At 37.0% G+C, this 59,901-nt stretch overlaps 1 pseudogene; it reads left to right on the plus strand.

Annotated features, from left to right (window-relative positions):
• Positions 1 to 16,410: 16,410 nt before the first annotated feature.
• Positions 16,411 to 17,758, plus strand: LOC143389371 (transcription factor AP-2 gamma pseudogene; annotated as a pseudogene).
• The last annotated feature ends 42,143 nt before the right edge of the window (positions 17,759 to 59,901 follow it).

Here is a 59,901-nt window from a genome sequence, read left to right on the forward strand (position 1 = left end):
GCCTTTATTATTATCTTATATGTTGTACGTTTGTTTGCACATTTGTGTTTTGTGTTGTATGTCTGTGTGTGCGTATTTTATATATGAGGAGCGCTCATGAGAAAATGGATCCGAATTTTTTTTTTTATTCACGTGATTTAAATGGCTTAATTTAAATTAGGTAAACAGCTGTTAAAGATTGTTTTTAAAGGTGCTTAACATATCTGCTTGTTTACTAATTTAAATCAGGTAAACAGCTGTTAAGGATTGTTTTTTAAGGAGGTTAACAGATCTGTTTGTTTACTTTCACCTTTCCTTTTCATTATATTTAATAATTCTTTTCAGGTTAATGTCTTTTTAGCATCATTGCCAGAATTCCTATCTTCATCCCAATGAATATAACTCAACAAGTATGCTCAATCAAGGAGTCAACTTACTTTGGGAGGAAACGGACTTTGGGAGGAGACGGACAGATTGATAGATTCCTCCCCTTTGAACTGCTTACAGAACTTTCCTGGACTATGTAACTACGTTTAGTGCAGCTATTGTGGTAATGCTGGCATATATTTGCTGATGGTGTCACCAGTGATCTTTGCTGATGGTGTCACCAATGATGCAATTTTTCCAAAGGAACTGTCAATTGGCTTGGTGTCGTGGCATTTCTGTATCCTCCTCCCTTCTGCTAGTGATGGTCTAAATTTGGGGGCCAATGGCTATATGCTGGACCGGCAGTCAGTGACGGGTATGATCCAATTGCAATGGTATCAACCTAAGACAGGAGGCTGACGCCTAAAGGTCAGTTACCTAAAGGTCAGTTTTCCCATGACGGGTAAGAACCATATGTTGAATTGGACAACCTACCAGGCGCGGTCCTTAAGCCACATTAACCTCACTCCCCCACTGGCACCAAGGCCAAATTTGGGGGCCAACAGAGGTGAGGCAAAGAACCTCACCCCCCCACTGGTGCATAGACCTATCCACAAGTATGGCTGTATGCTGGACCGGTAGTCAGTGACGGGTATGATCCAGTTGCAATGGTATCAACCTAAGACAGGAGGCTGACGCCTAAAGGTCAGTTTTCCAATGATGGGTAAGAGCCATATGTTGAACTGGACAACCTACCAGGCACGGTCCTTAAGCCACATTACTTGTTGTTTAATTAATCAGAAGGGGGGAGATGCTGGGAGCCATCAGCCAAGTAGGTATGACAAATTCCTTGCCAGCTTACTCCCATGCTGTCTAGTGGAAGGACTTCTGAAAGGTGACCTTGCTCAAGGACCAGGGCAGGATCCGTGTTTAGGGTGTTCCCCCTTTAGAATAGGGCAGTTTAGCATAATAGGAGAGTAGGGTGTTTCCCCTTTAGAATAGGGTGGTTTAGTAATAGGAGATTAGGGTGTTCCTCTTTTGGAATAGGGCGTATCCTGCTGCTGAGTTCCTCTTGAGTGCTTAGGGTCAGACAGTATTTTTTTGAGAGACAGAAGCCCATGCGGTGTGGATTTAGGCAGGAGTGGATTTGGGCGGATTGGATTTGGGCGGATTGGATTTGGGCAGAGAACCTGGATTCCCCCAGAACGTGTTTGTAGACGGCCGGTGTGAGTTCGGGAATAAAGAATTGCTGTTTGAATCTACAAGCTGTGTGGAGACTCGTGATTTGTGCCCAGCCGAGAGACTGCGGCACTTCACAATCCACACAGGGAGACATTCAGATCCGAGTCACCACAGTTTTCTACTAAGAAAGGAATCTTCTCTACTGCCTCATGTTTGTATTGGAAATATGAAACTACGTCCTCCTGTTCACATAAATGCAGACCCAGCATGGATGGTCTCACTACAAAGGAAGCTAATGCTGCTGACACCAACCTATATTTCAAGAGCACAAAGCTCAGAGGCAGGTTTTCAAGAAGCCATTAGGCCAGCACAGCTCCATGTTTGTGGAATGTTGACCCTGTCCCCTACTTTTGGTATCTCTTCTGCCACCACCCAAGGTTGTGAGCTCCTGAGAATTTTCCATTCTAGATATATATTCACAAATTTCCTTCCACTTCTCCTATAATAGTATCTTATTTGGGATGATAGTAATGTCAAGGCATTGTTCTGGATGACAGTAGGAAGATTTTTATGTAGCATATGTTCCCATATATATTAGACTCATTTTCTTTTTTGTCGTTTGAAATATTGAATCTCTGACATTAACCCATACCCTACTAGACTCTGACTACTTATCCTAACATGGATAAAAATCATTCTAAAAGAAGAGAAGTACAGGCAGTTCATAGGAGGCTTGGTGTATACTGGGAATTGCCTTTTGCTTCTCAAGGTTACGTTTTATAAAACCCGCCATGTTTTCCTTGTAATACTTCTCTATGCATTTTCAAGGTTAACAAATGTGTAACTTCCTGACTCCTTGTCTCCATTGCCTGGGACATAATATATATTTTATATTCATATATATCGTCTTATCTGCTATCACAGGTACATTCTTGAGAGTACTCTGACTTTGGCATAAACAAATTCCGTGAAGAGATCACACCCCCAAACACTGAGGGAACTGAAAATTCAAACTACGGTGAGCTTCATGCTTCAACAAGATTATACATAAAACCATGTAGAACAAAATGAATATTTTGGGGATATGTGAATAATATATATCCCCTTATGAATTTCCAATGGAATATGTACTGCTACTTTTTAATGTATTGAATATATAATATATGTATTTTCCACGCTTTTGCAAACATGAAAAATATGTGTCATATATAAACTACCTTTACTCTTTCACGTTTATCTGTGTGGATTTATAATCAACTTTTAAAAAGATATTTCTCAGAAATATTTATTTTCCTGACATACATATTCTTTATGAATACTCAAAACTAACCTCAGTGAATGTTTAGTGCTAACCCTACAATTTCTACAGTAACTAACCCAGTTTAATATCAATGCAAGTATATTCATATGGAACATGATGTGTATTTTCAAGTTAATTTTCATTCATGATTGTTATATTCCTATTTATTCAGTATATATACATCATACCATGTATGTTTTCATCCACAAATTCACAAATTTATATGCATATGATTCAGTTTCAATCACTTCCTGCATTAGAACACTTGTATTCCTCCATGTTTCTTTACTTGCTTTTTCATGAGAGTTCTTTTATAAAACATTACTTTTGATTTCCATTATCATGTTCTAAGGAAAACTCAAACACAATTTGTTATAAATAGTAACCCTAATATTACCACTAGATGTATAACTACTTGGATTGAATGTATCTATGTGAATACCAGATTCAATGTGTATATATTAAAATACCAATTCAATCCATTATTTAAAATAGTAATGTGTTACATTTTTTATTCACCATATGGTCTATTCAGGCATCATCTCTATATACACCTATTTTTATCCCCAAACACTAAATGATGGGGTTTTCAAACAAGCTCCCAGATAAGGTGAAAGAAATATGCATGCCACCTGCTCTATATATTCCTTTCATCACGTAATATTCTGGACACAAAATGCAAAACTTACACTTATGATTCTTCCAAAGCCTAATTTTAATGAGAGCATGGATTACTTAAATCATCCATGTCTACGTTGCCTATTGTTTTCATATTTCAATCCTATTGGCGAGTATACATTTGTTTCTTCCTAAGGTAATGTATTCAACTGTCCCCCTGTTGAAAATATCCCTCATCTTATCAATCATTTTGTACTTTGCCTGATCTTCTAACTTTTATATTGATATCTATTTTCCCATGTTCCTTGTTGTGGCTGACACTTCATGTGTGCTGATATTCACATTGACACTCTAACAGAAATTCTGTCACAAAAGGCCTTTTGTATCAATCCTAAACTCACTCTTCTTCCTAAACCTACACTGCAATCTTACCTACTATCTCTATTTCACTGGAAGTTCTCTTTTATATTCAGTAGACCAGGTAGAAGATCTTATGCCATTGTATATTGATTTATAGGATTCATCTGTGCAGAACCTATTTCAAAACTATGTATCTAAATCAAGGGCCCAATGCCCTTGTGTGCTTCATATCTTACCTAGTTTTCTGTTTTCACACTTACATTTCACCTTACATTCTTATAAATATCCCAGTTGCTCAATACCAGTATTCATCCAGCAGAATGACTCCTAACCCAAATCGATCATATCATGGAATACTTGGAAACAACTGTTAGGACAAAGTGGTTGCCAAGGAAGTGACCTCATTCACTTCCCTAAAGGAAGTGACCTCACCTCACCTCCTTGGTGATGGAATTCTCTGAACTTGGGTTCCAGGTAGTGAGGCACCCAGTGACAGTCCCAGTCCCAATGGGCTCACTTGTTTGGATGTACCAAGGCCAGAGTCATTCTTTCTGGGCACCTAGTGATGTGTGGATAGCCAAATGCCAGGAAAAGTCTGAAGAGGGGCCTTTCCTGAGAAAGAAGTTACAGGCTCATTGCTGGCTCCTGACAACTACACACAGATGGCCAAGGAGACCAGAGCTGAGACAGGACAGGCCACTGCTGGGGAATATAGTTTCACCCACCAGTCAGAGGACACTGTGGATAGATGAAGACCAACTCCAGAGGGGGTTTGTGTGTCTTAGTGGATGTGTGTTTAAATTTGTGGTTTTGTCTCATGTTCTGATATCATGCAGGAAAAAGGCCTTCTTGGGTTTGAAATGGATTGTTTACTAGTGAGTCCTTTTGCTAATGGTGAGTGTTTCTATGTCAGTGGATCCCACTGGATTTGTGGTTAAAGAAAGTAGAGAGAAGAATGCAGCAGTGTATGTGTCCTGTCTAGTGGAAAGCTTTCTAGCACTCCTCATGGCCAATTTATGAATGGACTGCTGCTTGCTTTGCAGATGGGCAACACCTACCATGTTCCTAAGTTCCTGTATTCTTCCTGAATTTGGCCACTCTCTGAAGGGGCTCAGGGTTTTGCGTTAAAGATGTGTACCACCTCCAAGCTCTGTGATATGGCCATGGATTGGATTGTTAAAGGGAATGCCAAGCATCTCAGAAAACTCAAAAATTAGTGCGACCAGTAAGGTTCTCTCTGGAGAATCCCTGCGAGCATAGATAGCAACCCAAGTAGCATGATCAGGAGCTGTCAGTGCCATAGTGTTCATCTTGTGGAAAAGTCTTTCCACAGGATTTTTTCTTACTGATGGTCTGTTCCCCTGAATGTCAGGAAGGTCTTTGCCTTAGGCGACCCCTTTTTGAAACCTCAAGAAAACAGTTTCAAATGGAAATGAAGAGGCCTCATCTGTGGCTTTTAGGTAAAGTTCTTTGTAAAAGATGTGCCTGAATTAGCCTCTTGGCCCTGGGTGAGGCTGTGGATTAGATTCTCAGCTCCCCAGGAAATTAAATAAAGATCCCATGTGTCCATCCAAAACTAAAAGCATAAAAAGAAGAGTAATTTTGGATGAAGTCTCTTGCCTTCCTCTGCTCAGGCTCCTGACCCCTATGAAGTAAGAATAGGGATCCTCTGTGTCAAATGAGTTGTTGCAAGCCCTGAAGTAACTAGCACACAGGTGGTTGGATTTTTTCATGAGTCCAGTACACATAAAGAATATCCCCCTTGCAGGCAGTAGGCCTCTAATTTGAGAAGCAGAGAAGTATTAACTATAGGCCTATTTTATCTATCCTGTATCTCAGGAAGTGTGTGCAGGCCACCATGATTTAGGCAAATGAGGGGCATGAGAGCTTACTTTGGACACCATCTTAGAGTGCTCCCCCTATGGAAACCCACAGCCAGAATGTTATGATGAGTGTCTATATGGAAGAAGATGAGGGCCATGTGGGAGTGTTATTGTTGGAATAGTGGACTTTGTGTGGTTGTTGGAAATGATGAAGGGGTCTACTTTCACTTGAACTCCAGTGTAATGCCCAGTGGAGACTGTGTTGTGGAACTGACCTCAGAGAACTATTGCCATGAATTGTGTTGGGATATTAGTGGGCCAGGCATAAGAGGAACCTTTGGAAACTGAGATCTAGGCCCGGGTGGCTTTGTCCACAGCCCTGGGAATCTCAGGCAGGATTTTAAATCATTTTCTTGTAAAAGCCTTTTCAGGTATAGTTGAGAGCAAAAACAAACATGAAACTCACATTTTAGACCCCAATGGACCTGGATTCCTGTGATCTTTGGCAACTCTTTGGAGGCCTTGCCTTCGAGAGATCTCCTGAGTTTATATTGAAAGGAGATTCCACACTACTTAAAGGCTCCTAAATGAATCAAAACCCACAGTGCCATCTTCTTCATTTTTGAAATATGGCTAGGCCAACACCATGAAATATTTGAGATTCCCATGACCAGAAATCACTGGAGAACCTAGAGATCTCTTGTTGCTCATCATGACTGAAGCAGACAGTGCCTTTTTTGACTGACTGGAGTTCATGACAATGGTGAAGAACAGAGATGCCAGTGATTTGGAGCCCTCTGGGAACTGGGCCTGTGGCAGTGGAGTGCACGTGTGTGTTCCAAAATCTTGTGGTTCAGCCATTTGCTTTTAAATGACAAGTGACTGACATGATGCAGGAAGCAGACCCTAAAATATAAAGGCATCTTGTTGCAGGAAGAGGTTTTGGAATGATGCTTAGAATCAGATTGCTATGCTCAAGTGGAAAGATATATGGGATAGCATCCCAGTTAGTGTTTTCTCTTGCAGACCCTGACTCACCCCACATGACAGAACTCCCCCATCACTGTGTCCCAGTTGTCCTTCTTTTATTTTATCAAGGAAACAATAATTTCCCAGGGAATCTGCAAGAAACACCATGAAAACTGGGGGATGACCCAATGTCTTCAAAATCCACACAGGAAGACATTCATACCCCAGTTGCCACAGTTACTTACAAAAGGAGGATTCAGCCCTCCTGCCTCATGCTTGTATTGGAAAATATGAAACCATATCCTCCTGTTCACAAAGACGTAGACCAAGCTTTGATGGTCTCACTACAATTAAGCTAACGCTCCTGACACCAACCTATATTTCAAGTGCCCAAAGCTCAGAGGCAGGTTGTCAAGAAGTCATTAGGCCAGCACAGCTCCATGTTTGTGGAATGTTTACCGTGTCCCCTACATTTGGGATTTCCTCTGCCACCCCCAAGGTTGTGAGCTCCTAAGAATTTTCCATTCCAGATATGTATTCACAGATTTTCTTCCTCTCCTCCTCTCATTGTTTCTTACTTGGGGTGATAGTCATGTCAAGGAATAATTCTGATTGAGAGCGGGAAGATTATTGTGTAGCACATGTTGGCATACTTTTTAGACTCATTTTCCATTTTTCTGTTTGAAATATTGAATCTCTGATACTAATCCATACCCTATTAGACTCTGACTACTTATCCTAAATTGGATTAAAATAATCCTAAAAGAATAGAAGTATCGGCAGTTCATTGGAGGCATGGTGTATATTTGGACTTGCCTTTTGCTTTGTCAAAGATATGTATTATAAAACCAGTTACATTTTCCTTGTAATACTTCTCAATGAATTTTCAATGTTAACAAATATGTAACTTCCTGACTGCCTGTCTCTGTCGCCTGGGTCACATTATATATTTTTATATACATATATAAAATCCTACTTGCTATCACAGGTACATTCTTGAGAATACTCTGACTTTGGCAAATAAAAATTCTGTGAAGAAATCACTCCCCCAAAACACTGATTGTACTGAAAATTCAAAATATGGTGAGCTTCATACTTCAACAAGTTTATTTATAAAACCATGCACATGTCTACTTTATCTTAAAATAGATTCTCAGATTCTTGCTCATGGCTTCCCCAGTAGTGCTGTGAATATGCTAAGAGACTGTGTTCTGGCATGATTGCTGACTTCCCTTTCTATCTTGGATAATATTTTCTCAGCCATGGTTTTAACTATTCCTGAAGTCTTATGTGATATCCCAGCAGTGCAGTCCTCTAGGGTTCCTTTTGTGGCAGTATGGTTTGCTTGTGAGATGTGCCCAAAAGCTGGTGAGTGAGACCATGCAAGGTATAGAGGTGAAATAATTGGGTTATGAGAACTTAACCCAAACTGTGTATTTTTCCCTGATGGTGTTTAATGGGATGGTAACTGCAGGCAGGTAGAATAATGGCTTGAGGAGGTTGGTCAATGATGCATGTATTTGGGGTATGTATTTTTGATCTGGTGAGTGAGTCTCTCTCTCTCTCTTGTTTCTTGGTGCCATGTCCTGAGCTGCCTTCCTCTACCACAGTCTCAGGCCGTGATATTCTTTCTCACTTGGGGCCCTGAGTAATGGAGCCAGCTGTCTATGGACTGCAATCTCACCATGAGCCCCTAAATAAACTCTTCTTTCTAAAATTGTTCTTGTTGGGTCTTTTGGTCACAGAAGTAACAAAGCTGAGTAAACCAAGGGGCCCCTGGATTCCTGGCATTCTTGGGGACAATAAGCAGCATACTCTTAGTAATCTCACTGACTTCTTTTGAGTTACTTTAAATACATGATTACATATGGCCCTTAGGATAAAAGAATTTTTAGGACTAAAACAAGTTATTAGAAGAAAAACACATTCTTAAATGAATATTTCACTTTTTAAATCCTGAAATGAGAGAAGCGGGTTCAAATTCTTTCTGTGATAGTCTGTAGTGACTACCAATGGCTTCTATAAGAACTGCCTGATATTATTCCAATAAATGAGAAAATCATGGAATTTGACTTAACTCCATCTCAGAAGTGAGTCTTGTCCAGGGTGGCTGGAGCAGCAAGACCATGTTTCCCTGACTGAGCTGGGTCTGGATTCGAGGTATGAGCACAGGTCTTATGTTTGAGAGACCAAGCAGGAGACAATGTCAATTTACTGCTGCATCTTTGCTGACCTGATGGAAGGTAAGGAGGCCCTCACCCTACATGAACACTAGGAGACACCAATGGGAAATGTCCATTCCAAAACTCCCAACTACTTCAGGAAGAGCATGCACTGGAAGTCTTTGAGCATCTCACTCAGGGTTCCCACACATTCCATAGCAAAGACATGACCTTTTAAAAATGCCTGCTTCCTGGAGAATGGAGGGCCAATGACCTTCATGTTCTCAGGTAGTGTGGCCACACCAAGCCTCTGGGGAGCCCTTCCACCAGGTGGTCAATGCCTTCAGGAAATATTGATCATGCATATGAGACCATCAAAAGCAAAGACTTTTTAAAGTAAGCCAAGTTATAGGATTAGCTCTGTAACATTCTTGTAGTTAGCTGTCCAATGGTGCTCTCCACCTTCAAGATGAAAGCCACTTTCTGTCCTGTGACAGATGTTTTGCTCCTAACCTCAATCCAAGTCAGTTTTTCTTACCACTGTATTTGGCTGCAGTTCTTCTGTGTAGTTAAGGTATGCATCATTTATTCAAAGCCTTGTAGTGTAGTTTTTGAATCTCTGACATCAACAGAGATATCTGAAGTCTTTTGGTCACAGAAGAAACAAAGATGAGTAAAACAAGTGTCCCCCAGACTTCTGTCATTCTTGGGGACAATGAGATAGAGAAAATTTAAAGTCTGAGGTCATTCTTTTTGCAAGGTTTAAAATTATATCTGTCATCTCAATTTGCTTAAAAGTATTTAAAGCTGGAAGTATTTGTAACAAAAGTTTATGAAATTACTCTAAATTGAGGATTCAGTAATTTGAAAGTATAGTTCTAATACTGAAACTTAGTGCCACAGAGTACATGGATTTTATGCAGTGAGAATATATTGTGCTTCATGGAATTTTCCAAAGATAGAAATAACTACTGCTTATTTTTTGAAGAAAGGAAGGATTTTGAAAAGTTCATGCAATTACCAAACTAAGAAGTTCAATGCACACACTGGGTTATGCCCTCCTGTGCTACTGGGCTCTTAAAGAGGCACAGAACGATCCCAAGAAGTAAGAGGATGATGTGACAATTTCACATAAGCCTGCACCTTCCTGCCACTGCTGTCACCAGGGGGCCCAAATTCCCAACCCTAAGGCCAACTGGCTTACAGAGCCCAGCATGGGGCACATCTAAGTGTGTCATGGCTGCAATGCACTAGTTTGGATGGATCCCAAGCTTCCATGAGAGGAACTTCTAGAGGCCTCAAGGGCATCTGCATCATGGTTCTCCTTGATGACTGTCATTGGTTTGTGCTAAACCAGCAGGACCTGAGCTTCAGTCAGAGACTTCAAGTGTCTCATACAGTTTCTTCTCTGCATTTTCTTTTTACCCACATTAGTATAAATGCTATTTGCAAAAATGAGACTGGAGGGTGTTCCCCCCAGGGCTGCAAACACCCCAGCTACAGCATGTTGTTTCCCAGTCCCATGAGAGAGGTGGAGGTCTCTGTGAAGGCTTTGGGCACTTCACTACTTCTGTGGTGGGGAGGGACACATAGAGGGCAGCCCATGCCTATGAGCTGGGGAAAGACAGAGGACAGGCCACCTGCCCACTGCACAGGAGTATCCCTCAGATGTGTCACAGGGGTATTCCTTTACTCTTCAAATCGGGTGACTCTGGATTCTCTGGTGTCATCCCCAAGGCCAGATACTCTTGCTCCTGTGGGTATTGAGGATGGAACCGAGAGCCTTGCACATACAAGGTGAGTACTCTACCACTAAACCACAAACCCAGCCCAATGTTTTGTTCTTTAATTGAAACTCACCCCTGTTATTTTTGTGAAACTGTGACAGTAATCTTCAGATAGAATATTCTGGTTTTATTAGTGTATTCTTGCATTTGGAAACATGATTAAATATGTTTTACCTCAGAATAAGGGTAAATAGAAAGATGGTATGATAATCTCCATATTAAAAAGGGAAAATGATTCATTCACCAATTGGATTTAAAACATTCTGGTGTATGACATGATTGATTGCATTTAAGAATAAATACAGCATTCCATTTAAAATAGAGATGATTATTCTTCAATAATAAAATAAAGGATTGTGTCCAACTACAACTAAAAGACAAATATTAAAAAAGAACAAAACATTGGAATATAAACTTGTTCTTGTTAGGGTTTGTAAACAAGTCAGGATGGTGCCTGGCATTTTGTAGAGGGAGTGATTTGTGAAATAACGCCAGCGAGCCATTAAGTATGGAGATTCCTTATTGGTTGACTGTTGTATCTAGTTTATGTTAATTAAGATAAGCTGTGTGGAATATATATATATCCCTCCTGTCCTACAATATATATATCCCTCCTGTCCTACAATAAACGGCTCCACACTCCTACTGTATCAATGTACACAAGTTGTTTGTCACCCCCGGTTATTTTGCTGCAGCCTGACTGCAGCATGTTTTTAAATTATTTTGTAAATCAGTCCGAGACATAATAAAAAATTTTAAGAATACACGTAGCCAGACATGGTGGTGCACACCTGTAACCCTAGAGTCTCTGGAGGCTGAGGCAGGAGGATCTTGAGTTCAAAGCCAGCCTCAGTAAATTAGTGAGACCCTCAGCAACTTAATGAGACCCTATCCATAAATAAATATTTTAAAAAGTGCTGTGAATGTGGCTTAGTGTTCAAGTACCTTAGGTTCAGTTGCCTGGAGAGAGAGAGAGAGAGAGAGAGAGAGAGAGAGAGAGAGAGAGAGAGAGAGAGAAATGTAAAAGGGACATATAATAATATATGTTAACTGCCTAGCAACAGATCCATTTGTGTCACAGCCATTTAACAAATGGTAGCTTAGATCCTGCAAGATCAGCTGGCTTGCCTTGGAATTCATGAATCTTCTGAATTAAGTTCTAATTGTTGGGTTTGCTATAACTTGTTTTATTCCCCTATTTTAGCAACAGTACATTCAACTTTATCTAATAATTATAATATGTGTGTGTGTTTTGTTAAGTTATAAGCACCACTGAAGGCACTCAAAGCTTTTAAAATACAATGTAATTTGAATTTTTAAAGTAGCCTTATTGGATTATAACTTACATATCATAAAATTCACCTGGTATAAAAATTCAATGTAAAGTGTAAAATTCAATATATTTGGTAAGTTTTCAGAGTTGTGCAAATAATACCATACTAGTTTTAGAAAATTCCCACATTTCCTCAAAGATTTTCCAAATCCATGTACTCTCAGTTCCCATACTGCAGATTTTATTACGTATTAAGTTTTGCTTTTTATTCAAGAATGTTAGGTGTGAGGTGGAGAAGAGATGTAAGGGATCTAAGCACAGAGGCTTGAATCTCTCTCTTTCATTTCCTCCCTACTTTTATGTATCAAGTTTATATTTATTTAACACTCAGTTTGTACCATATTTCCAACTGCCCTCTGCCAGTTCAATGTCACTCATGAAAAGGGCTGTCATCTATAGTGTGCTAATGGAGTTAAGTAGTTTAGTGGTTAAAACACCTAAGATTTATTTTAGTCTACAGGACACATTTCTGAAATGTTTTTATGTATAATTTAAAATTTAAACACATGGAAGAGAAAAACATTTAACAAACACAAGTAATATCACCTTATTTTACATGGTGCCCAACTAATTAATAAGTACTTTAATGTCCTTGATTTAATTAATTTACTATTTTTTTATGTCTACCTTACAAGAGGAAAATTTAGACAAAGCAATAGTTTGTTAACAGCAAAACTAGGATTCAAAACTAAGTATATAAAGTCACATATGGGAGAATACTAATAACTAACAGTGAAGGAACTGAAGGTGTAGGTTGTAGAGATAGAGAACAGAGACAAATACACAGGTGCACAGAGATTCCATATGATCACAGAGATCACATGCTATAATCATATAAAGAAGCTTCCAGTTCTTCCTCACACTCAGGAATAACTTCTCAGCTCTTTGGTATCCTAACATATTTCCCTGAAGGATATTTGAAATATATTGTCTTAAGTTTGCTCAACTATAGGCATAATGGTATCATCCTTGAAAATAGTCTTGCAAGTGAAGCATGGAGGCTCATAGAGATATTTAACTGGGTCTAATTGTGATAGTAAATATGATAGTATATGTGACTCCATTTTGTTTTGTGACTCCATTCTGTAAAAGAAACATTCCAAGTACATGAGTAATGACTAGGGCAAGATGTTCTTTTTCTTTTGCTACAGAAACATTTAATAACATGGACCTAATGGGGCATTGTTTCTGTAACTAGGGTAATGGGGCCCTGTTTCTGTAACTGGGGCGATTGGGTTAACTGTGATTGGTTAGGCTTCCCTCTACCTGACTGCATTCTCCCACTTCTGTAACCTGGCATGCTTGCACTGACTAGACCCCCATATGTCTCTTTTGCAGTTTTCAGGCTTATAAGGAGTGCCCTTGCAATTGTTCAGAACTGATCAGTAGAACATCTTTATGTTCTGGTCAGTCACTACCGGTGTGCTTCAATAAAGGTTTGATTCAATTATATGTGAGTGGTCTAGAAGTCAGTTTATGAAACCCGGGACAAAGCTTTAACTATAACACTGGCATGTATAAGAAACTTAGCAACTTCTGCCTTGTGGTGGTATCAGGCAGAATGCAGCTGTTTACTTGAACAAACACGTATGGTCACTCTACCTCAGCAAATAAACTCAAAATGGAGAAGCTCACAGCAAACTACTGCTTTGCAGAATGGAGTAAGAAAGGTTTAGGCACAGACTGAGACAGGTGTTCTATACACCATGGAGTCATTAGGGCAGGCACAGACTGACAGCTGCTGTTCTACACTCCATGGAGTAACTCAGAGCAGTCACAGCATGAGAACTACTGTTGTGTACACCATAGAGTCACTCAGGGTAGGCTCAGCCTAAGAACTGCTGTTGTGTGCACCATAGAATCACTCAGGGCAGGTGCAGCCTGAGGACTACTGTTCTACACACCATGGAATCACTAGAAAAGGCACAGCCTGAGAACTACTCTTTTACACATCATGGAGTCACTCAGTGCAGGCACAGCCTGAGAACTAATATTTTGTACACCGTGGAGTCACCAAGGGCATGCACAGTCTGAGAACTGATGTTGTGTACACCATGGAGGCACCCAGGGCAGGTACAGCCTGAGCACTGCTTTTCTACACACTATGGTGTCACTAGGGCAGGCACAGTCTGAAAATTAATAATTTATTATTACCCAAATTAAGATGTGAATTACAACTCTGAATAGGGAACACTTGGAATTTAGTCTTTGAGTGACTCCTTTAAGCACATTTTGGTGGCCCTAATGGTGAGAATCATAGCCTCTGGAACAGGAGTCCACTATATTTTTCCTTTGCTAGCAAAGCAAAAACTTATTTTTCCTTTTTCTCAAAACCATGTTCTCATCATTGGATTGGAATCAGGGATCAGGACTGAGCTTTCAATAATAAAATGCCACTAGGCAACTGAACTCCAAAAGGGGGGATATGGCTGTTTATTTTCAGAAGTATCTTTGCTTTGTTAGTATAAAAAAAGGATATTTTAACCTTATCACTAAAAGCTACCCCACTGAATTAATGTTTTAGTGCACTTTACTACCTAAGAATATACCTACCCTAGTTCTTCCTTGGAAACTACATCAAGTGCCTGAACTAGAAAGAAAGTTCCCTTTAATTCTGGTGAAGTGCTCAGATATGCCCAAGAAATTATTGCTATATATATATTTAGTTGTAGATAATTTTATTTTATTTATTTTTTCTATGTGATGCTGAGGATCAAACCCAGTGCCTTAAAATTAATGTTTTACAATGCATATTTTTCTGTTTTACTACTCATTTGGGTGTGAACAATCTGTTAATCATACATAATTTTTGAGAAACCTATAGGATCACTTAATAAAACCCAAACAAACTCATTATGCAGTACTAAACCTAACATTACCACCAGAATGGGAGCTATTTCCAATCCATGCCTGTATATTAATATGAGATTACATGTACACTTAAAACATAATTCATTTTTTAAAAAATTTGTAAGAAATACATTATGTATAAGTCCTGAGTTATATTCATGAATCAACTGGAGAAAAATTAGTAAACATATATATTTCCCTATCAAAACACCATATTTATCAAAGTTTTTAAGAGGTATAGTGAAAAAAAATGCATGTTATCTGATATTCATATTTATTTCATAACAGTAATGTGACTGACAGATAATTCAATATGAATCCTCAACTTATGTTAATACCAAAATTGAATTTGTAGGACATTTCAGTATACCTATGAACTCCTATGTGTTTCTTGAGTAAAACATTGAATATTCAATGCCAATGGTGACTGTAGATTTTGTGTCTTCTTCATCTTCTATATTCTGCCATTCTCCATTTAAAAATACTAATAATCATATAACATATGAGATACATTTCTATATCTCAGAACTTATATATTTTAATCAAATTTCATACATATTTTCCAATGTACCTGCTTATGGATTCTCATTGGGGGCTGACATTATCATTCACTACATCACTCAAAACCTACTGTGAAAGATAATTCATTATTAAGCCTAAACTCTTTGTTCTCCCCAATAAACCTACATACTGTGCACATTTAAGTGGATGTTGACTAAGACATTCCATTATTAATGGTACACTTACTGTGTCATCATTTATTGACTTATAGGATACATCATTGCATCGCAGAATTTATATATATACACACTCTCACACACACATACTATGTATCCAAATTCCCCACCTAATGTCCTTCTGTGATTCAGATCATACATGATGTTATGTTTTGGTCTAATTTTTTCACTGATACATTCTTATGTATATTCATGTTTCCCAATACTGGTATTTTTCCTCTAGAATGACTCCTCACCCAACTCAAAATTTCATGTTAACTCTAAGTTTTTTCTATTAACTCAATTGAATTTCACAGTATATATAGAGTTGATGTTGCACGATCTCTTGGCAAAACCCAAACAACCTTATTGTACAATACTAAACCTAATATTACCTCAAGACTTAGAGCTATTTTGAATCCGTGCCTCTACATGAATATCAGATTCCATGTATATTTAAAACATAATTTAAATTTTCCTGTTTAAATTTGCATGAAATATATTATGTATTTGTCCTGGGATACATTCAGAAAATCCTTATAATATGTCCCCATTGAGTCATGTGCTAGTACCAATTTTCAGCAGCTAGCAAGAGCCAACCTTTAACTTTTCATGAGTTTTACAAATCAGTGTTAAAATATAGTCATTGGGCTGGGGATGTGGCTCAAGCATTAGCCCGCTCACCTGGCATGCGTGCGGCCGGGTTCGATCCTCAGCACCACATATAAACAAAGATGTTGTGTCCACTGAAAAATAAAATAAATAAATAAATATTAAAAGAATGCACTGCCTGATACCCTTCATCTTTAAAAAAATAAAAATAAAAAATAGAATATAGTTATTATTTGAAATTAAATTATGACCCCAACATTTGCGGCTGATGAGCAAGCACGTTTGGCACAGTGTTTGCTGCAAGCTGACCTACCTCTGGAGCACAGGCTTGGACTTATCTGGCTTGGGATCCGATGTCCTCACTTGGTGCTTCTGAATGCCCTGGAAACCCAGTGCCCAGACCTTCCTGCAGGGATTTGGGGACTCAGCCCCACCCCCACCAGCGCATCTCCAACCTAACTGCAGGGCAGCATCTTTACAGCTCCATCACGCTGCGGTCCCACACTGGAGTCCTGAATACCAGCAGCCACCCTACTTTCCACCGCCCTAGCAGCAGTTGGCTTACACTCAGTCCGTGGATCCCTACTCACATTTGAGCAAAGCCTATGCTGCAGCCATTAGCCCCCTGCACCAGCCTGTGGCCGCCAACAGTCAGCAATGGTCCTGGTCTGGCCGCCAGAGTCAGGAGGGGGCCGCCCTGCCTTTACAACTAGGGTGCCTGGCCGGGCCTGCTTTCTCAACTCTCTGGGATAGAGGGAAGTGCTGTGGGCATCCTTGGGGATGCCTACAGCCACCCAGATCTGCTGTTGCCCCACATGCACACCCTGAATGCTACAGGCCTGGCAAAGAACCTGGGGCTCCACAACATGGCTCACCAGATAGAAGAGGTGAAGAATGTCAACCCAAACCTGCCTGGGCATGATCAGACAGTAATCTGCAAAGGTCCCATTTTCCATGCCTTAAAACCCCCTGGGTCTCCCCTGTCAGAAGGAGCTGGTGATAGCCCTGATGAATCCTATAAGTCTCCTGCTCGGTTCTGGGAAGATTGTCTCTCTTCAGCTCCACATCCAAATGTAAGTGACTGTGGCTGAAGTGCAGAGGTGATTGTCACTTTCTGAATGCTTAAAGGCCTCTCTGCTGGGAGGTATTTTCAAAAAACAAAGCCCAAAACTGGCTGATAGTTGTGGGAAAAGTTGGACAAGACTGGCCTGAAACTTTTAGCTTGGAGACAGAAAGCTGCTCTTGTGATCCTCCTGACATTCTTGGTGAAAGGAAAAGCTGTTCACTTGGCTTGGGGCTTTGCATATGGCTGTGAAGTGGAGTTTTCTAGTAAGCCAGTGGCCAAATATTTAACCAGGCCTTACCTAGGAGAGTAAACCAAGATGGCAACAAGAAAGAATAACACTGTGGGAGGTCAGCAAGTTTGTAAAGAATTCACAGACCTTCTCAATCAAGACCAAACACACAATGGCAACAAAAGGCACTCCCTGGTCTTAGAAACCTACAAACAGAACTGCTTGTCTTATTTTAGCCTGATTACCCACGGGTTTGGCAGCCATGTCATCTGTACTCCTGTGTCTGGGGTGCAGAACTACATCAAAGAAGCCCTGATTCTCATAGACAAATCCAATATTAACCCCAGAGACCAGAGTCCAGCAGATTCTAATAAGACTGGAGAAAATGGAGAAGCAGAGGGAGTAAAACGGAGGTGAGCACAGGGCCAGAGGGGAAAGGACAGAGGAATCCATCTCCACTGGGACAGACTGGAGGCACCCTTGCTAGGGGAGGAGATTCCAACCCCTCTTATCCAACTATCCAAAGTCCTCTGTCACTTGAGGCATGCAGGATCTTGACCTGCCCTCTGGGATCCCTGCGGATTCTCTAGCACTGCAGTGTCTGTCCTTGAACACATTATCCCAAGGTGACAAGTATTGGTTTTTGTTTTGTTTTTAATTGTTCAGCCTTTATTTTTTGGAACCCCATCCCTCCTTCCTCTGAAAGTGGTGCTACAGAGTTTTAGAACCTTCTCATAAGTTCCCCAGGGCTGACAAGAAATCATATGCCTAGCTGTTGAAAGTTTAGATTAATGATATTCAGATTATCTACCTACCTCGGTGATGGTGCACTCCAGGAGGAGGCAAAGGTACCATGTGCTCTGCTGCCAGTGAGCAGGTGCTACATTGCGGCAAACCCAGTGCACAGAGGGGCCTTCTGGTTGTAGGAAACTTGTAGGAACAATTTCTACTGACATTTCATTTTTATTTTGTCTGTTTTTTTTTAACTTTGTAAGTTAACTCTTTAAATGGGTGACTCTTTGGAGTGACACATTCCTGTAAGGAACTGAAAGTTTTATTTGCATATTTATTTCAGATCTTGATTTTTCAAGTAAACTTGAAAAGGGTGAGAACTAAGCATCTGTTGCTGCCTGTCACCCCGCAAACCCCTGTGGAGGCTCTGTATTTTGAGAAACAGTGTGTTGAGTGTACAGACTTATTTATACATAGTTTAATGGGATCTGTAAATACTGGTGCACTACTTACAAGTTTTTGAGAAATAGGATTCGATTTTAATATTAACTTTTAATGGTGGTGTGGTAATTTAAATTTTATTAATCTGTACACAGGGTATGAAGAAGCAAGAGGATTCACAGTTTTGTTCTTGGTTTGGAAGATTCTTTTTAATCAGGGATCTCTGTTCAGAAAACAATAACTTCATATCTCATTCTTGTGAGGCTCATTCACTGTAAGGTGAATGTGTGTTATACTTGATATGGATGAAATGGAGGTTTAGAATTGAACTCCCTGCATGTAAATATTCCTCAAAGCAAAGTGTGCATATGATACCTGTATAATAAAAGTATTCTTGATAGAATATGTGCAAAAATAAAAAAGTAAAATTAAATTATGTAAATGTGAAACTAATCAAATCATATTAAAAATACAGGTAATCAATTATCAAAACTCACCACTTTTGCTTTTTTATGGTGTCTTGCTATGTTCCCTGCACTTCAGGCTGTTTATGTGTCTTCTGTGTGTGTGAGATAGAAGTGTTCCATGGTGTGTGATTTTGTGCCTTCCAGTCACTTCACACTGACTTGGCCATGATGGGAATAGTTATAATAGGATAATTACAAAGACTGGAAACTAGGGCTTTTATTTTCCTTATTAGTCTATTGTCCAGCAAAGACTAATAGGCTTATGACCAAGATGGTTCAAATTCTAACCTCTTAACTAAAAAAGAAATGAGAGAAGGAAGGAAGAGGAGAAAGGAGAGCTTCTCCCAGTGTGCTAACTTTCATATGTTGCTTTTCTCTGCAGACATCTATGATGCTCTGCTGGCCTCTACCTTGCCTTGGGTGTCCTTCAGCAGCTCTTCAGAGATGTCCAGTAGCCATGGCCTTGGCTTTGCAAGTCTAAATCAGCGAATGGTGAGTCAGCTGTTGTCTCTGCTCCTTCATCAGAGAGAGCTTACATCTTTATTTCTGTTCCTATAGCTCAAAAATTAATTATTTGAGTTTTAATGAAATTGAAGAAATTGGAAATTTCATGTTTTTTTATTTTAAATTTATTTTTATTTTATTTGGATAAATTTCTTCCTTATTGGTTGCCAGTAAATACTCATAAAGTAAATTTAGTCAGAATGGAATTATTGGAGCTATTCATTATTTCCAGTTCTACCAAATCTTTTTAGTTTGAGAATAGACTATGAAAAGGTTACTATTCCAGTGAGCTGATCATGAAAAACTAAAATATATAAATAAGTAAAAGAGCCAATGTCAGAGCCAATGGGATTAGTCAGCAGGCCACCACACAGTATCTCTGTGATGAAAAGAGTCCATGGCTGCCTGATGGGCAATGAGCACCATCCTGGGACATCATATGAGAGGAAGCCAGGGGAAGGTTGTTCTGATAGTAGGGATTTCCTTCCCAGGTAGTATGAAGGAAGCTGTGAACTTGCTTTTTGGAGATGTATCATTCCATCTTAGGACTCCAGTATCATTGAGTAAATTACTTTTTTCTGTTGCACAAATAGTAGTTTAGAGGATTAAATAAGTTAATACAATTAAAGATAAATCTTTCTACAAAATTCTAAAGAGGCAGACTGATTTTTCTGTGAAAGGTGAGTTAATTCATTCAGGAAGTACAATTTAAAATGAGCTCTACCCCTTCTAAGTACATCATTGTAAGTATTGGTGATGTAGCCTGGAGTTGAGTATTTGCTCCCTTTATGTAATATTCCAAAGATCTGGGTGAAAGTACAGCCTTGAGTTTCTTTATCCCTTTAAAATCAAGCATGATGCTTAGTTATCAGATACATTGATAAGAAACAGTCAATACAAGAGGAAAACCTAGAACGTGATATTTAAATATAAAATATTTAAATTGCCCATGATTGTCCTCTCTCATTTTTTAAATGTGCAGTAGCATTCTGTGGCCTGAGAGTTAGACTTCAAATCTCATTCAATATATTGTAAAATATACTGTCATTGAAACCAGAGTTCATTTATTATTTACATTATCAAATTAACATTTTTTGGTCTGGTGATTAATCCAATACCATATTAACACCTAAACTTTTCAGTGGTTGCAAAGATTATAATACCTAAGTAAACACTCAATTTTTATTTTATTTTTAAAATTTTTAAAATTTATTTTTTAAATAAATGATAGCAGAAAAAATTACAATTTTTATTGCACATATACAGCACAATTTTTCATCTCAAGTTGTATATAAAATATGTTCACCCTAATTTGTGTCTTCATACATGTACTTTGGATAATGATTTCCATCACATTCCACCATCCTTGATAACCTCCTGCCTCTTCCCTTCTCCTCCTACCCCACTGTTCTATCTAGAGTTCATCTATTCCTCCCATGCCCCCCCTCCCTACCCAACTATGAATCGGCCTCCTTATATTAGAGAAAATATTTGGCATTTGTTTGGGGGGATTAGCTAACTTCACTTAGCATTATCTTCTCCAATACCATCCATTCACCTGCAAATGCTATGATTTTATTCTCTTATTGCTGAGTAATATTCCATTGTGTATATATGCCACATTTTTTGTCCATTCATTTACTGAAGAGTCAATTCAATTACTTTTAAAAAGCCCAATGGTCTTGCATGTTGTGTTTCTGATCTGCAGAGACAAAAACCTGTTATGATTCAGGTTTCCCTGCAGTAGGTACTTTGGAGGTCATAAACATATAGATGAAAAAGTCTTCTAGTTTCAAATCTACTTATTTCTGTTACTAATAATTTAAAAAAGTTAACAGCTCAGAATATGATAAGTAGTCATTACAAAATGGTAGTACTAAATTCACCATGTATATTTAGATTACTTTCACTGCATATTTAAGTTAATTTTTCCTAAGAGAGTAGCATTCAGCTGATTAGGTTTAGTGTTTATGGTTGCAACTCTAATTGCATGTAATGTGTGTTTCAATGAATATTCCTTGATATTGCTACCAAACTTCATGCTCATTGCTGAAGTGTGATTTGCAAAGCTTAATGTATCAATACTTCTTCTGAAGGATTATTTATGTGTTTTCTGTTTTATGTGTATGATTTTTCTTTTATACTAATGAATTTTATTTATTTCTGTATTTGTGTTGTTTTCTATTGATTTTTGAAAAGTAATAAAGTATTTCTTAGCAACACTTTTATGACAAATAAAGGAAAGGGGTCTTATGAACTGTACTGGGAAGGCTGAGTATCAAAGTCTGGGCAGGTTCAGGTGTTTCCAGTGACCAAAGACAGAGAGGAAGTTCCCAAGGGGCTGAGCATCAAAGCAAGTGATCTTGTGGCCATATTTGAGTCAGTGATTTTTTTGAGTTTCTTACTGGAAGAGAAAAAATATTGTAGCAATAGTAATGGATTTGTATTATCATTCAACATAGAATTAAATGTTCTTAAAGTTCATTTATTTTTTTATTTATACATGACAGTAGAATATATTTTAACATATAAAAGCAGAGTGCAATTTCCCATTCTTCTGGTTGTACATGATGTGGAATTACATTGGTCGTGTATTCATCTTTGAACATAGGAAAGTGATGTCAGATTCATTCTAGAATCTTCCCTATTCCCATTCCCCTCCCTTCCCTTCATTCCCCTTTAACTAATCCAAAGTACTTCTATTCTCCCCCTACCCTAATGTGAGTTAGCATCCACATATCAGAGAGAACATTTGCCCTTTGTTTTTTTTTTTTTTTTTTTTTTTTTTTTTTGCGGGGGGGGGGGGACTGGCTTATTTCACTTAGCATGATAGTCTGTAGTTCCATTCATATATTTTCTAATGCCATAATTTCATTTCTCTTTATGGCTTAGTAATATTCCATTGTGTATATATAATACATTTTAAGAGTTTATTTTTAAAAGCTCTGCTTGTGGTGATTCTTCTGGAATTCCCATTTAAAGCCTGAGGGTAGGTTCCAGGTATATATTTAATAGAGTGGCCCTGACATGATATGCCTTACATTTTTATTTCAAGAAACATAAACTTTTTAAAAGTTAACATCTCACAATGCCTCCCCTAAAGTTTTTTAAATTGATAGATTTTTTAAATACCTTCATTTTGTTTATTTATATTTATGTGGTGCTGAGGACTGAACACAGTGCCTCACACAGGTGAGGCAAGCGCTCTACCACTGAGCCACAACCCCAGCCCCAAAATTGATAGATTTTAAGAAGTACAACTTATTCCCAATTAAGAAAATTCATGTCATTAGATACAGGTAAAATTCATTTATTTAAAGAGACACTTTTTATTGTTGTTTACTTTCAGGACAAGTTTAACTGTAATTAAATATCTGTCAATTTTAATGCCTTGAACATGACTATCTTTTTGCACCAAAATATTTTCCTCTTTAATTAGGGGTTATAAGTTTACTTATTTGGATTCCCCATTAAAGAAGTACTCTCAATTATAGCTGACCAGAAATGCATATCTACGGCATTGTTACTGAGATGTATTTGGACTGACATGGTCCAACAAGAATCATATTCTTGGAATTTTTAAAATTATCTATTATTTTTTATTAGTTGCTCATGACAATGCAATGATCTTGACATATCATACATTTTAATCAAATGGGGTACAATTTCTCATTTTTTCCAAGTGTACAGGTTGCAGAATCACATGAGTTATACGGCCAGGTATATACATACAGCAACACTAGTGACTATTTTATTCTTCTGCCTTTCCTATCCCCCCTTCCCCTCCTCTCTCCTCCCGTCACCTCTCTCTACACAATAAAATGTGACACATTTCTCTTCCCCCCCTCACATCATCATACATGTATTTTGTATAATGTGAGGGTCTTCTTCCACCTTTCGTGCAATTGATACAGGTGAAATTTCTAACAAAATTGGATTTGACTGTTTACTTTGTTGCCATCAAAATTAAATTTGTATTTTCTAAAATTAAGAGTTAGTATGTTTCATATAAAAGCAGATTGCTGAATATGCATTCTAAATAAAAAACATGCTATAATATTAATTTTCACTTTTTCTTTTCAAAATCGTTCTTAAGAAACTTTCTACTCCACATTTATCCAGTTACATGTTAAAAAGTAAAAAATAAAAAAAACAACACAAAAAACTATCTCTATATAAGCTTTCACTCCACATTTTACTTGTTCATAAACTCTAGGGACCATAGATAAAGCTGACTTATAGCATTCAGATGCTGGTGCCTTCCAGCCTCATTGGCACCTTCTCATTCTGTCAGTCATGGGGGCTGTAGGTGCAGACCTAGATATCAGAGCCATGAACTTGGCAGAGGTGGTTGAAATTGACTAGAAAATCATACCAGTGTTTTTTTTTTCTTTCTAATTCCCCAAGTGCTTGCATAAATGCTCTTTTACAGGAAAGGACTGCTTTGTTCATAACTCAGATGCTAAAATTGTGAGCTCTAAAGCTGAAAGTGGCCACGTGCATTTGTGATCCCATTGGAGACAGTGGAAATTGTAAACTTCTTTGATTGCAACTGAATCAAAAGTGGCATTGAGAATGCAGTATCAATTTTTGTTTTTGCAAAACAAAAGTAGATAGAGACATATGGAACTGATTTGATTGTTCCTCTTTTCCTTGTAATTCTCAGCCTTACCAATGCCATTGAATATGTGTCCACAAAACATGGACTGCACTCATCTGCCTTCATTTCCCTTTATCTAATCCAAAGTACTTCTATTCTCCCCTTACCCCATTGTGAGTTAGCATAAGCTAATCTGTGTTATGCATTCTGTAGAAACTGTACTTTGAATTTTGTATTTTAACATTTTTACCTCATATGTTTGTAGATCCAGGAAAATATTTGCCTAATACTTCCAATACTAGTCATTGCCAAGCATTTTATAAACTCTTGTTAACACTAAGATACTTATTTCTCACTTCCATACAGTTAGTAGTATATACATTTATGTTATGGGCATCAGGAAGATAAATAAGAAAATAAAAATGATTAGATAAGGGAAAATATTTAAATTTGTCCGTAAGATACTAAATAGCTTTTTACAACATGAATATTTACAATTTCAATTCTGAAATTTCCCAAATAGTGTATGATATAAAATTTATTGGCTTTTAATTCAAGAAATGTTTTTTAAAAACTTAAAAGAGTAAATGATAATTTAAAATATCTGAAAGTATGTCAATCTCTGATACAAATCAGAATATTACTAAATATTCAATCTGAATCTTACCCTCTTATTTTTTCCATAGAACCTAGGTTTGTTTTCTGTTTTGTTATGTTTTGTTTTTTATTTTCATCATTATGCACAGGCAGATGCCTAATGGAATTGGCCTATGTTCCATCAAGTAGGTCAATTCAAATCACAGCAAAGGGACTTGCAAACTAGATTTCTATAAGATGAATGAAATACAGGGATGATTTTGCCTTTGCACATCAGATATTTAATTCTATTTACTTTTTAAAAAATTTTAGACCTATGAGGGCAAAGAAATTTTTTATTTTTAAGCTAACATTATGTTTTGTCCTGAGATAAAAAGGTTTTTTTTTTGTTTGTTTTTAACCCTGCAAGGTGCACTATGGGTTGAAGTGCTGTGGACAGGCCAAAGGTAAAAATGTGTGTTTTCAATATGTTCATGTGCTAGCACACAGCCCTTTCTTGGTAGTTACATAGCTTTATTTAGTCAGCTTTTACAAACTGCAAAATGGTAGCATGGGGAAGCACCTTGAATCAACAAGGTTTGTACAGAATCTTCCCTGGAGTAATTATATGGAAGGTAAACATTCATCTTCTCTTGTTCTTTTCTGCTCCTCCTCTAGTTTAAGAGCCTCCATATTCTCCATAGAGCTTAAGTTACCAGATGAGATAAACAGAATAAACCGGCCAGGTTTTTTGTAGTCAGCAGCCTTCGGAGAGGCAGTGTTAGGTGTGACTTTCTCTCCAACTATGTCAAATTATAGAAGTACCCTCAGAATCTGGACTCTGCTGGACTCAGTTGCCTGTTTTGGATGGTTGAACACTTTCCAGGAATGCTTAGACTGATTAGTGCTGTTCCTTCCTTGCAAAATGGTATTTGGATGCACAGGACAGTCTCCTGCCCTTGTGGAACTGTATAATAGGAGGAGACATCATAGTATACATCAACTCCTCATGCTGGTCCTTGGCTCTTGCTTGTGCTGAGGAAGTTTGCCTGGCCTTAACCCTGAAGACTAATTAATTACATCTTCTCCTGAAGCCTGTGGTGGACTTTCTAAGTGTTCCCAGGGAGCAGTCATCATCCTGTGCTGAATGTGTCCCATGTCATTTGGCTTTTTGCTGATGGTGGGGCCTCCCTGAAGTCTGTGAGTTTCATTTATGGCCTGAGCAGAAAGTCAGGGCCTGGATTATGTTTACTTTGCCACTGTCATGTTGACCTTCTGTTTAGATTCTGTTAGACTCAGCTTACTTCTTTGCCTCCTTTTGATGACCTTTTGATGGAAATTCTGAGTCACTCTGAGCCAGTGGAAAAAAGTACTGATTGGTTTGTCCTGGCAGGTTAGGCTCAGAACTGACATATCAGCTCAGCTGCAACAACTAGTCACTTTGTCCAGTGAAACCACAGAGGGCATGGAAAATGAAAGCTTTACATGACGAGGGAGTGTAAAACCAGGAACTGCAGACTGTCTCTGACTTGGCATGGTCCAACATGTGATTTTTCAGCTTTACTATGGTGTGATAGTGATTTGCATTCTGTAGAAACTGTACTTTGAATTTTATATTTTAACATTTCTTGGGCCACATGATCTTATATTAAGTTTGAACAACCTGTCCTCTATAGCATATTGTGGTATTTGATAGGTTAGGTGTACTTAATGCATTTTTCCATTTATAATGTTTTTAGATGATGGGTTCACCACTTTGCAATGCCATGTTAAGTGAAGGAATATTAGTATTTGGAAAAGGGTGGTAATGGCTGATGACTACTTTGCCCCTACAAGATCATATCCGTAAATTCCATAGGGAAACAAAGCAAAATCCTGCTTGTAAGTTTCTCATATTCTTCTGACTTTTATGATCTTCTGGGCCTTTGTTACTGAGCAAGGAGTGTGGATTACTTTCCCACCATGTGTTAGGCATTTCTTTCTCCTGAGCAGCCCAAAGTCATCACATCCTACTTTCCTCTTTTCTGAATTGTTTATACTCTCCCTAGATTATCTGGGACTTAATAGTACAATGATCCCTGGCAAACAGCAATAACTAAAGGTGAGGAATGACAATTAGAGCAGTTAATTTCAAAATTATTTCTGTGTATATGATCTGTGTGATTAGTATATCATGGTGACCACAATTTTTCCTTGAAAGTTTTTCAATCATCTTAGAGTAAGTAGTACCTAAGGCTCACTTGGTACCTTCCCAAATGTTGCTGGGAGGCCTTCTTGGGACCAACCACATTCTAACCTAGTTGGGTAGCAAATTCTATTTCTTTTCTTTTTCAAAATAACTATTCTTATTTTTTTAGCTTCTTATATTATTCCTGATACACTGCAGTACATTGAGAATATTAGTGTGTGCTCTCTTTATAACCAAGGTGTCTTTGTTTACTTAACCTGTTTATGAATGAAATGCTTGTCCCTATGGAGGTGTATTTTGCCCATAGCTTGCCATACTTTCAATGGCTCCTCATCCATGCACAAACAACTGCTTTGCCTCTTCTGGGGAATGAGAGATTCCCCTTTTCCCCATTCAGGGATCCTGGTAAAAGGCCTACCAACAAGGAGGGCCTTCATTCCTGGCCAAAGGCTGAGGTTGAATTAGCGACCTTTCATGAGGCAATTTGGATCACTACAGTGCATGAATCCTTTTTAAATCAAAGCACATGGGATTCCTAAATAGCAGGTCTAATTTGTGGCATAGCAATTGCTCCAGACTAATGGAATGTCTCATTTTGCTGAAAGTTAGTGGAGACCTTCCTGAGTAGGGGTTGACTATATTACTGTTCTGGGACTCCCTCATCTCTCTTCCCCATAATCATTGAAGTTTGACTCCTATGATGTTGCTCCATGGAAATAAGGTCAAATATCACACTACGGGGACACATGCCCCCTCTTGGAATGTTCTTTATCAGTGGAATTCACCATTTGTGAAACTTAGACTTCCTCTATTTTGCATGTGTATTAGAGTAATATATATCCTATGACAGGGAATCTACTTGTGCCTCTTCTCTCCCAAGACCCTCACAGCACATTTACAAATTGCAGTTAATTAACCTATCATAGTATCCTTAAAGAAAATGTTTTTTCCATCAATGGGATTTCTTTCCCAGAATCATTTGGCAGACCATACCAATAAATAGAGTATTTAGTTCTCATGAAATTATTTCTGAGGGCCTCACCCTTGAATTTCCTGCCATGGATGTATACTACATTTAATTTTTGAAAAAAAAATAGTGACTAACTAACTTCATTAGAAAAAGTAACAGAGAGCTTTCAGCATTTGGGGTATCTGGCCTCCTGCTTTGCTGGGCAGACTACTAATTGTTATGAGGACAACAAAGGGACATACTACTGTTCTGATCTCCTGTGTGGCAATATGAAGTCTTATGTATTGAGGTAACTCAGAGGACCTCTGGAAGATGCACACAGATGCTTTCATTGACCCTGATCAGATCTCTGAATAACACCTCACAAATGTGAGGATTTTACATGATAAAATCAGCTTGGTGGCATAACTTATTCATGCATAAATTACATACTGAATATATTCAGATTGTCTATAGGCTTTCTAAGCAATTCTAACTTTATTTTTAATGTGAAAAGTTAGCAGAACTGTTTTAGAATTTGTCAGTAAAGAACTTCCAACAACTAAGACCTGAAAGCAACAGATCAAAACAGATCTTCAAAATGTCATGGTGCCTCTCTGGCCTCTTTCCTTTCAACTTGTCCAGGAGACTGTGCACATGAAAAAACAGAGTAACATACAATAGTGGTAATTTTTTTTTATGTAGGAAGAGCTACATAAGTGCGTATCAAATGCCAAAAGGCACTGGAAGCTGTCGCTGGGGATTGTACCCACAAAACTTCAGGATGCTAGTGGTGACCTCTCAAGCTGAGTTCCCAAACCAGGCTCCTTTGCCCACCATACAGCATGCTAGTCACTGAAATGAGTTTTGTAAAAGAGCAAGAGTTTATCCACAAGGTAGCCAAACATGAAGATGGGAAGCCTAAGTCTCATATTGACCTCCTGAGAACAGGGTTTGAGGACATTTATGGGATATAGAAACAGGGTATTTAAGGCATGGGCATGATTGGAGGTGAGGTAATCAGTGGTGTTTATAGGTGTAATTAACATTCATGGCTCTTCCTGGGTTGTGTGTTCACAAAATGTCAGCATTAGCATGATATGAGGGTGGAGCTTTGGCCTTTTAACATCAATAGGACACCCATTACATACCTGAACAGGCCCATGGAAAGAGTCCTTTTTAAAAAAACAAACAAAAAACAAAACAAAATGAAAAACAGCCTCCTCATGCCTGAAAAGAAACCTAGGTAACGATTATCATTTTAAAGCCTGTGCCAAAGGTACTGGCTACAGCAAGGCTAGTAGGAGACTAATATTATTTTGCTAAACTGAGTGACCTTCAGAGTTAGTGATTTTTAAAGGGAATGAAAAAAAGTAACTAAGCAAGGAGAATAGGGTCTCAGAGTCAGAGAAGTACAAAGGCTTGATTAGTTTAAGTGACAGTAGGCTAGCTGTGTTTGCTATAGGCAAGTAATTGTCAAATTTAGGGTTCTTTCTTCCCTTGAAGGCTTGGGAGAAAAATCCTTCTGATGATTAAGTTCTTGAGAATGACCTGAGTGGGGAATAGGAGGTTGACCTTGATGGAGCCTTTGTGCTTCAGAAGTTACATATGTACTATTGTAGGTCCTTCTTTTACTATATGCCCAAGGGATGATTGTGGCCCATCTAGCAAGGGTTTGATTTTAAATATACTTTAATTGCCTCAGTATTACTGACATTTAATGAACATCTCAGATTGACCAATATAAACATGTTTTCAATTTATTTTTGAGTTGCTTATTTACAGAGCCACTATAGAGTATGTATGCATTTCATTAGAAACTGTTTTACCATTAGGTTTCCGAGTGTGATTTTTTTTAATTATGGATGCACTTTTTGGGAAATTGCACACCAGCTCAGGTTTCTGGAAAATTTCAATAAGCATGGGGAAAGGAGTCAGAGCATACCTCGATGGCTCTAGGGATAAGACTGCATTTTCTTCACCCTGGTAGCTAGAAAGCTTGCATATAGATAACTGGAATTGTTCACTGAGGAATCAAAGCTAAAGTAAATACTTTTGTAAATTCCAGGGTTATGTTCAAAATCTCAGGTGTAAATCCCAGAGATCTCTGAGAGAGTGAGCAAGTAGCATGCATCCAGCTGCCGGCATCTTCATGTGAATACTGCTTATTCTTTGCCCTCCAACTCACACTGATTATCTAGAAACCCAAAAGAGACACCTGTGAATTCAGATGCAGTTAAGTGAGGAAAGAAACAGAGCTGGTTCCAATGCCATTAGAAAAAATGTTAACAGTGATTTGGGGGAAAACTTACCTTGGCTACAGTTCCAATTTAGCATTTATTTGAATGACATTGGGATGCCCTGAAGTTGGGCAGATCTTTTAATTTATCTGTGCTCTCATGCTTGTTAGTGCTTGCTTTGCAGGCACAAGGCCCTGGATTCAATCCCAGTACCACACACACAAACAAAAATGAGAAAGCATTCACTTATTTTCACCTTTCATCTCTGAGTATTTTTTTCTCTTGAAAAAGCTGACACTCCAACAGTCTTTAGGGCAGTGTATTCACAGGGGCCACCAAAGCATTGATCAGTGTAATCATCTTTGGCCCGAATAATGAAGGCAGGGCAAGTCGTGAGTTATTCACATGATTGTTGCTAGTTTAGTTTTCTTCATTATCTCATCTTCTTCTGCAAATTATTCAGTATTTTTTAGTTACCTCCTGAGGAACCTGTAGTAAAGCTGGCAATGACTGATAACTAAGTCATGGAACTGCTGCAAATTGCAGCACTTGGTGTGACCTCTTGATGTAATTGCCATGAGGGCAGCAATACCTGGTGCAGGCAGCCTGACTGTCTTTCATCAGGTGGTTGTACCTGGAGGGGAATTATTAGGCACTTCACACATCTTCTTATTGTATCTTCACACAATCCTAAAATAAACTTATCCTAATTTCTTATAGGGGGGAACAATGTTTCTGTGGAAGATGGCTTCCCAGACTTTTGAAGCTTGCTCTGTGCATTTGGGGCCCTGTGGACATGTTTTTATTTCTATAAATAGATTTTTGTTGTTGATGCTTTTGTTTTGTTTATTCTGCCAAGCTTTCTTTGAAGAGGCTGAAGATGGTGAAGAGGAGGCAGGAGACAAGTAGCTAATGCTGTGGGCAGTGGGAGAGCTGTGGTGACAGAAATAGGTAGTTTACAAAATTAAAAAAAAAAGTTGTGTTAATAAGATGTTCATTTCTTCTTACCCATGAAGAAATGCAAGATACAACAGTGTGCTACACAAAACATTTTCCAGAATCCTTGCATAGAACAGTATTTTCCCAAAGGTACCATAGTAAAAACTGCTTTTCATTTTAAATTTGTGCATCTTGTTTGAAATTTCAGATTAAAATGTAAATAGCATATGAGATCTATGATATCACAGCATAGCAAGAGCATAAAACTAAAGAAAGAGAATTATAAAAGAAACAAAAGAAATTAACATAGCTGAATGCCTGGGGGATGCCAGAACCCATGCTCTGTACTTTTTGCACATTTATTCACCAAATTCTCACATGGGCCCTGCTATGTAAGAATAAAGAAATTGTGTGAAAGATGACACCAGTTGTACAGTGTAACACAGATCATTATGAAGTCACAGGCCATCAGCTGCAGGATCCACACAAAAACTGCCTTGTCTGAGCCAGCAAGGGGGATTCAGGTCAGAAATGCAATTGTGACTGTGAAGTTAAGATGATTCAGCACGGGGATCCTCTTCCTCATTGCACACGGGAAGCAGTTTCTCTCAATGTAGACAGGGGCATAAAATGACTAAAACCTTTCAGGGATGTTTCTATGAAATTAAGTCAGTGTCTAAAACCATTTACTGTATTTCAGTTCTCCAAGAAATGACAATCCAAAAGGATTGTTTTTTGCAGGGCTATGGGCCTGTACAGGGCCTTGTGCATGCTAGGCAAGTACTGTACCACTGAGCTCTACTTCCAGCCCAGGATCAGTGCTTTAAGTTCCCTAAAGATACCATCTACACCACATGACACACCCACTGTTTTGAAATTAATCACAAGGAGATACTCACAGAGGTGAACAGATGGTGTGTGCAAACTACTTATTGACTCATTCTTTTTTAAAAATATTTTTTTTAGTTGTTGATGGACCTTTAATTTATTTATTTGTATATGGTGCTCAGGATTGAACCCACATGCTAGGCAAGTGCTCTGTCATTGAGCCACAACCCCAGCCCCCCACCCCATTGCCTCATTCTTTACAATCATTATTCAGCTCATGTAAATAGATGAGCACATGACACATCACTACACCTTCGTTTTATGGAATACTGGAATATGCAGGCCTTTTCTGTTAAAAGAATGAAGTAAATATACTTATTGATAAACAAGCTTTAAGAAACTTTTGGTAAAGCACAGAAAAACAATGTACTACTGTTGGGAGCTGCCACATAGGAAATGAGCACCCCTTAGCCTTGAGTGATGAGAATGTGGAGATGTGGCAAGCCAGCCATAGGCTGTGTGTATGTAAACTATGGACATTGAACACACAAAGTGGACTGAACTGTTGTTGTCCCTCTGTTCTTTGTTCTTTTCACTTGCTCTGCCATAATCCCCACACTCATGAGATGGGTGTGGCCTCCCTAGATGTGAGTCAACCTGCTGACAGCAGAAATCATGAGGCTAGATTCAACCCCCTGAACCCTGACCCTTTGCCTTATTTGAATGTCTTCTCTCCAATAAAAGGGTTAATCTCTCTCTCTCTCTCTCTCTCTCTCTCTCTCTCTCTCTCTCTCTCTCTCTCTCCCTTTCTCTCTCTCTAATTTCATGGACCCCTAAGGTCAGAGGAACCATCACAGGATCCAAATAAAAAGGTATTTGTCTGTCTCTGTGTGGTTATTTCATGCATCCCAGTTCACCTGGAGTGACCTTGAGTGTTTAGTTGTGAGATACATCATACTACATTGTGCAACGATTTGAAATTCTTGGAATTAACATATATACTTTTGTGCACATAAATATATGGAGTATTTCTGGAAAAATATTTAAGAAATTATTAATGGAATTTTTTTTTCTGGATATAGAAGTAGAGCTAAAGAACATGAAATTATTTCCAGTTTTAAATAACATGCATGCATTGCTATTCAATTAAATACTAGGATTTGAAAGGAACAGAGAAAAAAATACTTTAGAGAATTTTTAAAAATTATGGCATTCAATTTTCTATTTTAACCTTTTTTAAAGTATGTAGTTCAGTTGTGTTAAAAATGCTTACATCGTTAGGCTACAGAACTCTGGAACTTTTTTAACTTGCAAAACTAAAATTCTGTACCACTGAATAAAAATTCCATCCCTTTGTCTTTTGGAAGCAAACTTTCTTCTTTGTTTTTATGATTTTGAATATTTTAAATACTTTATACCAAGTGAAATTATACAGTGTATATCCTCTTATTACAGACTTATTTTGCTTAGCATATTATCTTTAAGATTTATCCATGTTACGGTATGTGATTACTTTTCCATTTTTTATAAAGCTGCCTGTATTCTACTATATGTACAGTCCACATTTTCTTCATCCATGAATGTGTTCATAAATATTTTGGTTGTTTCTACTTCTTGGCTACTGCAAATAATGCTTTGGTGAATATGGGTATACAAATATTTCTTTGATATCTGACTTTCAATGTTTTTGGGATATATACTCAGAAGTAGGATTGCTGGGTTAGAATGTAGTTCTTTATTAAATTTTTTTGGAGAAACTTTCATGTTTTCCATAGTGGCTGCATTATTTTTCTTTTTTATCAACCACACATATGGATTGTAATTTATGTGCACTCTTCCCATAAAATTGTTTTAATTAATTTCCTTTACCCATTGAAATATAGTAAGTAGTTCTTTCTTATCCATGTTTCTCTTTCTGTGTCTTGTTACTATGGTCAACCATTTCTTAAAAACACTAACATTTGTTTTTATTCTTTGAAGAGAGAGATACCACAATCACATACATAACATTTATTACATATTTATAATTGTTCTATTTTATTATTAGTTGTTGATAATATCTTACTGTTTCTAATTTATAAATTTAACTTTATCACAATTGTGTATGTATAGGCAAAATCTATATTATTGGGCATCCTCTGGGGTGTCCAAACTTGGCTCATTTTGGGATGAGGGGACAATTGTACCCTTAAGATGTGTAGGGAGAAGAAGTCTTCCATAGACCCTAATTTCTTGTTGCATTTTCTTGTTGGATTTCCCAGAAACACAAGGCTCTGGCTGAAGCTTATCCAGGCAAGGTGTATTTGAAAGAATAATCCTGAGAAGTGAGGTGCTGTTGCCCCTCAGATGAAAGTCAGGCCTTCTGCTGCTGTCCTTCCTGTGACTCAGGATTCCTCTGCTGTGGAGCACCCTGCTGTGTGCACCAACACACATGCTGCACTCTGGGTCATTACTTAGGGAGGCCCAGGGAACCCACATGATCTTCACTGAGCCTACTCTCCTCTGTTGTGGGATGTTTTCTAAAATCCTGCCACTGTCTAGAGAGTTTCCTGGATTCGCAGAACTACAGCTTCCTTACTAAGCTTTCCTTTATGCCTATAAAGCACTTTCAGTTGTTTTCTTTTCTCTGGTTCTTCCACGTTGATCTCTTCCTTCAAATTATACCTTTTGCATAAATTCTGTCACATATAGCATGTATATGATAATGGCTAGAAGACATTATTTTTACACTTTGTGTAAAATTTAATGAATTAAAATTAATTTGATACATTTAAAAAACTCATTGCTTTTATAAATTATTGGTTAAGTGATGATTTAGTCTTGAGTTTCCGTCATATCAATATAATCTAAATCATTTATCTCTGCAGTGAATATATTCCTAATACAAGCTCTTTGACAAAAAATAAAAATAAATACCACTGCATTTAAAAATAAATGTTTTTGTTATTGTACCAGGGATTGAACTCAGGGGCACTCTACCACTGTGTCACATCTCAGCACTATTTTGTATTTTATTTTGAGACAGTGTCTTTCAGAGTTGCTTAGCACATCCCTTTTGATGAGGCTGGCTTTGAATTTGCAATTCTACTGCCTCAGCCTCCTGATCTGCTAGAATTACAGGTGTTTGCCACTGTGCCCAGCTACCTTTTTAAAAATTAAATTCATACATTATCATTATAAATAATATTAGGGTTCATTTTGACATAATTATACAAGCATGAGTATAATTTGCTCCAATTCAAGCCCCAGTACTCCTCCTTTTTCTCTTCTCTTCACTCCCATTTCTTTTTTTCTACTGGTTTTCTTCTACTTATTTATCATTTTGTTAAAAATAGTCTTAACAGATAAAAATAAAATATATTTCTACTTGAAAGATAAAATAACAAGTCCTCTAGAGATGTATCTAACTATTAAGTCTGATATGGTGTCTTCACAAATACTGACAAGGACAGCTCCAGGACAGCAGCATGCAGCTCACCTTCTGTTCATATCATAAGTACCCTCTGCTCCCTGATTTATGATTTTCAAAAATTCCTTTATTTTTTTTAAGAAAGAATACAGATCTTCCCTCGCTAAGAACTGAGGGAAAGCACAGTTTAAAAAAAAAAGTATTAAAAAATCAGGGCACATTTCTAAAACTAAGCTGCAAGCAAAGAAGAAGGGAAGACAGAAGAAATGCCAGAACTTGTCCTCAAAATATGTCTGCAACACACTGAGCAATGCTCAAAATAAATTACATTTTCTGTGCATCAGGCAAATGAAAGTTTTTTGGGTTTGAGCACTTGTCTTCTATTTTATATTTGTTTGTTCTTTTTGGAAGTTTGAATTTTAAAAATTCTATACAATTCTGTATTGCAAAAAAATTTTAGAGCTATCAAAAAGATTCTAAGACATGAATACGGGGACTGGGGTTATGGCTCAGCAGTAGTGTGTTCACATAGCACAAGTGAGGTGCTGGGTTTGATCTTCAGCACCATATAAAAATAAACAAAAATAAAGGTATTGTGTACAACTAAAAACCAAATATTTTATAAAAAGAAGTGAATACAAAATTTCTGTGGTAATATTTTTTAATCTGTACATCCCTAAGTAATGAATGAAAGAGTTAATTAGCTCTATCTTCTTGAAGTAGATCAATAAGTGTGTACAATCAATTAGCTTTCAGCAATATCCAGACTTTATTGATACACCTGCCTGTCAGTCAGAGCAATAAATCTTAAAACTGAAAGGAAAGAGTTTTGTCTCAGTTTCCTAGGGGTCCTGTACCAAAGTACTAGAAACTGGGTGGTGTGAAATGACAAAAATTTATTCTCTCATAGTTCTTGAGGTTAGATGTCCAAAGACAATGTGCAGGAAGGGATGGGTTCCTCTAAAGGTTCTAGGGAAATATCTGTTCTTAGTTTCTGATACTGTCAGCAATTATTGGTGTTCCTTGGTTTGCAGATGCATCACTCCAGTCTGTTATCATGTGGCATTCTATTTCTGTTACATCATTGTTTTAGTCAATGGTGCTTCACTGTGACCAAACAACCTTACAAAAACAACTTAAAAGAGGAATAGTTCATTTTGGCTCATGGATTTAAAAGCTCAGTTCATGGTCAGATAACTCCATAGCTCTGGATCTGAGGTGAGTTGAACAATATGGTACAAAGATATGGCAGAGGAAGTCAACTCAGGACACAGAAATAAGAAAGAAGAGGGAGAGGTCTAGTCACCAGGGGAAAAATATGAACTCCAAAGGCACATCCTCCAGTGACCTACTTCTTCCAGCCACATCTTGCTGTGCCTAGAGTTATCACTCAGTAAATCCAATGGATTAAACCACTGATTAAGATAAAGCTCTCACAATCTAATAATTTTATATCTCAATATTCTTGTATTGTCTCACAAATGAGCTTTTGACTTCATGTCTAAAACATAACATTCAGCCCAAACCCCTAAAAGCTCATGTCTATTTCACAATGCAAAATAGACTTAAGTCTATTTTAAAGAGACCCATAGTCTTAACAGTTTTAGCATTATCCAAAAGTCTAAGTCCAAACCCTCATCAGAGATTCAAAGCAAACTCATGAAAGTTTTTTTTCCTGTAAAGATCAAAAGTAAGTCACATATAATCTATATAAATTTGCATAGAGTAAATATTTCATTTCCGTAAGAGAGAAATAGGGACATAGATAGAAGGGATGGAACCAAACAAGAACAAAATCCACCTGGGCAAACAAGTTCTGAAGCTCCATGTCCAATATCTGGAACACATGGCACCACAATTTTTCCCAAAGGGCTTGTATAACTTCACATCTGGACTTGCTGCTTGTAGCCCACATGGCCTTCCTCTTTGCTTTTTTTCTTATCTGTTTCTACAGTTTTCCTCAGCAGATGCTCCATGTTACTAACACCCTTGAGGATCTCCAGTGCAGCTTTGGCTACGGAAATCAATAAACGTTATTCACCACATCAATAGACTTAAAGATAAGAACCATATGATCATCTCGGTGGATGCAGAAAAAGCATTCGACAAAGTACAGCATCCCTTTATGTTCAAAACATTAGAAAAACTAGGGATAACAGGAACTTACCTCAAAATTATAAAAGCTATATATGCTAAGCCTCAGGCTAGCATCATTCTAAATGGAAAAAAACTGAAGGCTTTCCCTCTAAAATCTGGAACAAGACAGGGATGCCCTCTCTCACCACTTCTATTCAATATAGTTCTCGAAACACTGGCCAGAGCAATTAGACAGACGAAAGAAATTAAAGGCATAAAAATAGGAAAAGAAGAACTTAAATTATCACTATTTGCAGATGATATGATCCTATACCTAGAAGACACAAAAGGGTCTACAAAGAAACTACTAGAGCTAATAAATGAATTCAGCAAAGTGGCTGGATATAAAATCAACACGCATAAATCAAAGGCATTCCTGTATATCAGTGACAAATCTTCTGAACTGGAAATGAGGACATCTACCCCATTCACAATATCCTCAAAAAAAATAAAATACTTGGGAATCAACCTAACAAAAGAGGTGAAAGATTTATACAATGAAAACTACAGAACCCTAAAGAGAGAAATAGAAGATCTCAGAAGATGGAAAAATATACCCTGTTCATGGATAGGCAGAACTAACATCATCAAAATGGCAATATTACCAAAAGTTCTCTATAGGTTCAATGCAATGCCAATCAAAATCCCAACGGCATTTTTGTAGAAATAGATAAAGCAATCATGAAATTCATATGGAAAAATAAAAGACCCAGAATAGCAAAAGCAATTCTAAGCAGGAAGTGTGAATCAGGAGGTGTAGCGATACCAGATTTCAAACTGTACTACAAAGCAATAGTAACAAAAACAGCATGGTACTGGTACCAAAACAGGCAGGTGGACCAATGGTATAGAATAGAGGACACAGAAACCAATCCACAAAATTACAACTATCTTATATTCGATAAAGGGGCTAAAAGCATGCAATGGAGGAAGGATAGCATCTTCAACAAATGGTGCTGGGAAAACTGGAAATCCATATGCAATAAAATGACACTGAATCCCCTCCTCTCGCCATGCACAAAAGTTAACTCAAAATGGATCAAGGACCTTGATATCAAATCAGAGACTATGCGTCTGATAGATGAAAAGGTTGGCTCCGATCTACATATTGTGGGGTCGGGCTCCAAATTCCTTAATAGGACACCCATAGCACAAGAGTTAAAAACAAGAATCAACAAATGGGACTTACTTAAACTAAAAAGCTTTTTCTCAGCAAGAGAAACAATAAGAGAGGTAAATAGGGAGCCTACATCATGGGAACAAATTTTTACTCCTCATACTTCAGATAGAGCCCTAATATCCAGAGTATACAAAGAACTCAAAAAATTAAACAATAAGAAAACAAATAACCCAATCAACAAATGGGCCAAAGACCTGAACAGACACTTCTCAGAGGAGGACATACAATCAATCAACAAGTACATGAAAAAATGCTCCCCATCTCTAGCAGTCAGAGAAATGCAAATCAAAACCACCCTAAGATACCATCTCACTCCAGTAAGATTGGCAGCCATTATGAAGTCGAACAATAACAAGTGCTGGCGAGGATGTGGGGAAAAGGGTACTCTTATACATTGCTGGTGGGACTGCAAAATGGTGAGGCCAATATGGAAAGCAGTATGGAGATTCCTGGGAAAGCTGGGAATGGAACCACCATTTGACCCAGGTATTGCCCTTCTCGGACTATTCCCTGAAGACCTCAAAAGAGCGTACTACAGGGATACTGCCACATCCATGTTCATAGCAGCACAATTCACAATAGCTAGACTGTGGAACCAACCCCGATGCCCCTCAATAGATGAATGGATAAAAAAAATGTGGCATTTATACACAATGGAGTACTACGCAGCACTAAGAAATGACAAAATCATGGAATTTGCAGGGAAATGGATGGCACTAGAGCAGATTATGCTAAGTGAAGCTAGCCAATCCCTAAAAAACAAATGCCAAATGTCTTCTTTCATATAATGAGAGCAACCAAGAACAGAGCAGGGAGGAAGAGCAGGAGGAAAAGATTAACATTAAGCAGAGTCATGAAGTGGGAGGGAAAGGGAGAGAAAAGGGAAATTGCTTGGAAATGGACGGAGACCCTCATTGTTATACAAAATTACATATAAGAGTTTGTGAGGGGAATGGGAAAAAAATAAGGAGAGAAATGAATTACAGTAGATGGGGTAGAGAGAGAAGATGGGAGGGGAGGGGAGGGGGGATAGTAGAGGATAGGAAAGGTAGCAGAATACAACAGTTACTATTATGGTATTATGTAAAAATGTGGATGTGTAACGGATGTGATTCTGTAATCTTTGTAATGTTTTGAATAACCAATAAAAAAATAAAATTAAATTAAAAAAAAAAAAACAACAAAAAAACAAAACAGCTACAGCTTTGGAGTGCAGGGAGGATTTCAGTTGGGGAAGTGCTTAGCTAAGAGAAAAAAGCTAATTAATTAATTAACATTCTCTGCCAAATATAATGAATGTAATAGATCCTTGTATAATGAAATATTGTTCCCAGTAGTGCCAAGCATCCACTTTTCCCTTCCCCTCTTGCTTCAAGTTGGAATTCCACAGATACTCATGAATTAGTGTGCTAGCCACTGAGATTGCACAGAGTAACTGGGAAACATTTTGCAATATTAGTCAGTTCATTAGTTTTTATATGTGGATAGATGGATAGATAGACAGGTAGACAGATGGAAAATGTATGAAGCATGGTACTGATTCTTCATATTAGCAAGCAAATGGAACTTGGATGCTAAAATTACAAAACTAGTAAGATTCAACTGGAGCTGGGTTTGTGGCTCAGTGGTAGAGTGCTTGCCTAGCATGTGTGAAGCACTGGGTGCAATCCTCAGCACCACATAAAAATAAATAAAATAAAATAAAGGTATTATGTCAATTTACAACTAAAAAATTTAAAAAAAAAGATTTAACTAAAATTTCAAGGGAATTAATTGAAAATTTTCACTCTTTATTTTAATAATTGGGGTTTAAACTGTTGTTTAAACTGTTGTTATACTTTTAACTTTAAAAACTATTTTTGCATATTTTAGATGAAAACTAACTTTTTTTTTCTCGGTAGTTGGGATCAAACCCAAGGCTTGGTGCATGTTAGTTAGATAAGCACTTTATCACCAAGCTATACAGTTCCCACCCAGAAAACTAACTTTTTTAAAAAAATATTTAAAATTTGATTTATGACACCTACTTAATTTACATTTTTAATGAAAGTGTATTCAAATTTTGTAGATTTCAAATGCACATAAATTTTTATGTATCATTTTTTATTTTTAAGGGCTGGGGATATAGTTCAGTGGCAGAACACTTGCCTAGCATGCACAGGACCCTGGGTTCAATCCCTAGTACCACAAAAAATAATATTTTTAATTGGCACATAGTAATTATTCAAATGTATGGGGTACAATGTGACATTTTGATACATATACACAATGGGTAATGATCAGATCAGAATAACTGCCTTATCTGTCATCTCAAGCATGTATCATTTCTTTATGCTAGGAACATTCAAAGTCCTTGATAGCTATTTTGAAATATGCAGTTAGTTGCCGTTAACCACAGTTATCCTATTATAAATACACTTACATTTTACTTTTATCTTTTAAATTATTCTTTTCAAAAGAAGACAAGTCATATGAAAATCTTGTTATAACAACATGATTAGTAGTACCATTGAAATAAGTAAAATGTATTTTAAGAAATAAATATATAATAATTTATACATTATGAATGTCTAATTTATTACTCATCTAAACCTCATCAGTAAATCAAAAAATCAAGACACATGCAATAGTAATTAAATATAGCCCTTCTTGACATTTTGCTAACTATTGGTTATGGAAAAACAATTTTTCTACTTCATCTTATAAAGGTACATTTCTTGAGGCAGGAAAATAGAACTTTTTTTTTTTAGTTGTTGATAGACCTTTATTTTATTTATTTCTGGTGTTGAGAATTGAACCCAGTACTTCACACATACCAGGCAAGTGTACTACCTCTGAGCCCCAGCCCCAGCCCCTAGAACATTTTTAAAAATATTTTCTTAAATTGTAGTTGAAGGGTCTGAGATTGTGGCTCAGTGGTAGAGCGCTCGCCTAGCATGGGTGGGACCTGGGTTCAATCCTTAGCACCACATAAAAATAAAGGCATTGTGTTGTGTCCATCTACACCTAAAAAAAAATATGTATGTGTATATATATATATATATATATATATATATATATATATATATATATATATATATATTGTAGTTAAACACAATACTTTTATTTCATTTATTTATTTTTATGTGGTGCTGAGGATTGAACCCAGTGCCTTGCATGTGCTAGGTGAGCTCTCTACTGCTGAGCCACAACCCCAGCCCAAATAGAACATATTTTATTTAACATATTGTTAGCTAGGTTTACAGCTATAAAATGATGGGATAAATGTAATGTGGCTTCCAATTATACTCTTTTCCAAGAGTCTATTAGCAGGGGTTGTAGCTCAGTGGTAGACCATGTGCCTGAGGCCCTGAGTTTAATTAATCCCCAGCATGAATGAGAGAGAGAGAGAGAGAGAGAGAGAGAGAGAGAGAGAGAGAGAGAGAGAGAAACTCTACTAGTTGCTCAATAAATGTTTGTTGAATGCATGGATAAGCCAGCTTTTAAAGCTTCATACTTTGAGAAGCATTAGTCTTGGCCTGAGATAGATTGTTGAGACAATAATTAAGAAAAGAGCTTTCTTTATTATTGACGTCTGAGAAACAATCACATCTGCCATTTCTAGCATATCATAATAGACAACAAGACTGCATTGCCCTTCTTCATGAGACATTCATTTTATTATTATCCTCAAATCACTTAGTTGTTATTACTTCTAAAAATTCCATTGATACATGGGTTTGTTTTTGAGTACTATACTATGCACATGGCGCATGAACCATGTGCTGATATTTATAAATTAAACTGTTTTTAGAGAATAGAGAGATAAAGAAATTTTGGATAGGTGTCTTAATGATCCTTTAAAATAGCTTCAACATGAATCTTCTGAATGTGAAAAAAAACAACCAACAAATGATTTCAGTAATAAACTGTAGCCTGTTATATATTCTGATTACAGGAATCAGCCTCAAGTAAAATAATTTATAATTCTACAATTAAAACCACTTTGATTATTTCAACAAAAAAATCTAAAGAGCCTATTATTTTTCCTGATATAAATGTCAAGTTCAAATGTGTTCAGAAGCTGTATCACTCAAATTTGGAAGTGCAAAACATGTGTTTTTATCAAAATGGGATTCATGTTCTGTTAAAAGTCATGGTTCTGGAAAAAATAAATTCACAAACACCAATGAGGAAAAAGTTGAAATAACATCAAGAACCAATTCCATATAATAAAGTTTTAGAAATAGTAAAACAGTGCCCCCAATTTGATCAAGATGCCGAAAAAGTAAATGAAGAGCATTTAGAAAACACACCAGAATTTTAAAAATTGCTCAGTTAAGCATAACCAAGCTTATTCAGAAAAGAAATTTTTATGAAAACCCCAAAGAAAAAGTAATATTGACATAAGCATATCAATGCAATCCAGATTTAAGGTCATCCTTATTGCAAAATTTATCGAGTGAAATAAGAAAACAATTTTTTTTTAAGGAAAACATCTTAAACAAGAAGATAAAAATTCCAATAATTATCAAAAGTGCTCAAACTATTTCACATAAAAGTACTTTTAAAATTTTTAGTTGACACATAATATTTGCACATATTTATGAGGCACAACAATGAAAATTTGATATATATATATATAATGTGCAATAATCAAATCAGAGTAATTAACATTTCCATCCCTTGTAACATCAAAGTATTTTAACAACTTACTTAAATTATGAGATGCAAGAGTGAATAAATTTAATGTGTTTTGTTGATGTATAAAACTGAAAGGAGTAATATATTAAACTGTTTTTGGTGCTTGAGGAAAATAATTTAAAAGACAAATATTTTCAGGAAAACCTTATTACCTGATAAAATAAATGGAACTTTAGTCAAAAAAAAAAAAAAAAAAGAACAGTGGCATATAATATTCTGTGTATCAGGCTTTGTTTTAATCATTTCAATAGTGTCCAAGCATGAGGACAGTGGCCAGAGGTGTGAGGATGCTGAGTTATGTCATTTTTCTGGGCTCCTGTTCATAGATGCCTGTCACCTTTGTTCAAGTTTTCACATAGAAGCAAAGATCCCAAACTGTGCAGTGCCTATATGGTTTCTGTCTTCCTAGCAAGGGTGAGACAGAGAACAGGCATGGTTTCCTAAGTTCAAAAGGCAGCATTGAGGAAGCATTCAGTGTTGGGAAAAATGCTTTCTTTGTGATTGATGCAGGCAAAGAATCAACAAGGCAAAGGGAGAAAGGATGAATTGAGGATACAGGTGAGAAGTTGGAGGGGTATGACCCACCTTCAGAAGAGGAGGGAGTCCACCTGATTTCTGCAGCCTTATTTCACTTGGCCTCCTAGCTGGTGGTCAAAGAATATGCCTACACTGATTCTTATCTATTTATAATTCATTATATAATTCTCAAATGCCTTTTTACATTTATGTTCTCATGTAAGGTTAATTTGCAGTTGAGCTTGCTTCGTTTTTGCTTTCTGCTTTGTTTTCTTTCTTCTGATTTTAGCTTTATTATTCCAAGTTATTTCTTTATTCAGGTACCATTTTACTGATTAACACCATTTTATTCTGCATGCCAGAGGCTGATTTTGTAGTCTTCATATCTATTTCATCTATTTGGCATCCCCATTTTGTTCCCAAGGGATCCAGTCTAAAGGTCATTCACCTGGGAAACTCTGCTCTCAGTGTTCTATTAACTGGATGATTTCAGTTTTAGGTGCTTTCAATCAAAACCAACTGACTGTAGTTGGTTGGTGTAACATCCAAATCATAGGTTAGGAGGCTGTAGATCCTTACTTTTCCTCTCAGTGGAATCCTGGGTGTGAAGATTTCTGGGTTTTGTTTGTTTTGTTTTGTTTTTTGGTACCAGGGTAATTTCACCACTGCGTTATATCCTTATCCTTGTTTATATTTTATTTTGAGACAGGGCCTCAATAGGTTACTGAGGCTAGCTTTGAACTTGTGAACCTCCTGCCTTAGCCTCCTGAACCACTGGGATTACAGGGGTGTGCCACTGTACCCAGTGATTTCTGTCTTTTATTATTCATTAGTTTAAGATGGAAATATTTTAGTAATGGCAATATGTAGATGAAATAGTGGGACTCTTACTGTGTGAAATTTTGATAGGTAGAGGAAATCTTGTTTACATTGCCTGGTGGGTAAGTAGGATGAATACCTGTGTTCCACCACTGGGTGGCTTCAAATGAAGTGTAATGGCAAGTGTCCCGATGGCCTGCAAATGGGGATGAGGACAGATGGCAGAGGCCCAGAGTGCACAAGAAGTCTCTACTTGTGTGACCAGGTGGATGGGGTCCCATCACCAGAGGAAGTTTATATGCCAGAAGCTCTAAACTTCTTTCCGTATCACTAATCACTGTGGGCTTCACTGGCAATCTTCACATTAATGAAGATGTTCCTTTATTTGTTTACTTTTTTATGGTGGTCAAATACACATAATTGACCATTTAAAATCAATTTTCAGTGAATAGTTCATTGGCATTAAATGCATTCTCCTTGCTGTTTCATCATCACCATTATCTGTCTTCAGAATTATTTGTTTTCCCAAAGGGAAAATGCATAGCCATTCAATACTGACCTTTCTTTTCTGAGCTCCTGTGAGTACCATCATTCTTTCTGTCTCTATGAATTTGGCTACTCTTGATACCGCATAAAAGTAGAATCATATGGTATATGTCATATCATGATTGGCTTATTTCACTCAGCATAATATCTCTCATGTTAGAGACAGAGAGGGAAAATATATATTTATCTATTCACTTTATTTTAATTAATTTTGTCAGCTCTTGGTTTAATTTGTTCTTTGTCCAGGCACTTTTTGTATAAAATTTTGGCATGATATCTTTTTATTTTCATCAATCTCATTATATTTCTTTTGCAATTTTTTTCTTGGCTCATTGGTAATTTATTTCAAGGTATGTTGTTTTATTTCCACATATTTGTACATTTTCCAATTTTCTATCAATCACTACTTTGTTTTTTTTTCCATTGTGATAAAAAGATACTTTGTGTGATACAGATACTTTGAATTTTACAAAATTCATTAATTATTCTCTTATGATTTATGGTGTTGGAAAATGCTGCATGTGCATTTGAGAAAAATGTATATGCTTATTTTTAGGCCGAGTGTTTTCTATATCTTGTTAGGTCTAATTGGTTGATGATATTGGCTATGTTCTTTTAATTCATTTTGATCTTATTCTATTCTGTCCAGTATTGAAACTGTGCTACTGAAGTCTCTGACCATTCTTTTGGGTATATCTAATTTATGTTCAATGTTTGTTCTTTTCATATTTTCATTTTATGTTCAGTGTCAATGATTTCTATTTAATTGAAGGGATTTAATGTTTGCTACATATATATTTATTATGATTTTTACATCATTTTGGTCAATAGATTATGTTACTATGTTATTTGCTTCTTGAAACAATTTTTGGCATCCTCTGTTTTTGACTGCTCTTACTAATAACCATGCCTGGCTCTCCTCCAAATTTCATAAACTATCTTGTATACTTGAGTCTTAAGTGAGTTCCTTGTAGGGCATTTAGATCAATCCTGTTTTTTTATTTAAACCATTACAATAACGTGTACCTTTGGATTGGATAATTGAACCCTATTTTATTTAAAGTAGTGACTTCTACTGATGGCCTTACAATTGTGTGTGAGGATACTGGGGATTGAACTCATGGACACTCAACCATTGAGGCACATCCTGAGTCCTGTTTTATATTTTATTTAGAGATCGGGTCTCATTGAATTGCTTAGTGCCTCAGTTGCCATTTGGTAATTTGTTTTCTCTGTTTTACATTTGTTTTGTTTAGTGGCTTTCTTTGAGTTTCTGTTGTCCAGAGTTTTTTAGACACTTCTATTTTCCCTTAGTGTAATTTCTGTAATTTTTTTGTAATTATCATAGATTTCACATGTAACATCCAAAAGGTAAAACAATCAACTTTAAATTGATACCAGCTTAATATCATCACATACAAAACTCTTTAGTACTGCTTCCTTCATTTTTATTATTGGTGTTACAAATTACATCTTTATGTATTTTTTTACCCATCAACATATGTTTATAACTATTTTATGGCTTTGGCTTTCAAATATTATAGGGAAATGAATTGTAGCTATAACTAAAATTTCAGTAATTACTGGTGTTAAATTTATCCATGTCCAATTTATCTACAGCCCAAGTGTGCCAGAGTAGTAGGATGGGTTACAGACAGACCAAAGAAAGTGACTGAGTACAGTTTGGAAGACATGTGGTTCACTGGAGAAAGCTTGTGAGAGATTAGTGACTGCTGTAAGAATAGTTCAGTGCTGACAGGCTGACAGCAATTCTGCCCCTCACAGTACTTTGCTAGCTAATAGCTCTTTTCTCTCAGTGTTTTGTTCACTGGTGGCTGGCTGGACAAGTGATATATATCTATTCCACAAAGTTCTCTTATCCATGTCTGTCCCCACTCAGAGAAGGGTTTTTATTTTCTATTTTTTTGATATGTTAGGCTGCAGAAGCAGTGAGGTCATCAGCATTAGCAGGCTTAGCCTGAATAGATCCTGAGGAGCAACTCTCCTGATGTATATGCAAGAAAGTAGCTTTCTACACAAAGAACTGTTGTTGTTCAGTTTCCAGTGTGCAAAAAAGAATGCCAGTGTCCTTTGAGACTGTATGCATCCAGACTTTCCAGTTTAGTCTTAATTTCATTATTCCCTTAACTTGCTGAGGTATTTTGGGAACAGAGAGGGGACATTCAGGGACATAATGTATCATTGAACCTCTTTGCTTTAGGGACAATGCACCACGTACTTACATTTACTGGAGAACTTGATACTCTTATATGGCTTTGAGTTACTTGTTAGTATTCTTTTATTTCAACTTGAAGAACTCTGTTTAGCATTTTTTTTGTAGGGCAGGTATAATGAAAATGGACTCTTTCAGCCACTGTTTATGTGAGAGAATGATTCAGAAGAATTGCAAGTTCAAGTCTATCCTGGTAAACTTAGTGATGACATGTGACTCAAAATAAATTCCAAAAGGACTGGGCATGTTAGAATACTTTGTTAGAAAACTGGCCTAGCATGAATGAGGACCTGTGCCCCATCCTCAGTACAGCAAAAAAGGAAATAAAAACAACTTTTTCTAGTAAGTCCAAAACCTATGATTTCAGGAGATTTATTTTGTTCTTTTGAGTAGACCAAGTTTTATTGTTTCTTTGCTTGTTGAAAATTGAGCATTAAAGAAAACAGCCACCACACTAGTTCTGTTCATGAGTAGACCTCACTAGCCAGCCTCCTTGAAGGCTTGTGCCTTCTGAGAATTCTTATGCAATATCTTCCCTACCTGTTTCTCTCTCTTGCCTCCTTTGCATGCCTGTTTGTGCTTCCACCCTGTTTGAATTTCCCTGGGAGTCTACCCCATCTTTTTTATAGGGACTTTGAGCTGCCCTATCATATTCCTCAGTCAGTGGTCTCCTGCTTTAGGCATCTGTAGTTTCTATAAGAATGTTTTCCATGAATTCTACATATTACTTCCAATGGTTTCTCCTATTCTGAGCCACTTCTGGCTCTTTGAGCACTTAAGTTTTGTGCTTCAGGAACCAATTGCTAAGGCAGAGTTGCAAATCATTCTCTGCTGTCTCTGGGTTGTGGAAGTAACTGAGTATCCAGCTGCTGTACCCCCTAAACTGCAAAGTAGGGCAGGGGCAAGTAAGAATGAAAAAAAAAATTCTTACCATTTTAAATTCAGCTTCTTTTAAAATTTCTATTATTCTCCTATAAAGTTCTTTTAGTGTTTCTAGTTGTTCAATGTTTCTGTTAGAAATAAGGGCCTGGAGTTTACTTGTCCACTGTCTCATTGCCATTATTTTTCTTTATTTTTAAAACCATAGTTTTAGTAGCAAATCTGTTGCAAAAAGTGCACTGTGTATATTTTAGTAATCTATATTTTTTATTTGCCTTTTTTCATGGTTTTAAACTAGAAACAAAAATATAGATTCCAGTCAGTGATAAATGAAGAGCATTTCTGTTTTGCCCAACTATCATGTACAAAGAAGGCTTTGGGGGCTGCATGTGATTAATATCACTTTTACAGAGAATTAGTAGGCTGTCCTTAACTGAACATGCTTCCTCCAGACAGCTCTGCTCACCAATGAGAGACAGCTCAATTCCTCCAGATTCTGCTAGAGACAGAACATGTTACCATTGAGACTTCAAGGGCACTGAAGATGCTCAGTTACCCAACCCTGAAACCCTTCTCTTCCCCATCTGTGCTCATTTTCTTGTCTTTCACTTATATTTTTTGTCCAACTTTCCCTGAGGGGTTTATGCTTGTGAATTTCACTCAGGGCTAAGTGAGGCCACTTCATGGACTCACTAAATAAACTGTATCTTTTTCTAAAATTTTCATTTTATTATTTATTTATTTTTTAACTTCAGTAATGAGAGTGGAAGTAACTGAGGGTCCAGCTCTAGTGCTAGGACTCTAGTGCTTCACCACTGCTACATCCCCAGCCCTTTTCATTTTAAGAAAGTCATGCTAAATTGCCCAGACTGATTGTAAACTTGTAATCCTTCTGCCACAGCTACATGATCACTTTTGCTGGGTAATGTTGTCAAACCCCAGTGCCACTAACAAGCCTCAGGTCGAGGCTTCTGGCAACTGTAGTTAAGATTGAGGGGCCCTGTTTGGGGTGGCTTCTCAGGTCTTGGTCCACATCTCTTCCCAGCAGATACCTGGAGTGGGAAAGGCAGGCTCTCCTGAGCAGAAGAGTCTGACTTAACCCTCTGACAGGTTGTTTAAGGACAAGGGGCTCAGGGACCTGGACAGGCTTTGCAGGGTCCAGGTGATGAATCCAGTTGACACATGAGGCAGAAAGAAGGCTGGCCTGCATCCTGCCCCAGGAGGAAGAGTGGTAAACACCATTTTGATATAATTTTTAGGAAAGAAGATAACACAAAAACACAAAATGCACTTGTGCTCCAGGAACTCAACTTGGAACTGAAGAAGCTTCACAGAATTGTATTCCAAATGAAAGGGTCTCTGTTGCCACCCATTCTTGATTGTTCATTATCTCATCTTCTGATACTATAATCAAAAGCAGTGTCCTATTCTCTTTTTATAAAACACCCCCTCACTCTGCCTTGCTCTCTGCAAGCCCTTCCTTCAGTCCCCACCTCTGCAGGACCCCTTCATGAGTACCAATTCTACCTTTGTCCATAAAGCCTGAAAGACTCCCATAGCTCTGCATTGCTGTGGGATATAGACTATCATTCTTATTTTGGTATTAAAGAGTTGCCATAGTGTGGCCCTAATTCACCTGCCTGGACTCAACTTTCTCTTCTCTCACTTTCCTAAATAACAGTGAAAATCCATATTTAATTCACAAAAGACTGAAAAGTGGTGACTAGATAAGCATATGATTAATTTTGTAGCTCCTAAGAGCATATGGATCACTTATATCTATTTTAAGCAGGTTCACATTTAAGCTGCACACATACTGTCTACATCGTGGGAAAATCATGCCCCGAAAAAGATGTTTCTGGCAGCGATGGACCATGTATACTATCATGGTTCCATAAAATTATAAGGAAGGTGAAAAATTCCTACTCACCTAACAATGTGGTAGCTGGAGTACTGCAATGCTTTACTTACGTGTCAGTGGTGTTGCTGTTGTAAACAAAGCTACTGCTCTGACAGTCTATAAAAATGTGACATATACAAGTATACAGAAAGCATAATGCTTAAGAATGATAATCACTGTGTTACTGGATTATGGAATTACTATACTATACTTTTTATTATTATTTTAATGTGTGCACCTTTTGCTTGCTTTTTAAAAAGTTTACTGTATGACCTGTTAGGTCAGCAGCAGCCTCATACAGCTCCTGCTTACCATTTTTCTTGATTGCATCAAGTGGTCACATCAAAGAGTTTTTCTATATCATCCATTTGTGTAAATGCACTCTGTGATGTCAGAACAATGATGGAATACTCTGTGACACATTTCTCAGAACATGTCCCCATCATGTACTGACACAGGACTGTGTTATGATATACCATAGTATTGTAGTTAATCGAATTTAGTAAATTGAGACTTAAAAATCTATACAAGTATGTGTTGAGCAAAGGTAAACATAAATCTCTTCATAGTAATAGAAAAGTGATAGTAGGAAGTCTGATTGTCTTTTTAATAAAATATACCAAAATTATATAAATGAAATTACATTCACTTGGGGAAAAAATGTCTTTTAGTAAATTGTAAACACCAAAAGACATAAGGGAGGCATGTGCACAGTTTTAGTTTTATATTCACTTATGTATGAGTGAATATCTTCAACACATCTTTTATAAAATTATTTTGTGTTTTAAAAGAATGTAGCAAAAAGATTCCTTCTGCTTAAATTACTTGATGTGTCAATTCCTCATTTAGTGCTTTTTTTTTCTTTAAACAGTAGGATTTTAGTAGCCATAAACTGTAGCTGATGAGCATGAGCACCAAGGCAAATGTGGGATTGTAAGTAAAGGTGGCAGAGAGAACCTGAGTCATGGGGAGCCAATGCCCAGGAGACTGCTTCCTGATTGATACCTTACTCGATATCTGAGAATCAGAATAATCTTCTAGAAAGACTATCTAAGAAAACATCTAGCCTTCCCAAACTGCATTTATTTGGAATTAAAAAACTCATTTCCTGCCAATATCAGTTTTTTCTTTCTTTTTTTTTTAGTCTCCACCTTATTTTTCTTGCACAGACCAAGAGGTATTAAACCTTACTCCCTTATTACTCAGCACAGTTCCAAAACATACCCACCTTAGTTCCTGTAAATTAGGGAGGTGAACTGTTTTCTGTTAGCTGATGGTGAACCCAGCACTCTACTGAGGTCCCTAGGTGTCCACCACCAGCATGTGGAAATTCAGGCCTTGGAGTACCCAGGTTCTGGTGCTTTAAAAACTCATATGTATTTATTACTGTTACAGAAGATGACACTTCTCTTTCTGCTGTTGTTTCTTCTTTCACAATGTTCCTCCTTTGCCTTATTACATGAGTCCTAGACTATGGTAGTCATGTGTAAAACACTATCTCATCTTCCCTGGTGGTGGGGAAAGGAGATGGGTGTCAAGGAAATTATGGTCATATCTATTTCACCCAGGAAAGAGATTAAGAGATTAATACAAAGTTAGAGTTACAACAGGTCAGGAACACTTAGATCTTCTGGCTTAAAATATAAAACATATATGTGTATATAATATATATATATATATATATATATATATATATATATATATATATTGTGTATATAAAACATATGTGTATTTTGTTTTTATATAAAACATATATATATATATATATATATATATATATATATATATATATATATATATATAACTTGTTTGTATATAAAACATATATATATATATATAACTTGACTACTTATGAATTTGCATGAAATAAGCTGACATAAATAGAAACAACTTATATTATAAAATGTAAACATTTTATGCTCCAGGAACCATTTGTCAATATATGAAAGTAATATAAAATAATATATATCAAAACTATTATAGGAATGCTATATTCACATCCATTTTAAGTAATTTTTTTTTCATAAAGCTTGTACAAATCATGGCTTTTACATCGATGACATTTAGTCTCTGGGACTCTCTTACTTACCTATCCTCTCAGTCTTAGTGTCCCCATTCCAAGAAAGAAATGATTACTTTTTTCTCTTTATTTTCTCTTTCATCATGATGAAAATGGTTGAATAATTCAGACACAATATATTATTATTGTTGTTGTCATTATATCTCTAATTAACAAACCAAAGTATGATTTCTTTTATTCTCTCCCCACTAACCCCTTCAAATTTCATTCACCTTCATCCACATTCCAAAATATTTCATCTTTGTTTTGAAATCCATTTGTTAACTTAATTAGGTTGGAGAATGATGTGTTAAAATCAGCCATATATAGGTTAAAATCCATGGAATATGAATTATGTGTTCCACAAATGATATTTATTATTATATAATTTATTAATTGATGAGACATATATGACATAATTACCTAGTAGCTTATACCATACTATGGTAGGATTGTAGAAAGAAATACGACAAGTCCTTGCTTCAATAATCTTTCTACCTAGTGGACACAACAGGGATGTGAGCAGGATATTGCCATATAATCCATGTTATATAAGAGGATGGTTCAGGAACATAACATGTTTGTTGAGGTTTTTTTTAGTGGTGACTACATATGCTGACATTTCTCCTTCACACATCTGACTAGCTTAATTCCTTTAACATTGTTTTCCCTCTAATTTGAAATTGGCTTATTTTCAAGTGAATTGTCCTGTTCCTGCCTGCATTTATACACTCTCTCACAAACTGTGTTAGTTAGCTTTCTGTCACAGTTACAAAATACCTGAGAAAAACAACTTAAGGAATGAAAGGTTTATACATTGTTTCTGGATCTGTGTTAAATAAGAGCATCATGGTGAGAGGTGGGGCAAAGCTGTTTTCCTCATGGCAGCCAGAAAGAAAGAAAGGGAGGGTGGGGGGAGAAAGAGAGAATGAGCACATAAGAGAACACAGAAGAGGAAGGGGCTTGATACAAAATATATCATTTGAAAGCCTTCCCCAGTGAATTACTTTCTCCAATTAGGCCCCACTTCCTAAAAGTTGTTCCACCTCCTTGTAGGACCATAGGTTGGCAAACAAGCCTTTAGCAAATGGCCTTTGCACAACATTTTATATCTAACTCTTAAGAGGCCTAATCAAATCTATATCACTTTGTATCCTCTATGAGTGTCCTCCTTTTTATTCATGGCATTTTTCAGACTACTGCCTCCATCTCACAGTGTGGGGCAACCTCTAAATTCCCATATCCCTTGCAAACCCAAGCATACTTTTATCTTAACATGTGTAACAAATTGTGAAAAATGAATACAGAAGCACTAACTTATTTACCCAAAGAAAAAACAAGTATTTAACAGTTGAAGGTAGTAAATAAAGCCTGATGCCCAGAAGTTTCTCCATCTAAAATGTAGAATTGCTATATCCAAATCGTTCTCCTTTGTAGGAATGGGCAATGTGAAACTAAACTCATGGCTGTCAGATATGTTGAGCAATTTATAGATAATACTGACCACAGGTCACATCTGGTTTCTTTCCCTTGGCTTTCTTAACAGCTTAATCTCACTGAAGAATAATTGTGCACATAAGTTTAGTTTCACTATTAGTTTGATCCCTTGATTACAACCTCAAGTTAGAGTTCTTTGAGGTAAACATCAATTTTGTTGGTGCTCTAAGGGAGTCATGGTTGGGTTTTGGTGGTGCTCAAGGAAAAAGGCAGAGTTGTTAATCACCCTAAGGAGTAAAAATCTGCTGCTATAATAGAGCTTTCATATGTTTAGTACCTTGTTAACATATTGGCAATATGGAAGAACAGGCTTGCTCCAGAGAGCAGTAGACCACTAACTTTTCCAATTACTTCACAGATGACTTAAGCCATAAATTAAAACACTTAGGTGGGGCAGAAAGAGAGTTTATTTTGAATTTGAAAAAAAAAAACAGAATGTAAAGAAAGATGTTTTGAATATGATGGAAAAAATCAATGCCTGGGTTTTACACTGCTACATGACTCAGACAGACGAACTCAAATACTCCAGAGACCAAGCATCTCTCAAGGAGTACTTCCCCATCTAGGTGGTTAATTAAGCCTTGCTGAACATCTACCAGGAATTGTGGTGACCTTCCTTTGAGCAGGTGACAAATGTTCATGTTTGGAATAAAATTGTTAAACTTTACACTGTGAAGGGTAAAGCTAATGGAGAAGTGTTGTGACAGTTCTGCTTGTACCACTATCCAAGTTTCTGAGGATCATATTGCTGGAAAGGACTTAAGGGATTGGATTCATCTACTACACAGTTAAGACTTCTCCCTTCCACATTTCCCGTGAGTGATTCTTAGTGGAGGTGTTAAAAATGCAGGCTCTGAAGCCAGAATGTCCTGGTTTCATCCTTTCTGGGCAAGTAGCTTAATTTTTCTGTGCTTCAGTTTTCTTAACTATATTATAGATCTGATAAAATGGAAATTCTTGTCGCATATTCTTTGCAGGGTTATTGCAAAAATCAAGTTGACCAGTTAACTCCAAAGCATTTAGAAGACTTCCCAGATATAACAAGAGGTTTTACATATATTGGGCACTGCCATCATCTATTGTGTGATCCACATTTGTTGAATTTAAAATTAACCCCAGAGATATTTATTATTTGGATAATCTGTTTGCCAGTGCTCTTAAATCTATGACCAATCCCTTCAGTATAGCTAGGAGGTGGCACAAAAATAGTAGTAATAGCAAAATATTTGTAGTCAATTAAACTTGAGTTTGAATGCTTGAATGACATAAACTTATTGACACTGTTTGCTTCTAGTAGAGAACTGATAATCCCTTTACAGAGTTGATTGTCATTAAATACAACATATGCAAATTACGAAGCCCAGCTGTCAATCACTGATTAGAATTTCTGTAACATGTGGCAAATGGACTCCATCATTTTTCATCTAAAACACAAAGGTTTTTGATCTCTTTCTCCCTAGTTGAATTTATAAAACAAAGCCAAAATGTCACAATTACTAATTCACTTTACTAAATAGACCAAAGGAAATTGTAGCATCACTTTTTTTCACTAACATGTAACTTTGTAGTCCACTGACTGGAAGGGGCTGGGTACATGAGCCATCCAGTTGACAAGCACAGTTGTCCTTTTGTTTCCAGATTATCCCACAGCTTTATGAATTAGGACTGAATAAAAAAGGCAAGAAGTGAAGTGCAGTTGAACTTAAAAGCTCCATTATGCTGCTACTTAGAACAATAAAGTGTCTGACAAAATAGCCACAATCACACAGAAGATTCTAGACTGCTGTTTAAATAGTAAATACTGCTGCAGAGCTTAAGAAAGACACATCATTTTTGTTTTTGTTTTCCCAAAGCAAACTAAATCTAGCTCAAGATCCTCATCCCCAGACTTTTCAGTAAGTGCAATATCACTGTTTACAAATCCACTTTTTTAAATAAAATCTATACAAAGCTTGTAATTGAGGCAATAATTTTGCCATGTGCCTTTTTGTAGTCTGTATTGGAACATTTACAAGATCTCCTGAAAATCTTTGTGCTCCAGGACCTAGATGTCTCCAGTATGGTAGCCACATGTGGGTGTTGAGCCCTCGATATGAGGCTGGAACAGCTGAAGAACTGAATTGAAATATATATATTTGAATTATACTAATATATTATATATTATATATAATTGAATTATACTTATATATATTATATAACTGAATTATACTAATATATATATATATATATATATATATATATATATATATATATATAATTGAATTATACTAATACATTAGAATAATTCAGTTTTCAGCACCACATATTAAAAACATAAATAAAATAAAAAGGTTCATCTACAATTATAAAAAAGATTCTTAAAAAACTGACTTCACTTATTTTTTTGAAGTTTTAAAAATGTAGTTAGCAGAAAATTAAAGTTATATACATTTATCTCATATTTCTATTTGACAGTACTATTCTAGAGTTTATGAGATGAAAACTTTATCTAACTTATTTCTTTCTGACTTAGGTCCAGGCTGATGTTAGATGATATCCTGTGTACAACTAATAAGTTGCAAGTAATTTCTATGCATAACTAAAATGCAAACCAAAAAGTTTCAATTGTATGGTTCTGTAGGGTATTATACAGTTTTGCAGCTAAATTTGTAGATATTATTCATGTTTTAATTTCCTAACAATTTAACTAAATTATCTGATGGTTGTACTAAGCAGAATTTTGTTATAAGTCAAAATTTTGATTATTTATTCTCTTCCAGTTTTCTAGCATATACTGGAAAGAATAATTAGTCCTACCCCAAGCCTGGTGGCTCACACCTGTAATCCCAGTAATTTGGAAGACTGAGACAGGAGAATCACAAATTCGAGGCCATTCTAAGCAATTTAGTGAGGCTCTACCTCAAAATAAAATATAAAAAGTGCTGGGGATGTGGGTCAGTACAAAAAAAAATTAGTCCTACTGATCAAATTATACAATTAATGTAAACTGAAGTGTTACTCTGTGAACTATTTATGTGTGTATCTGGAAATAAGTTTCATTGAATTGTCTTGCCTTGCTTCCCTAAAATCACAGTTTCAGGAACTGAAAGTACTGATTATGAGTAAAAACTGTTTTCTTTTTACATTATCTGCTCATGTGTTTATGTTAATAAAGGCAAAGGAACTGTAATATTTTTTTTTAAATTCCATCCCTAAAGAAAACTTTGCAAAGGTCCTCATACCAGTGCTGACCCCAGAATTGCCTTACTGTGGACAATGTGATATATTCTTCTCTCTATCACATTGTCTAAGGAAGAGTCTTGCATGTTTTATTTGTGATATTTTATGAGCTAAAAAAAAAACCTGAAGCCAGTTCATAGATGTGTTACTATTTCCAGGTATGCAGAACTCCATATTTGTAGCCTTCTGGAACACTTGCTTTGCTAACTTTCCCTCCCTTTTTTGTACAATACTGGGGATTGAACCTAGGGACCCTCAATAACTAAGTTATATCCCCAGTTCTTTTAATTTTTACTGTGAAACAAGGTCTTGCCAAGTTGCTGAGGCTGGCCTGGCACTTGCAATTCTCCTGCCTCAGCCTCCTGATTTTGTATCTTGTATTAAAATCTAAGTTCCATTTCAGCACACAACAATTTTTGCATAGTTGACAAATAGAACATAAAGTAAGTTCAGGCTGTGTGTGTGTGTGTGTGTGTGTGTGCGCGCGCGCGCACGTGCACGCACGCAAGCGCACATGTATGCAGACTGGGATTAAACCCAGGGGCACTCTACAACTGAACAAACCTTTTATTTTATAATGTGAGACAGGGACTTCTTAAGTCACAAAGGCTGAACTCAAACTTGTAGTCCTCCTGCCTCAGTCTCCTGAGTAACTGAATTTAATGCCATGTGCTTCCTGACCAGCTAGGCATCTTTTGTAGGGGTGGGTACTGTTCTTTTCATTTTTGTATTCACTTGTCTAGAGAAATATTTAAGTGAATACTTACTTCATGATACATTTCCAATTATTCCAGTAATTATCTGAAGCATGGACTAGGCTCAATAGCAAATAATCTCATTTATTTAGAGGAAATGCATAATTCCAAAAATATTTTGGAGATATATTTAACAACAAACATATGTCCTCAAAAGAGACTTGCATACATTAAGCTGCTTCCCTGGGCTCAGCTGGCACCCCATGTCCCCACGTTAGCATCTCACACTCGCCTACTAGCACTCGCTTGGGGCTGGTATAGGCCTCCTGGGCATGCATATGCATGGTCCATGGCTGTTACTCTATTTTGGGCCATTGAAGAACGCAACACATTTTATGGCTTCATAAATTTCAACACATTTGACACTGATAAATACAAACACTATGAAATAGCAAAAAATTGAGATTTAAAATGGAAAATATCAGACCACCTTCTGCAGAATTTATGCAAGATACACAACATTCTCCTGATAGTAAGACTCAAAATGTTACTATAGGTATTTTCTGAGTAAAAGGATATATGTTGCTAAACTCTTTGATCACCATGTTTTTTTCCTTGTGGATGATAGCACCCCAATGGATGCCATTGTAAAATAACTTCTTGGTATGTATTAAAATGTGGAAGGTGCCATTTCCATGCACTGTAAAGTCTGCCTTGATCTAATGTCCACTCAAATAGGCCACATCAGAAAGCATTATGGGAGGAGAGCAGCTGAGACTATTTCCTGGGTCCAAATCTGTAGACCCAGCTCAGAGATCAGGCCTCAGCAGAAGGATTTGGTCATGAAACAAACCAGTGTCTGGCTAGATATGGACCATATTCAGCAAAAGATAGGGAGACAGAAGAATGGAGCACACTAAGCAGCATCAATCTTCACCAGACTTCTCTTAGGTGGTATTTCAACAAGCAGTGTGGAAAATCAAGACAATCAGAAACCTGAACAAGGTAGTGATGGTGACATAATAAATGGAGTTCCACAAGGTGATAGAATTGGGGCCTTGAAAAGCTGAATACCATCAAAATCTAACATTATATCACCCATAGTAATTCTTCATTACACACTTCACAGTTTTAAACATTTGAATGTAACTTTATTAAAACAACCAAGTAATCTGCTTTGAGGAAAAGCAGTTTTAGCAGTCCCTCTTTAACAAGGACTAATATTTTTGCATGAAATAAAAAGTTGTGATCAGAACTGAAGAAAGAATCTGGGAATAGAAAACTCTGAAAAGATTTAGAAAAATTTCTTTCAGAACTGCCACAGTCTGGCTGGACAAGAATAACCGAGCCGCCACAAAGCCTTGTAGGTTCAAACAGCAACTACTTTATTTCAACTCTCATTGGCACTGCAGTCACGTTTTTCTGCCAACGTCACCCACACAGCCCTTCCAGAAACCCCCCACATCAGAAATCCTGCCTCTGGCACTTCCCCAAACAGTGGGAACTCTCCTGGAATCCCCAGGAGAACTCCAAAGTAGCCGGTGCCCTGAGGCATCAAGAGCCGCCCCATTGCCCGATGGTAAAGGTCAAATATACAATACAATCAAGCCAGCATCACAGCAATTATATATAGCTTAACTCAAATCATCATCTAAATTGTTTGCTGGCATCACCTTTCAAACATTCCCTCAGGCAAATGCTAGGCGTCATTATGACTGACCTGGCTCTCAACACAAAACAAAACAAAATTTCAGATGCTTTAGTTGCTTTCCCCCTTAGAAATTTATCTGAACAAGAAAAGACCCACTAGAGTTTATAACTCAGAGTCTGAGGTTTGAGCAGTGACATGAAGGGCCTGATTCACTTTTGTCGGAATTAAACCACAAAAACACTGTTATCAACTTACTTTCAGGTGAAAGTAGCACACATTTCACCATCCAGAGTGTTGCCCAGTCTGTGTGGTGCATTTTGTCCTTCTGCTGATAATTATATTCACTGATGGCCCTCAGAAGTGTATCTAATAAGAGATTTTGATGTTCTTATTTTTTATTTACACTGTGACCCCAGCAGATGCTCCTGCCATGGATCTTTCCAAATGGGATACTATTCAATTTAACCATTCTGCCTTTTCTCTTTGAAATATTGTTGTCAATTTCACTATATGAAGTACTCAACTGATTTCCTTTCAAAAAAGCATGATTTACAAGAGAGAACCTTTGAAAATGACATTTAAACACTGTTTCATATTGTAACAGCAAGTAGTACATTGCCAGGGAACTTTTATGGATACTATAGAAAACTTAGGAGGCAGAAC

The sequence above is a fragment of the Callospermophilus lateralis genome, chromosome 11 (genome assembly GCF_048772815.1).
Source record: "Callospermophilus lateralis isolate mCalLat2 chromosome 11, mCalLat2.hap1, whole genome shotgun sequence".
NCBI lineage: Eukaryota > Metazoa > Chordata > Mammalia > Rodentia > Sciuridae > Callospermophilus > Callospermophilus lateralis.